Genomic DNA, 59,802 nt, shown 5'->3' with positions numbered 1-59,802 from the left:
AAAATAAATTTGCATAGTTTACCGATAAACATTTAATTTTCTAAATACATGAATAAATAAAAATGAATCATAGTCTTTATTTTGCCTTAATCTTTCCAGGATACATTTGATGTAAGATACATTCGGATACTAATGCAGTATCTATTTTTTTCCTAGTATATAATGATATCATATTTTGAAACTGATAAATACATAAATGTTTGTTTGTCTTCTTCTTTTTGGCATTGTTCTTGGACAAAGTTGCTGTCAGTAAATGCACAAATAATTTGGTTGGCTCGGATAAATACAAGCAACTCTGTTGCAGGGGTGTGCTGTGAAATTAAATTAGAGGAGAAATCCCTTGAATATAAAAATATTTTAATATGAAAAAGAGAGCAGAACACTAGAACAGTACCAATGTTGTGACAATGGAGGGCGCTGTTCTGCTGTTCATTCATAGATGAAACAGACCCAATAAATACACTGAAGTCACTGATGCAGTGCTTCACTTTGCCCTGTGGCACACTGGCAGTGCATTTAAAGCCATAAAAAGCCCCAGTGTTAGTTACTCAGCATTATGGATGACTGCTTCCTGAAGCTTGTCAGGACATTAGATTTGTCCAGTCATGTTTAAAAGATTGAAGACGATCCTTAAAATAGTAACACACCCTCAAAATGAAACAGGAGGGATGATAGCCCAAAATTGGGAGTCGAGCTGTGCAGTTTAAACAGACAATATGTATTTATTTGGACCGCTGGCCTGTTGTCCTCCCTCACCTCTCTGTGTGTTTGTGTTCTCTATTCATTTTACAATAGGACAGCCCTTAGCTATAATTACAGTAAACTCCTTGGCTGTGGGTCAAAGGAGGTGACAGGTTGAGACTGGGGTGGGACAGTTTTGCTAAACAAAACATGGAAGAATTTTAGCACCATCTCATTTTCTCTCTCAGCAGCAAAACAGGAAGTTCTTACCCAAGCTGCACTAGAGAGAACTGACAGGAAGTAAACATTTCTACACGCACAACTCGGGATAAATCTTTTCAGGAATATACAGTGAATGGATTCTGATATATTCTATGTTATTCTATTCTGTTGTTATGATTTGTTGCTACACTACTGTGCCTTCTTGTTGGTATTGTACGAAATGTTGAGTCTGCAGGAGGCAATACTTCGTGTGCGAGCAATTTGAATCAAAAATCCCACCTGAAACTTCCTCCCACACTATTCTCCTCATCTAATAAGGTGTTTGTTTGTGGACGTGGTTCAGTAATGCAAATAATTCAGAAGTGTTTTTTTTAGTATCATGAGCATCCCCAGTCTGCTTCCTTTTTATTTCACAGACATAGCATCATGCTGGTGTCTGAATAGGTATGTGAGACAGAACATGTGTCACAAAAACTGAAAAAAAAGACATTTGTTTGAGTCATTTTGATGTGTAGTGTATAGTGACTGCCTCTGAACTGTTATGCTTGATAATTATCACAAGTACACGCTGGTTATCATTGTTATTTTTATTTTTATTTATTGCACCAGAAAGCGTGGGGCTCCCTGGTAGCTCACCTGGTAGAGTCGCTGCCCCATGTACCAAGGCTGAGTCCTTGCTGCAGTGGCTATGGGTTTGACTCTGACCCATGGCCCTTTGCTGCGTGCCATCCCCTCTCTCTCCCCCCTCCCATCACTCCTCAGCTTTCACTATCAGTTCAGTTCAGTTCAGTTCAGTTACGTTTATTATCCCAAATGGGAAATTTGTTTCACAGTCAGGGGCACAAACAAGGAAAACAAAAAACAACACAAGTACAGACAAGCCATAATAAAAACAGCAATGCCAAAAGAAGGATAATTTCATATGTAAGGTGCTAAAATAGGATTTTCAAAATTTCATGAGCAAATTAAATGCTGAGAACATATATAATGACATGTGCAAATTAAGCAGGGATATTACAAGGAATAAAGGAGTTTTTACTCCTAATGCACTTCAACCTTGGTACTTTAAATATATGACCTGATGGAAGACTTTCAAACTCACTATTGATTAAAGGCTATAAAAAACAGAAAAACTGTACAGAGATTATGTGCAAGAGGGTGTAAAAAGAAAAGAGCTTAGTCATCACAATTGCCTTAAAAGTATGAAACAACAACAAAATGACAAAAGTATATATATATATATATAGAATATGACATTAATTATCTACAGTAGTTAAATTACAAGAGTTTCATAGATTAAGGTTAGATTAGAATCTGTGAGTAGAAGTTAATGTGAACTAGTTTGACAGTAAGACATGAAATAATGCAAAAGATTTCTCTCTCTGATTTGTATCTTGTTCATATTTGGAAAACATTTATATTGTTAAAGCTTCTGATATAAAGGAGCCAATGAGTTGCAAGGAGTTTAATATTTTTGAAACTCTGTTTTCAGTAGCATTACACCTATTTCAGAAAGAATGCAGTAATTTGTCTGCTTACATAACAGCTAAGTACATTTTGGAGGGAATGAAACAGAATGTGCACCACCCTGTAATATACAACCTGACATCTCCTTGTTTAACCTAAAATAAATATGTGCTTTAAATCCTAGCTGTTAACTATTAGTAATTGGAGAAGACCCTAAAACTGACACAGGCTTTTGTTGTAGTCCACTGGGAGGGTTAGGGTTGCAACTAATATTTAAATTATTGATTAACCTGTGAATTAGTTTTTGATAAATAGCTTATTAACTTGATTCCTTTACACTGATATTGAAAACAGAAATGCAGCAATCTTCCCATTTCAGAAGCTGGTACCAACAAATATTGTATGTATGTTTACTTCATAAATAACTAATACATGGGGTTAATCCTCAAAAGAAAGGATTAAATTATGCAGTAAAGAAGCAGAAGGAAGAGCATATGGATGAACTACTTATTACTATAGAACATATTTGGAGCCTGAAAATCAGAGTTATCTGCTGTACAAGGAAGGTCTAATATTTTACATTACTGTTTAAGACCAACCACAGCATGCATTAACGCTAATAATGAGTAAGATCAACTGTATGCTGAAGTTTTTTTTTAGTATGAATCACAAAGCTTGAGTGATTTTAATTATTTACCTAAAATTACTGATTCATGAAGAACTGTAATTTGTTCTTTTCCTAATGAGACACTATCTTGTCATCTTTTCACAGTTATAATAAGTGTATTGGTTTTCACTGCAAAGCAGAACATCAACCGTTTCTTACCACATGATTCAGTTTCCCATCCGATAAGTATTTACCTGTTCTCCTACATGTCTGTGTGATCCTTTGATTCTCATGCTCTCTAAAGTTTCAGTTCATTAAAAACACGCAGGAGAGGTAGAATGACCTCATGAAACTCCTTCTTTCCTGAAGTGTCAGTGATCAGAGTTATACATGTTCTCCCTCAGAGACTGCACAATATGATGCTGCTAAGAGGAACTGATTCGTGCTAGGTGACAGCTACACAAACAGTCTATCCCCTCTCTGTAGTTCGTCTCTACGCCAGTGGTTGGGATTGAAACATGTAGGTGAGGAAAGGAAAGGAGAGGAGGATGTGAGAACTTCCTCAAACTGTTTGCAGTTTCACCCTTTAGGACTCGGTGGTCGTCATTGGTAGAAATAGAGAAGCTGCTGTTCTGCATTTCATCTGACAAGAAATGACTCAATTTACCTGAACTGACACGTTAAAAAGGGGTTTAATGCGATACCACAGCCCAGAGAGCTTAATGTTATATCAGTGTGGAGAGAAACACAGAAAACAATACTTTAAATCACCCTTGCTAATTTACTTATATATGTGAGATATCACAAATGATGTATGATAATGCATCATCTTCCACTTTGTAATAAAATAAGCTTTCAGGCACTCCTTCATTCCAGTAGTATTCCTATTTTTTTAGTGGAGCTTCTGCAATGAGCAGAAACAATGCTTTATTCTGAGTCATACAGACATATGAAGCCTTTGTCTGGGACACCCACTGTGTCCGTCACTGCTGTTTGATCACAACCTAAAAGAGAGAAGGGGAGAGGTGTTTTCTCTTCCTCTTCCCCTGCTTTGAAAGAGAAGCAGGAGGAGAAAGGCAAGCTTTTTGAAACTCACAGCAATCATCTCTGGCTTGGTAAAGTGTTTGTCAAGTGGAGAGGATTCAGATTTAATATCTGGGCTTATATTTTCTCAAAACAGTCACTGCGATGTTAAAACGACTTCTAAAAACACAAACTGCAGGTTCATTGCACAGGTTCATGCGTTCAAGCTTTTATTTTGTATTAATCTTGCAGAATCATATTCAGGTGATCAATATTACATTGTCATACAATAAAAACACAGCCATCTCATCAAAACTGATCTAACAAAGGCATATAGATAAAAAAAATCTAAACATTAGACATAAAAAAGCTAAATCACAGTTTATTTCATAAAGACACTCAAAGGATTTAGGCAACCCAAACCATGTCATATCTGTACGTGTTAAGAAATACATTATTATGCCCATTACAATACAAAAATAACAAAATAACCCCAAAACATGCACAGTGGTTTGAGCAATGGCACATTGTTGATTTTAATATCATAGATTTACACAAACAAGAGAGTGAAAGTTAAAGCAAAATGGCATATTTGAGTCAGAATTGCAAAATGTTTGTAACAAAACAAAATTATTAAATATATTTTTTCCTTTTATTTACAAAAAAAGCTACTACCCTAATCTTTTCCACTCATAAATGCCCATTAACCTTCTGTCAGTGACTATTAATCAGTGTATGATATATTCTGTACATGCAGTATGCTTCACAGCTTTGTATTTCAGTTTCAGTCAACAAACATGATATATTTTTCTGCTCTTGTGCTGAGCTACTATACCACATCCTCCATTATCCATTAGTTTTGTGAGACTTACACACTTTCCTCTCTCCTTATTGGCATGTTTCCTGTCTCCATTTTCCTACCTTCCCTAAAACCTGCATTTTCTTCTCATTATTCAACTATTTTTTCTCATTCTTCTTCTTCATCCCGTGGACCCATAACTCCCATGAATTCACCTGTGTCCAGTCTGCTCTGTTTCCTCTCAGCTGCGTCACAAAAGCCTCTCTCCTGCTGTTCGCTTTGCTCTGGCTCATCTACCTCTTGGGGATGATCTTCTAGCTCTGAATCTGAGTCATAACCATATGACTGTCTACGGCCTGTCTCATGGTGGTCACCCAGCTCTGAATCAGAGTCATAGCCCATCTCGGATGTCAATTCTGATTGTAAGAGGTGCACCTGGTCACCTCTGGGATTTACAGAGTGTTCCTCTGCTGCTGACTCCCTCTCATATGTCTGTTCATCTATACTATGCTGATATATTTGTTTCTGCCTCTTCCCTGGTCTGAGTTCAGGAGACCCTTGTCCTCTCTCCTCCAGCTCGTGTTGGTCCACCGAGGGGCTGTACTGGCTCCTTCTGTACAAACTCTCCTCATCCTCCTCCTGACATGAGCTTCCAGGGACACTCTCGCCATCAGACTGGGAGAGGCGGAGGCTGGGCAGGCCTGGGGGCTTCTGGGAAAGATCAAACGGCTCCTCTTGGCTGAAGTGGGTGAGGAGGCCCATAGGGGTGGACAGGCAGAATCGTCCTCTTTGCCTAAACACTGAAGTCAGAGAAATAAGTAATTATATTAAGCAATTTTTGCACGTAACCTGCATTTAACATCTGCAATATGTGCATCCTTACATCTTTCATCCAGCCCTCTGTCCATGACGCCGTGTTTGACCTTCATGTGTCTGGTGAGGTTCCCCTTCAGGGTGAACTTGCTCGGACAATAAAGGCATTTGAAGGGTTTGCTGTCTGAGTGGAGATGCATGTGGCCCATTAGGTTGTGCATCCTGTTGAACTCCTTCCCACAAAGCTGAAAGACAAGGAAGAGAGAGGTGTAAGGTAAGTTGTCATTAGCCAGATAAGAGATCTATTTTTCATCATCACATTTCAGAGGCTGATCATCTGTTTTGTATCACATATCACATCTCAATCTGAAACATAAGATAAGTGAGCAAAAAGTACAAATTTTTCTTTTGAATTGCATGCAAGTACTTAAAAATAAAGTAAATATACTAAGTAGTAAATGTACTTAGTTACTTTGCACCACTGGCTGCAGTGAACACTATTTGAGGAAACAAAAACAATAGGCCAAAACCATCCACCTCTTATTTTTCTTTCTCTGCCAAAACCCCTTTGTTAGATGACCAATTTTTAAAGAATGCCGAGTTGTAGAGCTACACATAATCATGAATGAATGTGCAGGCCTTCAGATATACATAGACACACACGCCCTTTCTCCCTCCTTCTATCCTTGTTTTCCTCTTTTCCTTTTTTCTTTGTTTTCCCCCCTCTCTCCCTCCCTGACACACACACAAGAAAAACAGAAAGCGAGAGAGAGAAAGGAAGCAACATCGAGACAGGGCCAGGAGGAGAACAGGGAAGGGCAACTCCTGCGCTGTCCTTCCTCTGCATTCTTTTTTATTAGGGTGGTCCTTTCCTTCAGGAGGAGAGAGGGACTGTAAACTGTCCAAGAGGACCGTGAGAAAACAGGAAGCTCCCTCCAGCAGCAGAGAAAGCGAGATGAAATCTATTTGAGGGCCCTGTTCTCCGGGGAGGCTGGGGGGCCATTGTTAGAGAGGCAGTTTGTGCGGCGATATCCTTCCTATGGACAAGGAGGGTCCTACTGCCAAAAGCCTCTCTGCTATCTGGTCATCGTCTCAGTCCTCGTACCAAACACCAAGGTCAAAATAGACACTCTAGAAAAGTGGGGAAATCCTTTATTTGCAGAGGCCACTAAATATTACAGGTTTGGTTTTTGGCGGTGGTTAAATACGCTTTGCATTTAGTCAAGGTAGCGCGTGAAGTCTTGATGCCTTTACCCAAACACCTTACCATAAAAGGAGTGGATATTAAAGAGTAGTTAGCCATTTAACGAAATACAGCTATTCCCTTTCTCTGCTGAGAGTGAGATGAGAAGATCAATACCACTCTCATGCCGTATATGAAGCAAGAGCTGACAGACAGTTAGCTTAGCTTAGCACAAAGGCTGGAAACAGTGGGAAAGAGCTATCCGCCCGACTAAAATCTGCAACATAACCACCAGTAATACCACATTGTATGACTTTTACAATTTGGTTTTTGTACGGATAAAACAATTCAAATATAATAAGTTCATTAATAAGCTTTAGAGGTACAGATTTTGTTACTTTTAGACAGAGGCAGGATAGCTATTTCTCCATTTGCTATGCTAAGCTAACTGGCTGCTCTAGCTTCATAATTTGCCAACATGTCCTGCAAATTTACTCACAAAATTCATCGTTAGTAACTTCCCTTTTTGATCTGACACTCCTGTCGCCAGGAAAAACTCCAAAACTGTTACAAACAACAGTTGAAAAATATTTTTTTAAGTTTTATACTGTGACAGTATTTATGTGACAGACAGTCAGGGTTCAAATAGGTTTAGGCTTAAAAGCAACTTGGTTTAGTGAAACATTGTGGTTTTGGTTGCAATTACTACCTTGTTATGGTTGACTTTGTTGTTATGGTTACAATAAACATTTGGTTAAGGTTATGGTACAATTGCAACTATAGTTAAAAGAAAGTCACGTTGACTGCTGGTAAGAAACTCCGAACAAATGTTAAAGTATGTATGTTTTGTTGGTCCATCCATCCACCCCAATCTCGTTCGTTCTATAATAACATCACCTGTCTTCTTTCTTTACAGCAGACAGGTGATGAGTTATACTTATTACAGCGACTAGAGGGCTTTGTCACTTTAACATATGTTGTTTTGGGGCAAAGACTTTTTTGTGAGGACAGGACACGAGAGCAGTAGCCTGATGATCTTCTCATCTAACTCTCAACAGGACAGCAAATAAAAGTATTTCCCAAAGTGTTAAATAACTCCGTTAATCAGTGAACAAAAGAGGAATTGAGGGCCGAAACACAACCCAAAGAGCCACATTTGATGTGTTAAATTTGACCAACCTTGCATTTATAGGGCTTGATGTCTGAGTGGACAATCATGTGAGCCTTGAGAGTCTGTTTTTGGACAAAACTCTTGAAGCACATGTGGCACTGGTAGGCCCGTATGTTGGTGTGGATGAGGACATGGCGCTTCATGTTGGCCAACAGGGTGAACTCACGACCACAGATGCGACACTTGTGCTCCTTCACCCCCTGAAGAACGAGAGAATGTGGAAGTAGCGGTGTGAGAAATGTGGTCAACAGACGAGTCTGTTTGCTGCTTAACATTCTGGTTAACTGATATTTCTTTTACTATCTTCATTTAAGTGTCCAAAGATACCAAATATGTCTCTTTTAGGAAATGGATATAAAATGATACTGAGACATCAAAAATCAATTTGAAGAAAACCAGCCATGAAAGCATGAAGTCTTGGGTTTGAATCATTCAGTTGTATGCTTCAAAAAAGACTTTGGACAATACTTGTTCATACATAATCCCGTGTTGAATCAGATTGTTTTTCCAAATTTAAAGCAACTGAAGAGGAAAACTGATGTTAAGGGGTAAAAATAGCTTCAGGAGACAGAATTTAGGGGGATATTGCTTTGAGACAGCTGCCAAAACAACCTGTTAGGCTAGTGTCCAAACACTTCCAGCCACCCTTCCAAGGATTAATGGAAATGTCTTGATGTGACAGCAAAATTGATAACTTTGCTTAATGCCAAAAATCCATGCTTTTGCTTCCAATCCCTGTCAAAAAAAACCAATGCTGTGTCTTTTGTCTTTGTCCTTTGAATTACACCTACTTTGTGAGTGAGCGTGTGCTGTTTCAGGTGGTGTGACTGGATGAACTCCATCCCACACTCACTGCAGATGTACGGTCTGATGTCTTTGTGTTTCATCATGTGGTTCTGAAGCTGGCTCGGGTACTGGAAAGTCTTCTGGCACTCTGAACACCTGCAGGAACAACAGGTAGGCTATACAGTAACCTCTTAAATAGAGAACTGAAATGTTAAAGCAGTAGTTCAACATTTTGGGAAATGTACTTGATCGCTTTCTTACAGAGAATTAAATGAGAAGATCAATAACACTCTAATGTCTGTATGGTAAGTTACAGATAGCAACCAGTTAGCTTAGCTCAGTACAAAGACTGGAAACAAGGGGAAACTAGCTTGGTTAGTTTTTTCTACTGATTAAACAAATCTAATATAACATTTTAATTAGTGAGCTTTAGAGGACAGCTGTCTTCTTTATGCAATGCTAAGCTAACTGGTTGCAAGCTGGAGCTTCATATTTAGCTTACAGATATGAGAATGGTATCAATCATCTCATCAAACTCTCAACAAGAAAATGAATAAGGGTATTTCCCAAAATGTCAAACTACTGTTTTAACAGCACAATCATTAGATATTTCAGCAAAGGGAAGAACTGTTTTTGTGCTCACCTGTACAGGGTGGGGCCGCGGTGGGCGGTCAGGTGCCTCTTCAGCTGGGCCAGCGTGGGGAAATCCAGACCACACTCTACGCATACGTTCTCCTGGCCTTTCTCGTGCTTCAGCTCATGGGCACGAAGCTCACTGGGGTACGCAAAGCCTCTGCCGCAGACGCTGCAGCTGGAGGAGCAGATAACACATGGGAGAGATTAAGATAAAAAGAGGACAGTCAAAAATAAAAAGCACACACAAAAAAAAATCTGTTGCGAAACATACATACCTGTATGGCTTCACATCACTGTGCTGCATCATGTGTCTCTTCAAGTGGCTGGTCTGAGTGAAGGCCTTGTGGCACACTTGGCACTTGTGGGGCCTCATGCCCTGGTGGGTGAGCAGGTGTGTGTGCAGGTGACTTAGCTGCTTAAACAGCTTCCCACACAGGTGGCACCCATGTGGCTTTATGCCATTGTGCCCCAGGATGTGCGTGACCAGGTTGTACTTGGAGGTGTAGGACTTCTCACACATACGACACTTCCATCTCTTCTGGTCTCCTCCCACGTCTACATAATAACTGTCATCAACGTGGACGTTGAGACCAAGCTTTTCAGCGTTGGTTGTCCCACCCCGAGGAGGTCCATCTCTGCCGCGATGCCTGGGGTGGAGATCCTCTCTTGGGTAGAAAGGTCCAGGGGAGAGGTGCATGACAGGGCCGGGCATGAAGAAGGGGTATGGGAGGAGGCTGTGGTGGAGAGATGGGAAGTAGGGAGGGTGGAGGAGTAGAGGAGAGGGAGGCCAAACAGGGGAAGGACTGAGAGGTTCCTGTTTTACCTGCACAGGTAGATTCATACCTGGTGATCTGTGATGAAGCTGCAGTCTGTTTAGTTCAATCATACCAGGGATGGGCTTAGAGGATGGGGAAGGAATGGGGCGAAGTGGGAGTGAAAAGGTGATGTGGGAGAGGTCCACCGTCTTCTTACTGCTGCTTTCTTCAGCCTCCTCTGCTCCTCTGTCAGGGGATTCACCTCCCTGGGCGTCCATTTTAGAGGGAGTTCTTTTGCGTTTTTGGGATCCTTCCTTTTGGGTATAACCGGAGCCAAGCATGGGAAAGAAAGCAGGTGGGCTAAAAGCCCTGTAGGTGTCTCTGGTGGGAGATATTCTGGGGTATCTGGGAGGGGAGAGTTTTGGGGGCTTAATGTAGAGCGGAGGTGGGCTTAGGTAGAAACTGTTCTGAGATGCCTGTCTTAGCTCATCTCTGAGAGGAGGACTTCGTGCTGGTGAGAAAGTCCCTCTGCCGGTTTCCATCTTCTTTCTGTGTTAGAAAGAGTAAAAAAGAAAGGGTTCATTTTCTGTAGTTAGTGGAGTGGTGGAAGATTCTCTGCCTAAAAAAATAGCTCCATAGATTTTACACATCAAAGTCTATTTACAGGTTTTGGGGAGTAGTACTGCATATGTGAAAGAGGGGGCTTTGTGAAATGGGATAAAAAAAAATTACGTTGTCATATGTACTGTATATATGGTCCATGTATGTCTTACCCTTGCTTATAGTTGTGATGTCCATATAAGTAACCATATCTTATACCTCATCTGACTGCATCAACAAGATGTTAAAACCTGTTTTTAAAAAGTCTGAATCAATAACATTGTTGTTTTTATGTTGATGATGGAGGTAGCTAACAAATGAGTAATCTTGTTTCCTACTCATCTCTGCTGAAAGTTGCACATGCACAGCTACCGGTACATCCGGTACAGATCGGGCACCAACACCCGCTCCCTCTGTATATAAACTTCTCCTTCTAAGGTACAAAAACACAATGATTCTTATTTTCAGGTAACTATAAACTAACAAAAACATACACACTGGACCATTGATGCATAAGCAGCATTTTTCTGGTGACAATGGAGCTTGTTTTAACTGTTTCATATATAGGTAGTGTAGTCCCAACCTTTGGGTCGGACCTCCTCCAAGAGTCAGAAGAGAAATTTGTGTGATGTTAAAATTAAATGAAAGCTTTCACTTTTTGTGAAATACTGGATCCTTTTACCTCTTTGGGCCTCTTTCAGTTATTCAAATTAAACCTCCTGAGATCTCAAAAGGGGAAACATCTCTTTGGTAGAACTGCTTAAAACTCAGACAAGGGTCCCCTTTTTGGACACTTTAACAATACTTTGTATTTTATAAGCTCATCATATGTCTTTTAATATAAAATCTTAATCTGAAAATAAATTGGTAATATACCTGTTAAATAAATGTAGTGGGGTAAAAAGTACAATATCTCCCATCCCCTGTGGAGTAATTTGGAAATGGAAATACTGTATGGAAGTACGAGTATCTCAAATTGTACTTGAATACAGTACTTGAGTAAATAAACCTAGTTACTTTCCACCTTTGCTTAATTACACTTATTGCCCTGCAGAACAGACATTTCACAGTCATGTATAGAAAAAATTGACAAATGTACCTGCATACAATGCTTCTGTGTCTGGTTTCTATTTATGATTTGAAACTGTTTCTGTGGAAGGACTGTACACATACAGTAGGTTGTCAACACCCACACACTTTAGTGTTCAACCTGAAACCTTTCACTTCTTCCTTTCTCACAGATCTCCTCCTCTCCTGAAATTAGGAAGTTAACTGTGAAATGTTCACCTCTACCTCCCGCACACTTTTCGCTTCTCCATGTATTTTTTTTCTCTGCTCTGTTCATCTTTTTTTTGCACTGATAGCCAGGAAGAACTTCCTCTTTTCTCCTCCACTATGTGGTGTTTTTAATCTGTACCTCCGTACCTCCGTGTGGAACCTGAGTCTGAGTTTGATTAAATGACTGATCATCATAAAACTCTGATATGTTAAGATGTCATATAGCTACAAATAACATTTCCACTGTTGTTTTCACAGTATGCATAGATTACTATAGATGATGGTCATTGGTGAAAAGATGATCATACTCATGAGGGGAACTGTCTTACTTCTGCATGACGTCCAAATTGTGCTTAGCAATGTTGTACATATCAATTCTATTCCTGTAAATAGCTCGGTGCTTATCAATCAGAAACTATTCAGATCCATTTAACATGACCACAAGTTCTACTTTGTTGGCTGTTAGATGTTACATTTCTTTTGGCTGTTCTAGATGCAGCAACTACTCTTCCATTATAATAGTTCATGGAAAACACATATTAGACATATTACCATCTACAAGATTATTTTCACTGTCCATTAATCAGCAGATTATTTTCTCAAATGATCTTTTCATCATTTGATCAAAAATGTCAGAAAAATGCCCATTACTATTTCCTAAAACCCAAGGGGACTTTTTAAAATGTCTTGTTTTGTCTGACTATTTACTAGTTTACAATCACATAAATTAAAGAAAAGCAGCAAATTAGGATCATTTAGAAGCTGGAACGATGGAATATTTTGGTGTTTTTGTTTGAAAAACGTCTTAAAGAATTAGTTACCAGAATAGTTTGTTTTCTGTGGATTGACTGATCAATAAATCAACTACTTCAGCTCTTAACATATACATCCAGATCCACATACATGCACACAGTATGACTGAAGGATCTCTAAGTCATTGTTTAAAAGACAACAAGTTCATTCAACAAGAAATCAGTGCAGGGACTTTAGATACATTTACAAAATCTAATTTATATAATTCACAGTGTTGTTTTGTTTGTTCAAAAACAACTTACAAATAGTGCAACACACTCTTCAGAAACAGGGAACGTCACTCCATATCAATAAATAATGGAAATACACATTACCAAGACACAAGTATTTGGATGTGAATGTATAGAAAACATAAACCACATGCAGAATACATGAAGAATATTTTTCCGCCTCTTCCCAACAATTTCAGATGCATAGTGAAACATTCAATGTTTCCCTTTCAGCCAGTTTGTATTTTTATCCTCACTGTGCAGAGACCCCAGCTCGTACATTGCCACACCATGCATTCCAAACAATCCATTAAAACCGAAGCCCCTCCTCAAATGCCAGTCAGTGCCATGTAAGTGTGTGTTTGTGTGAGGCTGCAGAGAAGTCTGTGTGTGGAACTTACCAGTTGAGTGTAGCAGAGTGTGTTTTCTGTGATGCTGTGGCTGAAGTGTTGCTTGCGGCTGCTTCTGTTGTACCTGTACCTGCGTTCTCTCCCTCCTGCTCGCACTGCAACTCTCCTGACAATGAGCCGCCCGTCCACGGATAGCATTTGAAGTGACTTAAGAAAGAGAACAGGAACAATCACTTTGTTCTCATTTTTCAGATGAGTACCTTCGGAGAGAAGGAAGGAAGGGAGGGGAGAGGAAGTCAACAAGCCTAGTGCCTTCCTGCAGAAAAATAAGGAAACACTAGATAGACATCTCTATTTCTCTATGAAATAGGGATTTGCACAGCTTTTGGGGGAACGCAGACAGGCAAGATCTGAAGAAAACAATGCAGTTTGAATGTTTAACAGCTGTGAAGTGACATGCTGCCGATGATTACAGCCTTTCTCTTTATACAGCTCAAAGAAATGCATGTTAAGAATGACTTATTTCATATCTTTTATGTGTCTAGAAGGGATATGACAACACTTTAAGTTTGTGAACAACACTAAAAGTACTTCAGGTTTTTTAGGTTCTAGCAGATAGTCGGTCAGTTTGGTGCATAGTCTGTTGCACAATAACCTAAACACTTGTATAATATAATGCAATCCAGCAGAAAAGCCATGCAACAAACACTACCTCTATGAGACATTCATCATTTCAGTCATTTTTTATTTGCATTTTGCATTTTAAAGAAGAACTGTTTTTATTTATTTTATTGGGTTGCACAACATCAACATCGGTATTCTTGTTATTTTGTCCACCTCCTGCAAAAGCATGACAGAGGAAAACAGTAACAGACAAAACAAAATGAATGCATGAATAGATTAAATGTGTCAACACAGCCACTAGGAGGCAAGAGTGGCCCATTGTTTGAGGGACAATCCAGTTTACATGACTTTAGGACACTAACTTGTCTTCATATGGTGACTCCAGTTATGTTTTATGATCTGTCTGTGGGTGTGAAATCTAACTAAACCAATGTCAGTCCACGTCTGAATGTCCTAGTAGAAGTTAGTGAACAAAAGATGCTGTTATAAACTTGTTTTTAATTGAGATGAGGTGGCATTTTGTAGATGAGGAGGGAGCTGCAGTAATTGAGCTCATATCATTGAAACAGTGAGACCGTCTTTTATGGGTTGTGGCCGATCATTAGCTTTGTTAATTAGCTCATGAGACCGATCAACCTCAGACCTGGACGATGTGTGCATCAATTCCTGTTAGGAATTAAGGATTTTATTAATAGAAAGGCAAATTTGTAGGTGTGAGTGTGTGTGTGTGTGTGTGTGTGTGTGTCTGTGTGTACATCCTTTCATCATCGCTATGTTTGTTTACAAACATCCAGTCTGCAAAAAACTCTGTGTAAAGCACTTCTGAACCAACATTGCCGCTCAGCAGGCCGAGGTTCAGAAATAAACTTCTTCTCATGGCCTTTGAATGTGACCTTTTCTTACTTTCTGTCCTGATAAAGATACTTGCTAAAGTAGAAAATCCTTAAAATGTATTTCCTTTTTTTTTAATAAAAGCAGAACAAAGTTGTACTACACTCGTACCCACTCATGCTCTGAATAATTTTATCTCCCCATTCTCCTCTTGACCTCGCTGATTTTCCTGTCATCTCTAACATGCACGGTCACGCACAACGAGCCCTTCTATAATGATTCTCAATAGCAAGAAGCAAAGCTGGCCACAGAACTGGCTAGCCCTTTGACCCGGCCTGCCCAGTGGTCAGCTTCATCTCCGGAGGCGACAGTAACTAAAACGGGCTCATTAAAGGTCGCTAAGTGGTTTTGGGGTTTCTGTGTCACTCTCAAAAGAAGCTCTGGAAGTATATAAGACATTTCAGAGGTACCCAGAACAGAAGAAGCATCTGGAAGCATCTGAAAAGAACGCTTGAAGTCTAACTGTTCATCAAGAAATTAAGCAACAAGTGAGTTTTTTTTGGCAGATTTCAGTCTAATCTTAAATTGTTTTTTGTGCATGTTTGTGTACTAACTAGTTTCTTTCTCTCAGCAGAAATGACTGGAGCTGCAGTGTCCATGTGCCTACTTTTTCTCTTGTCTGTATGTTCAGCGTGTTACATCTCTAACTGTCCTATTGGTGGGAAGAGGTCCATCATGGATGCGCCACTGCGCAAGGTGAGCTGCTTATGCAACTACTTCACTACCGTCTGAGACGAAATAAACTCAAATATTTTATAGCCTAAATTCACACAGCACAAATTTGTCTCCTCCTAACACCTTTGATTCAGATAAAGAGAAACACAAAATATTTGACAGAGACAAAATGGAAGGACGGACAGATATACGCTAGTTTATTAAAAACATCCATAGAAATAACAAAATGCAAAATGACATTAAATAAACAGTTGGCTACATGTCAAAGAATCTTCTTCAAAAATGTGAATCAATCTCAACAATTGCACATAAAAGATTTTTTGGCCAAAACTCTCATCCTTGAACAGAACAAATAATAATAACAATCAGAAATTCACTTCAGAAAGCTTAAGCAATAAATATGTTCTACACGATACTGCATTTACATGATGTTACTTTTCTAAACTGCAATAGTAATCAATAGTTTTCTCCTCCAGTGCATGTCGTGTGGCCCTGGAGACAGGGGCCGCTGCTTTGGCCCCAGTATCTGCTGTGGGGAGGGCCTTGGTTGCCTGCTGGGCACCCCAGAAACAGCCCACTGTGTGGAGGAGAACTACCTGCTCACCCCCTGCCAGGCCGGAGGTAGACCCTGTGGATCAGAGGGAGGACGCTGCGCTGCTTCAGGACTCTGCTGTGATGCAGGTCAGGAATTACAGAAGTATTCAGATTCTTTACTTAAGTAAAAGTAGCAATACCGCAAAATACTCCCTTAGAAACACAAGTCCTGCATTCAAAACTGTACTTAAGTCAAATAGTGGAATTATGAGCAAATGTACCTAGTATAAGTATGACGTAAAAGTACTCAATATGCATGCTCTGTCACAGTTCTATTATAATATATTTTACCACTGGACAATAATTACTGCATTGCATTACTTTGTAGACAGAATTTTAATGCTTTAGTTGACTGAAGTGCATCTGATTTTAGTTATTTCATGTACTATTGGGTGGTTTAATATACAAATACATCATATTATGTATGCTCATTATAGTTGTCTAAAAATGTAATCTGTGTAGTAACTAAATACATTTATCAGAGTAAAAGGTACACTGTTACCCTCTAAAATGTAGGGAGAAAAAGTAGAAAGTAGTATGAAATTTAAATATTCAAGTAAAGTACAAATACCACAGAACTGTACTTAAGTGCAGTGCTTGAGTAAATGTAGTTATTTACTTTTTTACCACTGCATACTGTATATCTTTATATTCTATTACAAGCTTTGATTGAGCTGAATGGGACAAATCACCACTTCTGTGGCACAAGAATGCTGGTTTTGATTCCAACTCCTTATGTTTACATAACTTTTAATATATTATTTTATGAACACTGTCAGAATAAGAGTTTTCTTATTTTTATAGTTGTAATATGCATTTGACCTCTTCTACTTCAGTCACTGTGAACCTTGCTTTGATCATCTGCCTTCTTTTTCTGAAAAGGGTTCAATGGTCCCAGGTCACAAAACCTGATAACAACATATTGTAAAGTGTATCCTTGCAATAACAGACAAGCATGTTCCAAGTAATAGCTCCTCCTTTATTTATCTGTGCCACAGAAAGCTGCGTCACAGACCAATCCTGCCTCATCGAGGAGGAAGGTGACGACCAAATCAGCCAATTCGAAGGCAGCGACCCCGGTGACATCATCCTCAGGCTCCTGCATCTGGCTGGTCACACTTCTCATCGAATTCACCAATGAGGTGCTCTTGACACCAAGGTCTTGTGGGAAGGTCTTGAGCTGTAGAAATTAAATGGGACTTGTAGTTGTAGTTGTATTTCTTTGTTTGTCATCATCACTCCGATTTTGCTCTTTCCTCTGGAGTACTTCTGTAGAGTGCCTTTGTCAATATATTTTTATGTATGAAAATTGGGATGAGTACTGACAGTGGTCATCCAGATAACTGCATGTTGAAATAAAGTTTTGAGAGAGTATAAAGTGTTGCTTTTTATTTTACTGACTGAAACCTCTAAAATGGTTGCAATGTGGACCTTCTACAACCTCCTAAATCCTCGAAGAACATGTCAGCATAAAGCTTATCAGGCTCTGGTTTTACATTATATTCCACTATCACTAAATGTACAAAGCCCACAGCCGTCTTTATCTTTCAGATGTTCAGCTTTGCACAATCCTGTAACAGAATCCAAAGGATTCTCACATGACGCTGTGTGTGTTTTCGTGGCAGCTCCAGTGACACAATATCACTGTTGCAACAGTTATCTTGAAGTCACCTTTGATCCATTTTTCGTTAACTTAATGCTTTAACCATAAACTCTTGTTCAGTGACAGGGGTGAACACCAAACAAATGAATTGAAGACACAGCAGATTGAAGAAAGTTAACACTCTGAAGCACTGTTGAGAGATTACTGACATTGTGCCTGATTGAATTATTTTCTTATATGTTGATCTGCTTGGTGAGAGCTCTCTTTTTTCAGGAAGCTTATCTTGAATAGTGACATCATTTGAGTGAGTACCTTTGTAATGAAACACTGTGCCTGTGAGTTCAGTGTAAACTCAAGCAGGGTTTTTATCAGCTGCAAAATTTAAATATAAATTAAATAAAGATAAAAATATATTCACAATAGTAGTAACAATAACAATAATAGCATTTAGAATGAGAAAACTGTTAATATAACATGAAAACAACCTACATTTTTTGGTATTTCAAGCATCCATAAGTGTAGCTTTATGCATTTATGTTTTAGGTGTAAATGTGTTTTTTTGTAAAAGTTTTTTTCCTTAGAAATGCTCTCTGTGCTTTCCTGTTTTAGACTAAATTAGGATAAATGTGTCCTCTGAAATGCCCTCACTGGTTGCAGGCAAAAACGTAGATTTTTCCAATGACATTCAGCAAAAAAACATCTCCAGCCTCTGTATAAGTCCATCTTATACTTTATTTTCACATAGATGCATTGAAAAAGACAAACGATGTGTAAAAGGTAATGTAGAACAAAAGATAGTTGGATAAAGGATGGAAAGAAGGAACAGAAAACGAGAGAGCAGCAACCTGACAGTGACACTGTCCAGTCAGCTGCTTTTGGGGTGCAATTAATGCATTGTCATCATATGTTAGTGAATGACAAAGGCTTTCAACATTTACTATTTTCTCCTCTACATTACCTAACTCTAGTCTAGTCACCCTGTACATCTTTTTTTTTATCTCTGTCTGTCTTTATCTGCGGTGGTGGATCATCTCTGAAGTGGGCTGGAGCTACCTTAATGGGAGACACCTATAGTTAATGATTGCCATGCTGGAGTCTGAGAGTATAAAACAGGTGGATAGCCACTTCCCACTTTACCTTCACTGCCTGTCATCATGTCTTTCACTGGAAAGTACCAGCTGGAGTCTCAGGAGAACTTTGAGCCTTTTATGAAGGCTATTGGTAAGATTTCATGAAATTTGTTTGACTGCCAGCTGTTGGAGATGTTTTTGTAATCACACAAGGTCTCGCTTGCCTAGTGATATTAATCTATAGTACTAAACTTAAAACTGTCAGGAAGGAACTGAACACTTTTTCTCAATGGCTTCTTAACTATTGTGTTTCTAGGTCTTCCTGATGAACTCATCCAGAAAGGCAAAGACATCAAGAGCATCTCTGAGATTGAAGAGACTGGGGACAACTTCAAAGTGACGGTCACTACCGGCTCAAAGGTCCTCATTAATACCTTCACCATTGGAAAGGAGGCAGAGCTAGAGACAGTTACTGGAGAGAAGGTCAAGGTAAGCAGGACCCTTAATTAACCCAAATAAAAGGCCTCGCTGACAAGCAACTTTACACAAATTGAACACTAATGTACCTGTATCCTCTTGCACACTGGGTCAGAATTATGCAATTGGCCCATAAATAAACTCATGTCATTCTGCTTTCAGGCGGTGGTTCAGCGTGAAGGCAACAAGCTGAAGGTCTCCCTGAAGGGAATTGAATCCGTCACAGAAATGGTGGATGGGAACACAATTGTCAATGTGAGTACACAAACCGCTACATAACTTTTCTAATTCAGTGTTCCAAGACCCTTACGTCAAATTTCTCATGCACTTTATTTTTTATTTTTTTCCCCAGACGATGACTCTTAGTGGCATTGTATACAAGAGGACGAGCAAACGCATGTAAATGTCTACACTTGGGATAATAAAAAGTAAAATGGCAGAATTGTCTGTGTATCTTTGGACTGAAATGGCTCTGACTGTAAAACTAAGTTTGAAAGTAATTTTAAATTGTAAACTGGTCAATAGCAGTTACAGCTGCAGTTTTTTGGTGGGGGTTCCCCAGGCTGCAGGGAGCAAGACTGATTACATAATGAGCAACAGCTGAAATCAATTGGTTCTGTACAAAAGCTGAAATTCCTCACCCCTACAACTGGCTCATGTGACTTACCCCAAGCAAAGCCTTTGCAGTGTGAGTGAAAATGCCAGTTCTGACTTTAAGCTTTATGCTGGAGCCTTGACCTGTTATGAATGTGGGTGCAGACCCACCCAATGGACAGCAGGGGGTGTCAACTTTCTATAGGGAAGTGTAATGGGCAGTGTATGAGGGAGTTGTGAGCTCAAATGTTAATTGGAGGATTAGTGCTGTAAAGGTTTCCCCCCCCAGGATTTCTTCAACTATCAGATACTCCAGTTTCTTGTGGCTTTGGGTCCAAACCCCTTTTAGGCCACCTTGTACTGATTGAAAGGTCAGACTTTCAATACTTAAGAGGGTTTTTTGGGGGGGGGGGTGACACAATACAAAGTTCCATTACAATTTTCCAAGAATTTCTCCTTGCCACTAAAACTAGTTCCTGATAGAGACTTGATTCATAAAGCCTCTAAGCCCTTAAAAGAGCTAAGGTGAACAACCATGAGTAGGGAGGACTTTAAAGGGGCTTAAGTTTCTTGAGGAGAAAATGGCAGACAAAGAGGCATGAATAACCATGAGTTAAATAAACAGGGTTTATATTTTCAAACAATAGTCTACAATTTAACAACGTTCATTACACCAATAGAAACTAAAGGCATTTTGATTTTACTGTCAACTCAAAACAAATTACAAAACCAGAATTTCAAATAAAACCTAACTGAGCATCTTATTTCATTGTCTGTAGGGAACAATTTGCCTTATTCAGGATTAAAGTAGGACTAGTAATTTATTACCTCCTGATATGCACAGTTATGCAATCTTACATTAAACCAGAACGGTTAACATTAATGTGGTTAAAGTGAATTTATTGGACATGTTTTACCTGACAGCACAGCTGAAGTACTGATGGCGCAATGAGTAACGGGTGTACAAGTGCTTGAATTGCATGGTTTAAAACTTTTTTTTTTCTCTAACTTTGACATATCTGTAGTTCCACTAGGTTTATTGAAAACAAAATGCCTAAGTTCAATGTGACATCTTTTTAATGAAAAGTGTAAAAGAAGATTGTGACTAAATGAGTAGACTTGCGCCAACACACAGTACATTAAACAATAAGGTCAATGAACTCGGCTGAGTTTATTGACCGTTGAATGACTGCAGTCCTGTGATTACTTCCTACGGTGGAAGAGATTCTTGATTCCCTCCTCCACAGACCCGGGTTCGTGCATCATGGTCATTGGTCTGTTCTTTAGAGCAGCCTCTCTCATACTGTGGTAAACATACTCGTTCTGCTTGAACATTCTCAGCTCCATCTCTGTCTGCATACGCATCGCCTGTGGAAACATCAGAAGGAGGGGAAATAAACTGTCCTTAAAATATTAGCTATAGTATACAGTAATGCTTGTAACCTGGCCAGTTTGTACCAGAGCTGTATTTAAATGTGAATACTAATCTTTATGTATTGGCCATACCACACATTATTAAAACTATCAAAATAAGTAAAGTGGCTGTGAAATGTGCCTAAAAACACATACTGGACCTTTAAATGCTCAGCAGCTGGTCTCTAACTTTGCCACTGGGTGCTCAGCAGGTCAAGTACATTGAGTTTTAAGAGTTTTTTTTTTCTAAAAACAGCTGATATTATAAAATGTATTATAGATATAGCTTTAATGGAATTGGTAATATCAGTCATTTGAACTGTATTAAAAATAAGATTAATTAAAATAACATTTTAGTAGAGCCAACCACAAACTTAATCACATCCAAATGCAGATTTATATGCAGATGCTGATTGTGATGTGTTTACCTCCAGGTCTTTGGTGATAGGATGTGTTGGGCCATGGGTGACCATGAGAATGGCATAGGCCTTGCAGACCATCCCGTGGCCAACTTCTATCAGCCCAGCTTGCCAGTGTGTCACTCCTGCTCGCATAGCAGCCATCCCGAGAACAGCATTGTTTGGGTGGTACAGTTTCCTGCCAGGGAAACAGGTTTGGTTTATTTCAGTATTTATTCAGTTTTTTACACTGAAGAAATGGAAAGAATATGATGTGCTAGATGTGCAACAGACGGCTCAGTGTCTTTGTACTCACATGTATCCATCCACCATTTTGCGGGCGTAGTCTGCAGCATCATTAAAGTACTGCAGGTAAGCTTGCACCTCACTTAATGTGCTCCACATCCTCAGAAGGTAGATGTGTGTGTCAGCCAGAATCGGCTCTGTTTTCTCTATGCATTCCTTACAGATTTTTACCACCTGAAGAGAAAAAAAACAACAACGTAAAGAGAAGATGGAGGGAAAAAACAAGTCTTGAAGTCTGTTGCGTGGTTAGAAAAACATCTTTCTTGGGCATTTTGATACAATACCTCGTGGTAGTCACCATTTAACCGGGCTTTGTCCATCTTCTCCAGCATTTGAAAGCAATAATCTGTTGCCTCTTTCACCTGCTCCTCTGAAGGCTGAGAGTTCAAGATGGGAGACATTGATACAATTTTAAGGAGGTAATTTAAATTCAAGTATTAACACACTGGTAATGAAAAACACCATGACAGTCGGTTTATTTTTAAAGACCTTATTTCTGATTTATTAGAATCTTAAGAAGACCTTTGACCTGCTGAAGGGGCCTTGTTCAAGACTTGTTTATTTTCCTAACAACAAACAAAGATTTACACTGATATATGGTTAAAATACAATTCTTAGTCATTATGGATATCATTAGACAGCCAAATGGTAACAATTTTCAGATTTGTCAGATTTCTATTGTGATAAACTCCATAAATGTAATGTAATGTAATGTAATTTTCTGCAGATAGTCCCTGACACATTCTTTTTATAACTTCTGACCAACACGTACATCTAGATAGAAGTGACTCAAGTTTCACAGATTAAGATAATGTCAAGCCGTGTCATTTAAGGCCATGGAATTATCTCACTTTTTATGTTGTTTCATACATTAATTTACACATCTCAGAGTATTAAATAAAAAAATTGTAATCAGTTTGGTATTGGTTTTAAAAATGATACATTTAAAATATAAAATGTACATAATTTTTATGTAAACTATATAATATAACAAAAATACATACGATAATATAATGATGTATTGTAAAACATTTAAAAATATTTACGGCCTTGAAGTCATTTCACTTATTGAGTAAATGTTAATTTTCTCTACATCACTGTTTCTATAATGCATGTGCGAATGTACACACATGCAATCTGTTGGGAGTTATCTTTGCTTAAAATAGTCACTGTGGCTCTGCTTCTCATGTTTCCTGTCTGTCCTTATCAGCCATGTCAGTAGTGCATGTAGGGAGAGGGTTTGGCCCTTTCTGCCTTGTGCAGTACAAAATATTTTCTCTTGCTTCATGAAAAGCAGAAGTCAGCACAGACGAACCTTGACTCCTTCTTCTTCCTTTCCCCCCAACTTCAAGTCATCTTTGATGCCGTTCTTGCAGTGATGGCATGTGCAGTCAAAGAAGTACTGTGTTTTCAGCAGTCTTCGTCTCTCTTCTGACAAATTCAAAAAGTCAACATATGCGACAGTCAGCTCCTCTCCCTCTTCGATCTTGCCTAGAGAACGCAGCTCAATCCTGAGGAGGAGAAACACAGTTAAATGTGGACTTGTCTAATTCATTTAATCTTTCATTTATAGTTTTTGATTGATGGTGAAACCCCGTTCCAAAGTGTTTCTTTCAGTTCATTCAATCGAAGGATTGAAGGGGTGGATATGAATGAATGTCAAAGAGATAATTTCACACTTAAGCAAATATTTAATTCATTCATTTTGTGAATGAAACACTTTTATTAATGTAAATGTTAACAAGTTAACTATAAAGTGGCAGAATATTTTATACATGTCAGGACCATTTTTAGTAGATATTTCATTTGTTCAGTTAATTTAAGTTTTCCCAATTGGATCTTTGTAAATTTGGGATTCCTTTCCACGTTTAACAAATGTGTGAGAAACCTATCCACATGTAGTAAAAACAAAAAAGGTAATAAAAGTCTTGAATGTGAAATAATGATGGATATTTAACTTAAAAAAAAAAAAGAATGCTTACACTGAAATATTGCTTCTGTCATGTTTTATCCTGGTGTTACATGGTGTTAGAGGTGAACTAATATGAGTGAAAGTTAAATGAGAGAAGCTACTAATACACTCTTACACATCAATCTGTATTGGCATGGTGGACAGACACACAGTGCGATCATACATGGACAAACACACACAAAGTGAAAATCCAGCAGCATGTAAGCCAAACTTTGTGTGGACATGACAAGCAGTTAGATGTGTGTGGTTGAGAAATTAGATTTTGGCAGGTAAAGAAAAATGTAAAGAAAAACCCATAGCAGCCTTTTGTTATACTCAATAAAGGTTAGAGCATTCAACTAGCATGTTTACTTGTGTGAAGAGTCACATCAAGCCTATAGTGCACTACAAAGACGTTTATGTTCTACGATGGATGGAGTAGGAGAGAGGATGGAAGTTATGTGTAATGTTGATAAAGCTTTTGATATTATAGTCTCAATGGTGCTCCAATAAATAACACTTAAAAGGGCTTAGGTTGAGGTAACGCACCTCCGTTGAGAATGAAACATAGTATTCACAGCCGATTGACTGAAAGACAAACAGGAAGCAGTTTTACACCATACCTGACACACACACTTACACACACATAATCACACAATACATAACAGCACATAAACACACACACACAAACTCAGAAAACATCAAGCATTTTACATTTTTAATCACATTAAAACCATCACTGAAGAGTACGTTTATCTAAAGTTTTTATTTGTGTTTTTTTTTACTCACTTTCCATGGTTGAGGATCACCGTGCAGTTTGGCCAGCAGTCATGATTCACTAGACACAAATTTGGGAAAAGTCCAACTCCTACTGCCTGAAGGCCCCTCTGGTCACTCACAGTAAAACCGTTACAGTTAACCTAGGAGAAAGAGGGGGCATATTCATGTGAACACAGAGCTATCTCAGAGAGATAGTCACAAGGCAAATCGGATAAGATAAAACAGGGTATGAAAGTTTTGTTTGCCAAAATTTGAACAGCAGAGGCAGTAGATCTTAAAATTCACTACCCTTGGTAGGTTGATTAAAGGTTCATTTGGGCAGTTCTTACGAAATCATATATCAGATATCCTTTCACATATCACCTGAGTACTTCATGTTCACCAGGGTGTCACTATTCACTGGTAAACACTTCAAATGATCTGCACTGCAAGTTCCATAAACTCCACTGTTGTTATAGCTGCCTGGACATGTTGTTAAGCACAACATTTCAAAGATAAATAATGTGACTATTTAACATTTATCATTAACCTGGTACACTGTGTGCCAGCTGTTCATCAAGTTTAGTAAGGTAAATGGCAAAACCTGTGTCGTAAACTCAGGCATGTTCCTTCATGTCTAAGTTAACTACTGGTATTTACAGCTTTGTTTTGCTTTGCTGATGGTAAACATGAAAATATTTGATTTTACGAGTTGACAGGGATGCCTGAACACATTCATTTTGGTCTGATGCCAGTTACGCTGTGGAAAAAATGCCCCGATTTCACAGTTTTAGTCACACAATAGGAAATGTGAGATGGCCAACAAAGGCATAACACATGCAACTCACCACTCCAAACATATGTGAGATGACGTCAATTGTGTGCTGCTTGCTGTTACGTGGCCAATAGTCAAGGAAGTTGTGTATGTCCACTTTGAACTCCTTCAGCTCATCCTCTTGCATGTCAGCAATGTGGTCCTCCAGTTCCTCCAGTGAGGTCAGCTGCATGTCAGACACCACGCTCCCCTCCTTGTCAAGACGCCACATGATGCGGGCCACCAAACTGACAACAGAAAAGAACAGTGAAGACAGACGACTTCAAGGGTCAAAAGAAAATTTGATACGCATTATCTCAGGACTTACAGTAGTTGAAGAACTTACAGTGACACTAACTGTCTGTATTTACAGAACATACATGCCTGTGTTTTTGTGTTAAGAATAATGAAGACAAAACTGATGCAACTTAGAAATAAACATTACACATACAAGATAAAAAAAAAAATATTTCCCTAGTAACTCACTTGATTAAATGTGGCTCTATACATTCATGAAAATCCAGACTGCACCAAACCAGTCTCTTTTTTTTCTGATTTAGTAGGATGGATTACCAATAGTGGACTGTAGAAAGCACCCCATATAGAGAAAAACTAAAAGTCTTTACGTGTGTTTCATTAACAAAAAGAATCTAAAACCAAGTATCATGTAACACCTTTCTATCACTCCCTACTTCCATTTCCTTCTACTTACCGGATGTTCTCATTCGGTACTTTGCCATAAGCTTTGATGGCAGCACATTCTTGCTTGTGTTCAGCCCAGCCGGCCCGCTGGCAGGTTCGGTCACAATAATGAGCAAATTTGCACTGGCCGCACCTCTGTAGCTTCTCTTGTCTGCGGAAACAGCTGTGGCAAATACGCTCTGCTAGACTGCAGAAGGAGAAAGATATTACGATCCATAAATTACAGCACATGCATATTGTAGATATAATAGTCTAAGAGACCATCTTAAAGACAATCTTTCAAATGTGCATTAAGTTAATTCTTTCCTTCACATATCATGACAAAATATTCTCAACTCAATGTTCCCATACAGTCTCACACTTTTCATCAGTGAATTGAAGTTGTTTGAAAGAGCTAGTCTGTTGTAAACAGTAGACAGTAGGCAGTCAATTCTGACCTGTCATGTTATTTGAAAACACATTTTAAAATATTCAGTATTACCCCTACAATTTCTTGGATTTTACACCCTGTAATGTTGCCATACAGAACAATTTCTGTATGTCATTTTCAAGATATTGTCAAAAGATCCCTTAAATGTCATAATGTCATTATTATCCAAAAGATACACATTTGTTCTATCAAATTTTTCACAATTACAGTTTTAACAGGGGGACTTTTGCTTCTGATTGTTCCAGATGAGGTTATTGTCATTTAGTCTTATGAGGATGAGCTGTCTGCAACAAAGGCACAGTTGTTATGACAAAGTAACATATAGTAAGAATACAGCATTGTTATTATCAGACCACAGTAAAATCAAACTCTATGGTCTTCCATATCTGGAAAACATACAATATTGTAGATAAATTCTAAATCTAGAAAAAAAGACAGAAAACATATTGTTCAACAGCCCAGATATCCCCATAATGATCACATCTGAACACATCCCCCCGCCACTGAGTGTCCACATCCACAATTTCCATCATTACTGTACCTGTCAAACACAACAGCTGAGAGACTGGGCTCAGAAAAAATTACATCTCCTGCCCAAAACTCCTTGGTAGCCTTCAGACCCCTCCCCTTTCCAGGTGAGTCAAATATTGCCACGTTCTCCATGGTAGCTGCACTGGTTCCTGAGATTTCTGGTGAGCGGTAGAACAGATGAATGAAGAGTGTTTCAGTGGTAGGGAGAAACTAAATACAGGGATAGGGTAGTTGAGGAACTTGTAGACCAATCTGTGCCCTCTGTGTTCTTCAGTGACAACTGCACATTCCACACCAGAGGTACTAAAATAGCCGTCCATCTCTTGAACTGTACCACCAGACAAAAAAATGGGTTAGTGGTTATTGTCTCATTAGTCCACTGAGAAACAAAATATCTTGAATATCTTGTCACTTAAACTATCAAACCTGTCTGAAAGTAACACAACTGAAACTCATGTTGCTCTCTCAAAAACAAAGAGGTTTATTTAAAGTTGTGGTCACTGCTTTTTGTCCTGTTAACTGGCAGAAATTCCCCCACTCCCAACCATGAATTGGTAGGTGCCCGGTCCCTAAGGGTTATTTTTGGCCATCAGTTGCTGCTGTCTATCAGTAGTCTGTGGTGACGCTGGACAGCTGCGAGAAGTTTGACAGAAACAGAGCTGATCTATCTCACTGCCTCTACCCTTTTCTGGTGCTTTCTCTAACTTACTTTCTCTCTTTTTGTGAATGCAAAATAAGTTATGACATAACAGAACATCATAACTTTCACACACTGTAGGGAAACCATTGGGTCCCCACAAGGTAAGTCAGACCCCACAACATGAGTGGGCCACCAGATTTGGGTCCCCACAGTGTGCTACAAAGAAGGATGGACAAACATAAATACATAATGCATATACACACTAAACATCCCTCATACACTTTTATTCACACCTTTTCTGCTTGGCATGTTTGACAGTGTTTCACAGACCAAGTATTAGAGATTAGCGTAAATCCTTTCAGATACAGAATCATATTCATATATTTAAAAATGAATGCAGTTTCATTTATAGATTGTTTGTAGTACAATGATGTAGTACAATGTACAATGAACAGAAGAACTGAAATAAATAGCAAAAGCAACAGGTTTGGAATAATTGAAATGTATTTAATTGGGCTACAAATTGATTCTTACATTTAGAAAAATAAAAAAACACAAAACATGAAAATCGACACACACAATTCTGATGAATAAATCTGCCTTGATAACAAAATAACAAATAACAGGCAATGAGGCCTTCAGACAGAGATTTATAAAGACTCATAGACATTTATTAGTCCACTGAGAAACAAAATATCTTGAATATCTTGTCACTTAAACTATCAAACCTGTCTGAAAGTAACAAAACTGAAACTCATGTTGCTCTCTCAAAAAAAAGAGGTTTATTTAAAGTTTAGCTACTGTATGTTTTTACTTCATGTATATTTGTTCTTAACTCTTTCTACTTAAAATAAGCAAGAGAGTCAGATGCAATAATTAACTTTTTTTAAAGTTTAAAAAAAATTCTGACTCATATTAATATCACACTTCAAAGAAGTCGAGGTGTTTCCCTGACAGGAAATTGTTGTCCAGAAGCAGCTTCATCAGTTTGGCTGCAGATTCCTGGCAGGGTAACAGATGGTGATTGGAACCTGTTAATCTCCGAATATCAACCTGCATATCTGTGTCCATAGGACCTGAGGGAAACCAGAAGGATTAGAGGGTTTTTAAAAAAGTCATATGTTGCCTTTTGTGCTAATATATTACATGCATACTCGATTGTTAAATATGGAGATATAGTACATCCTCTCAGTTTCTTTTGTTCTGCGTTCTGGCTTCCAGGTAAGTGATTTGTTTTATGAGAAATACCAATATTTTATGTTTCTATGTTTGCATGTGCATGTATGGGGCCATTACAGGTACAATTCCAGATTTGATTCACAAGCATCACTGTACATTTTTAAGGCTAATCCAACATTTGGCCATGGGACAACATCAGAGCATTTTGGCAACACTGGCACATTTAAAGTGATCTTGATTATTATTCATTATCCGTGTTAAAAATCTATAAAATGCATACATATATTCAATACACCTTGTGTCTTAGGATTTTTGTCACAGTATTGCTTTACAATGACACAAATATTTCTGTAAATAAACTGCTAGTCAGTTACATGCCATTGTTCCAATGGCCCATTATTCTGAAACCCCAATAGTCTGATTGGATTGAAAGCCCATTTGTCCAATAGCCCATTATTCAGAAAACAAACGGTGTTGGTATTTCAAAATAATGGGTTTCAGAATAATGGGACGTCAGAACAATGGGCAATATATAAAGCTGTATGTACCTGGAGAGTAGCTGAGGACTTTGACATTTGGCTCCTCCTCAGCCAGCACCCCGAACATCATTTTTCTTGCTGCTTTGGCAGTGCAGTACAGTACCCAGGACGGTAAGGCCTGCGTTGCAAACACTGACGAGACATTCACCACGCTCCATCGCAGGCCCGGTCTACATGGAAATACCTGCAGTATTCCTGCAGTCAGTGCGAGAGCAGAGCTTACGTTGAGGGACAGATAGGAATTCACCTCATCAAGGTTGGTGAAACTCGCAAAGTGGGAAATGTCACCCAAAGAGGCTGGAAGCAGAGAGAGAAGGGATGGGTTGGTGTGAGGAAGGAGGTGGAAAGGTAATACAACAAAGAAACATTATTAACATGAGATGAAGACATGAGAGTTCAGCATACAAAATCAGCATTGAGTAGGCTACTTGGTTATAGATTTTGTGATTAAGACTCACCAGCATTGTTGATAAGAAGCACATGATCCATTTCATTTATAGCTTCCTGCCTTGCCACCCTGACTGTTTCATGCACACCCTCTCTCGTGCTCAGATCAACAGCTATGCAGTGAACCATGAGCTGCTGGTCCTTAGTCAAACTCTGCAGCTCTTCCTTCAACTCTTGCAGCATAGTGTTCGAGCGAGCCACCAGCAGGAGGACAGAGCCAGGCTTCGAAAAGTAGGACACCTGGATGACAAGATATTTGTTTGTTTGCTTGTCTTTTTATCTTATATTATTTTTTTCTACAAGTTGATCACTTACTTCTTGTGCCAGCGCCCGTCCGAATCCCCTGGAGGCTCCTGTGATGATACAGATGCCCCGGCCCAGAGTCTTGGGGTTTGTAGAATAAATGTCTTGCATCCTGTCAAATTTTCTCTGATGATCAGATGATCACAGAAAGGTGAAAAAGTGGGTCTGAAACGAGGATTGCAGTTAATGTGAAATGAGAGGACAAGAGCCTGCTGCTTTTAAAGAAGGATGAACACTGAGCCACTTTTATAACCACATGAGTCAGCAGAACTAATGTTTCTCATGTTTTATATTTCACAGTGTAACAAGAATCAAGAGAATGGAGAGTTAAACAACCATTTATCTGGAGTGTGTTACATAAGTAAAATGTGTTAGATTTAAAGAAGTATTTTTAAAACCATTTGGTATTTTTAATTAAAGTTTTATAATTTATAACGTTTTAAAATACAAAATAGCTTTCTGACTAGCATCATCAGGAACTTCATAAAATGTTATTTATAGATAACACTTTATATATTTTAATATAATAATTTTAACTACTTCTTTTTGTTACACAGAATTTTAATTGTGGTAATATTACACACATTAGCCTCCATGCATAATCACATTTGTAAGTTGTTTTTTTATATATATGTACATATTTTTACATTTTATTTCTATTAACCTTTTTTTAAATCTGTTTTGTTTTCTCTCTTTCCTTTTTTTCTGCACATGTCAAAGTTGGCCTGGCTGTTGATTCTTGTCATTGCATTATAAAAAGTTTCAAAATAAAATGTTGGGGAAAAAAACTTAAGGTATTGCAGTTAAGTATACAATAGTGGATTCTTCCAGAAAAGTATGGCTCTAAAGGATCTTTTAAATTAATTAATTTTAAGATGTGGGGAAAATGTTTTACTTATAATACATTGTGCACGAAAACAAAAATCCACAGTGTTATTTCAGACAACAGACAGAAAGGAAGAAGAAGGATGTATTACAAATTATAATCGTGTGGCCATACTAAAAGTAAACAAGATAAAGAAAGTTTATTACAGACATTGGTCAGAAAATAAATACATAAAAATGAATAATAAAACATCCAAATGATAAGTCCAGGCTTGATGGAGCTTGTACAGTCTAACAGCAACCTTCGTGCATTCCTTGATTGATATGAGTGAACATCACCACCTGGCTATGTTTAATTTAATTAATTAGTTAAATCCTCTACCTTGTGTGTGTTAGATGACTAACATAATCAATTAAAACAGCTTGTGACATGAACTGTATGCCTATAGAAATTTTTGAAAATCCCCTGGGTACAATATATAGCTCCTAGAAGAAAGGGTTTTTTCGAGGCATGTGACACTATCTGTGGCTTTTAAAGTATAATGGAAAACAATGAAAAGACTTCACAGTACAATAAGCAAGTTACTCTGAATACAGGTATTATTTAATCATTACTTAAAGTAATTATAGACAACAACAGGTAACCTTTCTCAGCACAGTGATATAATCAGTTATTTCTCACAGTCTTAAAGGACTAGAAATCTAATGATGTGCCATTAACGGCCTCGGTCACATGCTCTACAGAGCTTTGTAAGAGAGGCTTACAACACCATTCTATGTCTCTGTACTAATAGTGGTCTCTTATATCAAATGTGCAACTCTTATGGCCCACATACAACCTTATATAGGTTAACAGCATTGTTTAATTATGATTCTTTAGCATTAATAACAGATACAATTTACGCATTAACTCCATCTGCACCAGCTACAACATTAAAATGATATTTATACATTAGCACATCTGTCCTGTCGTACAATATATTAACACTCTGAAAGAGGTAGTAATTCTCTATAAAGAGTTGCTAAAAATACTTACTACAATATACATTATATTCTAATAATAAACAAAATGTATGTTTGTTGTATGTATGGTTATAAAATTGTGACTCCCCTTGCCTTAGCAGACAGACATAAAATAAAGGGGGAGAACAAAGAGCTGGGGTCTAATTTTGCTGGGCTGTATGTTAGAATTAGTATCCAAAGGGAGGCAGAAAATCCCTCAAGACTTGAAAGATGAAGCTACTGACTTCCCCCAACATGCTTGCAGCAGTATTGCAGCATTGAGAGTCCCAGTATTGGCTGCCCCCTCATGGACAGTCAAGTAAATGTCACAGAAAAAGGGCCTTTTTTTGCCAGATTTGCCAGTTTAATAGTATGTAAAGGTTACACTGAAAATGAAAAATTCAAATGAAAATGAATTTGTGTACACACTACCCATCTACATACTTTTAAAAAATATTTAAAAACATAAAACATACATACATAAGGATAATTAAAATAAATAAAAGGAAAAGCAAAAAATACTCACATTTGTGTAGCTGCAACCATGAAATGTTTTGGCATGAAAAATGACTGAAACAATTCTCCATATAGCTGCCTATTAATTTTCTATCAATCGACTAATTGTTTCAGCTGTACTTGTACATTTTCATATGTTTTATATGCAAAGATCTTAACTTGTAGAGCTGTCAAATAATTGTAATGGAGTAAAATGTACACTGTTTCCCTCTGACATGTTGTGGAGTAGAAGTATGAAGTACAACTGAGATGGAAAGACTTAAGTATTATATTTTATATTTTTATATGACACCACTGCACAGTAATAACTGTCCTCTGTGAAGTCGAAAAACCGAAACAGATGTTAAAGTGATCACTTGAGAATTAAATTCAGTAGATGAACTCCTGGTATTGAGCATGCTGGTATTACTTCCATTACTGGGACACTTGATTTAAACTACTCAAATAATGTTATTTGTTACACTTTTGCTTTTCCTACTATGACAAGTCTGCTGTGAAAACCAAAAAGAATGGGATATATGTATATATGAATTCTTTCCACATAAGGGAATACTCACCAAAAAAATGAATGACCATCTTACCCTGGACTTTTGGATTTACTTTGCATGTATGCTTTGTGCCTTAGATGTTCCTCCCATCCTGCAGGGGCACTAGTGCTCATTTCCCTCACCACCTCAGCAAGAAAGAAAACAGTGAGTAAAAACTCCAAATACCTGTAGTAAAAGAGATAACAGGAGAGGATACAACAACCATAACAGATGTGCTGTCAAGTAGTTGTAGCTTTGCACAATTTTGGTGTCCTCTTGTCCAGTTGTGGTGGTTTAACATAGCAGGAAATGTTGCCAAGAGGAGGAGAAACATCTAAACCAAGGAAATTCAGAAAAGTTCAGATGCTACTGCCAAGAAGACACAAACCCATAATTAAACGATTAAAAAATATCAGGAACAGGAGCTCCACAATGAAGGGCTGCACACTAGATAAAAAACACTGAGTAAAATAAAAAAGAATCTGGTAAATCTTCAGAGTGCATTGTTCCAAATACCAACAAGTATTGATCTATGAACGGAAAAGGAGACACAGGGGAAAGGAAACTGCTATTTAACACAAGGTCAGGTCACACAGAAATATAACAGCTAGAGAAATAACAGTAGGCATTGAGGAAATGCAAAGTAAAGATGACAAGCAGTCACAACGTGCAACACAACCCAACTGAGGACTGACACATCTGTTACAGAGCAGACGGATACTTCTTTTACACAAAATAAGGAAAACCTGCCTAATATGGAGTTACAGGACTCTTTGGCAACTTGTGTGTGACCACAGTATCGTACAAAACAAGAAAGTAACAGAAAATAAACAATTTTAATTAAGACATACTTTATAATTCCTATATTCCTGTAGAAAGAACATGACATTTACCATTTGCCAAATCTGTTCACTCACAAGTCACCCAAACTTTAGGAGTACAATACTAAATTGCTGGAGTACTCATGGCTGCTATGTAATTCTTACAGTAAATACTGTGGGGTCCAGTGGGGGCAGGTGTAGTGGAAAGCCTCCCAGTAGATTCTGTAGTGATACAGTTCACCTGTGGTTATTTCATTCAGAACAATTGTGATTCTGTGCTGATGAAACGTGAACTAAATCCCTCTGTTGAACTTGTTACTTCAACTCACTTAGTTCTTTTGACAGAAAACTTCCAGAATAAGTAGTGTAACCAAATGTATTAAAGAAGGTTTTGTTTTTCTCTAGTCAATATTACTATATGAACAAATGATTATGTCTAACATGTAATCAATCAAACTCATTGTTTTGGTTTTACAGCTCGTATTTTTTATGTTTGATTCAATTCAATCTCACTGCTCTCATAAGCATTGTTTACAGACACACACAAACAGTTTTAGCATTAAATGTCTGTATAATATACCTTTCCGAAAACCAAGCAAAGTTAGCAACTAGCTGATGAACAAAGTGGAGAATTTAGCATCTAAAGAGACAGATATTTATCTCATGAAGGAGTTGATGGAAAACCAAAACAGGATTTTTGGAGTTTCTTTTATTACAGAAAACTCCAGACTTTATGTGGTGATAAATAGCTTGTTTTCCTGTTTCCAATTGGCCAAATTCAATCAATGTGGGTTTAAGTTAGGAGAATTTATTGGTTTTTTTTATCTTATTTATTTTTAATTTCTTAAAAAATGGGTGAACTTGTCATGCTTCTTTTTTTTGTGGGGTGCAAACAAAGACTTAAACAGCAAATACACTGTAAAAATGGAACATGACCATTGATACAAAACATTTATTTTCTAAAATAATAATAATTTCTGAGTGATCTGGTGACGCATCCAGCCTCACTACTGTTTCCACCCAGCATCTCATCCACCACCCATCCGGGGTGGGGGGGAGACTGTATATGACTCTATAGGCTTTTCCCGAGGGAGAGCACTGGATTAATGCCAAAAGGGGGCGTTTGTATCATGCAGCCGGAGGGGCGGGACCAGAGGTGGGTGTGTGTCTCTCAGCTGATGCGCGTATCAACCGACCGACTCCATCATCAGCATCCGACGCTGACAGCGGTCGAAGACAGCAGCATCCCTAATATTACCGACCCACGGTAACACCGAAGAATAATACAGAGCCCGGCCGACCAGGACTGACGCCGCTGTCTTGTGACAATAGTGTTTATTGAGGCTGCCATCTTACAAAACCGCCGAGCTGCAAAATAGTGAGTAGCCTTTGATGATGGACCGCCAGGATGCTACAATCGGTAAATCAAAGCCACTGTCGTCAATGTCAATGACGCTGCTGTGTATATTAATTTAGATGTGTTTTTTTCTATTCGGCGAGGGTCGTGCGTTTATTTCTTGTCACAGGCCTAGCGAGCGATTGTTTGGGAGCGCAGTCGATTCAGGGCTTGATGCGGATGCTGCTAAAGCCGCCCTTGCCGCCCAGGGATGCAGAGAAAAAGGGAGAGAGAGAGAGAGAGAGAGAGGGGAGGGGTGGGTGGGGGGGGGGATTGGGAGTCGTGAGGGGAGGGGAGGGGATTGAAGCAGAGCAGCAGATAGATAGGCAGTGTATTTTACTACTACTACTATTCACCCAAGTGGAAGTAAACCTCTAGTAAATGGGCTGAGCAGGGGAGGTGCACTGTGCATGGCTGTGTCTATATCTATCTATCTATCTATCTATCTATCTATATAAGCCAGGGTAATATGCTACTGTATGATTTTGGTGATGTGAATGTTCATATGTAAGCAAGCTCTTTAAATCTGTAATTCATGGCTACATATAGTTTATATACAAACACAGTCTTCTTATCCCCCCCACATGCATTTATGTCTGTATTCCGCTCAGTTGCCTGTTTATTAGGTACACCTATCTAAAACTAACGCAACAGTCGAGCAATAAATCCCCCCTTTCAGAAGGTTTTATATTCTGTTTTAGTTGTTGATTCAATGTTATGGTCATTTTGGAGGCTGCAGTTTGTGGTGATGTTGTATTGTGTTACATTCAGAGGTGTTTCTCTCTGTGTTTTTGGACATTTTGCCCTTAGCAGATAGGAGGCAGTGACTGGCTAACAGGAAAAGAAAGGAATGAGTTGTAGACGACATGCGACAAAGGTCCCAGGCCGGACTCAAAATAGAGATGTTGCGGTTATATGGTCAGCTTCCTAAAACCCCTAGATGCCCACTTAGAAGTGTTTCTAATATTTAGTCTACTCTGGCTGATATAAATGGGACACAAAATGCTAGAAACACCTCTCAGTATAATTCAACACAGTTCAACTACACAGCAAACTACAGTCTCTGAATATACTGTATTTTTGAGTGGACACATTAACAGGAATACCTGTGCTCTGAAGCCTCATGCAAACTAATACAACAGCCCTGCAAAAAAGTTTATGGTTGAGACATTGATATTGAGACAGTGTTAGAGAGGTGCTCACAAACTATGGTATTTAGGCCATAGTTTGTGGTATTGTTGTGTTGGATTGTACTGCACTTCAATTTAATGTGTTCCAGTTATTTGTTCAGCAATTCAATAAACCACCAATGACTACAGCTTAAAAAGTTACAATAACCCTTAAGTTACTTAATGCTAATGTTGTGTTTCAGGTATCAGGTCCTCCTAAAAATATACTTTTTCCAACTTGGTAGTTTAGGACTTTAACAAATTTTATGAGAATTGTATATATAAACCTGATTAAGATTTCACATGCTCTATATCTATTATTAGTTTTGACAGTACACAACAGTTTCTTAAACCCACATTCCAAAAGAGTTTGTTCGAATATTCATTCATTTCATAAATGGTCCAACAGGGAGTTTGGCCTCGCTGAGGTGTGATTGATCCCTAATGTATTTCTTCTGTGGATGATTTTTTGGTGAACAAAAGTAATATATATTTGTTTGTATATGGCCTATAAAACACATAAATAATTACATAAATTCTTGTTTGGTGTAATAGAAATGCTTTACGGCCATGTCCATATTTCATCACCTTCATTAAATGTGTAATCCCAGTTTGTGGCAATGGGAAGGAGACAGGAAGTAACCCTTCCCCTCAATTCTACATTTTCTTTCAATAGGATAAAAAGAAATGAAAAAAATATAGAATTATTATTATTATGGTTATTATTATTATTATTATTGTTATTATTAACACGTACAGCAGTGGGGTCTGTGGATCCCCTACTCAAAAGAGAAAGTTAAGGTTAAATAAATTTCAGCAAAGAACAAGCATTAAAGAAAAATATATATGATGGAGAGTGAATGAAAATATTATTATAAATAAAAAAAATAATGTCATAGGCGTTTGCAAAAATGTATTTGTTGCAGGGCTCTTATTTTGTATTATTTGTATTAGACTGGTTTTGTGCAGCTCTTCCTGTATTTGTGTTCACAAAAAATATTTTAAAAACAAACAAATAGCATCCTCCAGTTCAACGATGTGAAATCCAGGGTAACTTTTGCTTTGGATTGGTGTGAGTGACCTTTTCACCCAGCATCACTTAACTGAAATAAAAACAAACAATAGTTCAATAGTCAAAAATAATTCAAACCTACAAAGTGTATACATGATAAAAAAAAAATGCTATAAACATAAAGAAATCATCATTAAACTGGAGGACAAGTTTTATTTTTACACTTATTATTTATACCTTCACTATACAGATAATTGTCCAGACTTATCGGTCTGACCCTTTTCATTTTTATCATGGTGGGAGGACTACGCTGCCCCTGTATGTGGGTTGGAATCTATTCTGCATTAACTATTATTGTATAACTAGTTATTATGCAATTACAATATTGTATAACTCCTTTCGTTTTTCTGTGTTCCTCTAGTGTGTGTGCCCCCACTACCTGCATTAGGTTGTGATGACCCACACTACTTCCAAATGTATCTGTGACCCTCCCCAATCCTGACTCCTAACCTCTAATCCCTGACCTTTGACCCCCACTATGGGCAGTGTTGGCAGTGGGGTGGCAGGAGAGCAGGAGTTTGCCATGAAGTCTGTGGGCACGAGGACCACCCTGCCCCGGGCCCCTCCTCTCTCTCGCCGTTGCCCTGCCGACCGCAGCTGCAGCGCAGAGCGGCTGCCCCGCCCCCCGGCAACTATATCAGACGGCACGGCTTCTAGCGATGAACGAGGGAGTGTTAGTATCGGGACTGGGACCTGTACCGGAACTGACCGGCCCACCGAAACAGCCTCCTCCACCAACACTGAATGTACCATGACGGCCCCGTCCAACAACAACCAGTTGGAGTGTGGCAACGGAGCAGGCAGGCGGGAGTGGGAGAGGGAGAGGGAGAGGCAGCGTGAGAGGGGGAGAGACAGAGACCGGGACAGAGACTGGGACCGAGAGAGGTTAGAGAGGGAGCGAGAGAGGGAGAGGAACCGGGAGAGGGAGCGGGAAAGAGTGGAGAGGGAGAGGCTGGAGCGAGAGAGGGAGCGGGAGAGGGAGAGAGCCAGGGAGAGGGAAAGAGAGAGAATTGAGAGAGAGAAGATAGAAAGGGAGAGGGAGCGAGAGAGGGAGAGGGAGAGGGAAAGGGAAAGAGAGAGGCTGGAGAACGAGAGGTTGGAAAGAGAGAGGGAGAGGGAAATGCAGGCTGCAGGTTTAGATGTATGTGGGAACATTTTGGCCCGAGGAGCAAATGAGAAGAACGGCATTGGCATGAACCAACACCATCACAGAGAGATGGCAGCCACCAGAACTGACAGTGAGAACAATCCAATCAGCCATAACCCTCCGAACCACAACCCGCCCAAGATCCTGCCAGTGTCGGGGAAACTGGAGCAGGTACTTCAAGATTGAAGACAGTAGTTCTCAATCTGGGCTTCAGCACCCTGAAAAGGGGTTGTAAACTGAATCTAAAGATGATCACTGGGGCAGGCAATAGTGAAAAACAAAATTCACAACTTGTAGATAGGCATCCTGTGACAAGGGGTCACAAGCAGAAAAGGTTTGGACACCACTGATTTAGAAGACTGGGGTGGAAAACGTTTTTACATTTTGAACTTTTAAACAATAGGTTCAGATTTTTCTAATTTGTCTTCATTCAAAACTCACATGCATGTTGAAAGAGTTATTTGTTGCTGTAATCATGCCTCCTCTGCATACTGGCAATGAAGTGGTTCCTTCCTTGTGTGACTCAAATGTAAGTGAGGGGTGTAGTGTGAGGCTTCAGTAGCAGCACAGTTGGATAAATCAAGTGGGCTCCTTCCTAAATCTTTGTAGTATATGTTTTCCTTTTTCTGTTTATCATGTTTCTAACTAAGCAAGGAAACAGTGTCCAAACAAAATAAGGGAATTTCACACTCTTTCACGAATGCATTCTAAAGTTCAGCCTATGCTGAGCTAACAGTCTTAATTAGCTAAATCATGTTGGTTTCTTCCATTACAGCCTTTTTTGTATCTGAGCTGTGGTTTGGGGGCTGGAAACAAAATGTGGGAATTCTTACTAAAAAGACTATAAGTTTGGAAGATAACTACTTTATTTGGCTATCTAACAGTTGAAGCTCTGTATTAAGAAGAACTGTAGACCTTGTCAGCAGTATATTACACTGAAGTCACATTAGAAAGGCCTCACAGCCAGTATGAACAGGAAGAATGATTTTTGCCACCAATAACACTTGTGAGTATTGTACTAAGATTCTCAACCTACCCTTTAAAATTATGATTTATGCCACCTGTTTGCCACAAAGTGCCTCAGAAATACACCAAATGTATCTCAAATTGTTCCAATTATATCATAATATGTGTAATGCATGCCCTATATTATGTTATTATGCTTAACACATCACAATGCTGCATTTTATCTACTACAATGTTCTTTTGTCTCTAATTGTTCTTACTGTCTTTCCTTCCATCCTTCCTCCATCTCTATCGTAGGCGATGCAGAACAACTCAGGCCTCGTTCGTCCCTCTGCCTTCAAGCCGGTGGTTCCCAAGAGCTTCCACTCCATGCAGAATCTGGTGGGCCAGGCAGGAGGGGCTGGGAGCGAGGGCAAGACTGAGGCAAGGAGTGATGGGTTCAGTGAGAGCAGAGGAGGCAGGAGAGGAAGGGATGGAGCAGGAGGAGAATCAGGAGAGGTCCCTGAGGCCTTACTCCTGGACCAGGACAGCCCAGTGAGGGTCAGCAGAAGTGAGGGTGGGGGAAATGGTAATGAAGTGGTTCAGGGAGGGATGTCTGACTCAGGGAGGAACTCCCTGACCAGCCTGCCTACCTATACAGGCTCGGGGTCCGGTTGTGGGCCCCCAGCTGTCCTGGGGCCTCTCAGTGCTTCCACCAGCCACATCAACAGGTTGGGCATGGTTGGAGCAGCTGCGGGCCTGGACAAGCTGGAAAAGCCTGGCTACCAGGTAAGGCCATCATCCACACTCAGTTAGCCTGGCACTTAATGCACCTCGCCGTTATTAGCTGTAATGTGTCATGATGTGGTTCTTTCCTGCAGAACGGGCTCAGCGCCTCAGACAGTGGCCGGTCCTCCTCAGGAAAGAGCTCCTCGTCCTATCAGAGGCTGAGCCACCTGAGTGACGCTCCAGCACCTCTACGCCCTTCCCCCTCTTCTGACGACATCATCCAGGACCTGGAGGACCGCTTGTGGGAGAAAGAGCAAGAGGTCAGAGGCCACTCAGAAATGTCTGATTTGTAGTAGTTTCACATTAAGTGGGCACTCCATTAAAAAGAAGGGGATATTAAAGGCACTTAAAGGTCCAGTGAAAGTCATGTAGACATTTTTGGTTTTATTATCTCAGTTAAGATCTCTGCTGCCAATCCAATACAGTGGAGATAAATGGAATTTTGGTTGTGGAGCTCAGAACATTGCTAAATTAAATTCAACAGCAACTTTCTTTCCAGAAACAGTGACCCTGTGTCTCTGAATAATCCACAGAACTCAATGCCAAAAGTTTTCATTGTGAAAATCATCCACAGTGAGGTCTATGAATTACTAGGGACATTGTTTCTGGAAAGCCACTTTTAAATCTATATTGTCAATGCCACAAGCATCACAAAAATTCCATTCACCTTCATTATATTGGGGTGGCAGAGAATCTCTGAGAGAGATACTTCAAAACATCCGCACAGAAAACTTACAGGAGCACAGAAAAAAATACATATTTTCCTTGTGACCTGAGTTGTATGTTGAATGTGAACTGAACTAAATTGGTGAGAAAAACCCCACACACGTCCTTGGTTTTGAATTTTGTATTGAAAAGTGTGGCATTGGTTGATATTATATGGACAGATAAACAAATAAACTAAATATTTAAATAAATACTTTTTTATTGTCAGGATTTGTCCAAACTCATACATATCTGTATGGCTGGATACCACTAAGTGTTTTTTGTTATTTGGATGAAATTACCCTTTAACATCCCCAAAGGCAGCTTTAGATGATAAATGCATTCTCAGCATTCAACCTACAAATAATGTGTGTTGGAGAAATGTGCTAACAGGCCTCAAGTATCATTTTGCTGTCACTTCTTTTGTTTTTAGAGATTTGATGTGGTATAAGATGACAAAAACCTTTCAGACCTTGATTTATTAAAAATAACATTGGTATTTGTTTTAAATATTTGAGAAATGAATGCATTACAGTTTTACAAATTCTGCCTTTATGGCCTTTGTGCAGTTTTTCCTGGCAAACTGTATCTTGAGTAGTTTTTTGGCTGCTGAAAAGGTGGATTCCTGGCAGTCTCACATTTTGTTATCCATGCTGGATTTATTCTACTTTTATTATTTAAGCGGCTGCTTTGTGGCCTAATGCCTTCCTCTTTTCTACCAGGTGCAGCATATGCGCAGAAACCTGGACCAAAGTGAGGCAGCAATCATTCAGGTGTTTGAGGAGAAGCAACGTGTTTGGGAGCGACAGATGGACGAGCTGAGACAGAACTATGCCTCGCGCCTGCAGCAGGTGACCTCCCTACATTTTGTGATCCTACTAAACACCCTCAGGATTCCACTGCACTTTGTTTTTCTTAACTCGCATCTTGAGTCCAAATGCAACCTGTGTGAAATCCTGAAAGAGGTGCAGATTGAAACATGGGGTCAAAATCTGATACAATAATAAAAGAAATTTGGGGTAAATACACAATAGAAGGTTGATTTCATTTCTAAAATCCAGTTTAAAACTGGACTATACTGCTGCTAAGGGACATATAAACCAAAAACAAGCCCAATTTAAAAAGTATGGTGTTATTTCAGTATTCAATATTTAAGTTAAATGTGGTATTTAAATATTAATAGTCCACTCATCATCTTGGAATTCATTTGTTGAGTCAACACACCCAGAAAAAAACAAATTGTTAGGGAACTCTCTGTATAAGAGAAAGCTGATAAAACAATATAAAATTTTATAACAAAGTCAGTCATTTTTATTTTTTTTCCTGCAGGTTACCCGTCGTGCTCAGCGCTCCCAGACTGCCCTGCAGGCCCAGATAAGCCGTCTGTCCCAGGACAAGAGGAGGCTCCAGGAGGAGATGGCGGCTCTGTTGGCCCAGAGAGAGGAGCTGGAGAGAAAGTGTCTGGATTACAGGAAGGAGCAGGCCGACATCTTGCCTCGTCTGGAGGAGACCAAGTGGGAGGTGAGATATGAGTATATGAGTTGGTGCGCTTGACTAGTTCAGTAAAATGTTATCAGGGTTGCATCATGGTAGACTGAGCAGTGGAGCACTGAGTATACGGTTGCCTGTGAAGCTGCCTATGTATGTGTGTGTGTATGTGTGTATAAGCTATCCCCTTGTATGCAGTGGGATAGGGAGGATATTTATCACAGTACTTAAATACTAAACTACTCACTCATTCTTCATGTGGCAGGTGTGTCAGAAAGCAGGAGAAATCTCCCTGCTGAAGCAGCAGCTGAGGGAGAGTCAGGCTGAAGTGACCCAGCGAGCTGGAGAGATGGTGGCCCTGAGAGGACAGCTGAAGGAGCTTAATGCCCAGCTGAGGGAGAGGGAGGAAGCCATGCTGGGCCTGAAGGACTCCTATAGCACCAAGAGTCTGGAGCTGGAGAAGTGTGAGGGAGAGCTGAGGAGGACTCTGTCAGAGGTAGGTTTTCAGTTAGTTTATATTTAAACCACAAACTAATTTATAATTTAAAGAAGTTAACAATCCATTAAAGATCCAATGTGTCATGTTTAGGAGGATATATTAGCAGAAATGGAATAATAATATGCTTAGCTATGTTTTCATTAGTGTATAATCACCTACAAATAAGAATTATGTTTTTGTTAGCTTAGAATGAACCTTATATATCTACAGACTGCATGGGTTGCCTTCTACAGATGCTACTATATTGAACCGCCATGTTTCTACAGTAACCTAGAATGGACAAACCAAACACGGGCTCTAGACAGGGCCGTTTGTTTTTCCCACGCTTTGCGGCCACTCTAGTTTCTCCTTTGCGCTTGGCAGTGGAGGGTGAAGCAAGTGAGTTGCAATCTGCAACTACACCACTACAAGACACTAAATCCTACACACTGGTCCTTTAAACAGTCTTTAAACATAACATAACAATTTACTATTAGTAAGATTTATCGTAAGATTTTTGATGAAAGTCTCACTTTTCAGTATATAGAGCACAGAAAATTACTTTTAAGTGTCTCATGTAAAACCCTGTAAGATTTAAGATATTATGATAATTTGTGTATAGGACTTTCTAAGTGTAACAAAATGTGCCAGCAGTGCCAGCTTAGCATCTGAAAACATGAGATCCAATATATTTCCTTACACTGAAAAGTGAAGACAGATAAATGCTTTAGGTTTATTTCCCAATTTTATGTACGTAGATTGTGTAAAAACAAGTCTTATTTCTATATAGAAAGCCCCAGTTAGGACAAGAAATCAAAGTCGTTAAATTTGTCAGCATAAATATTTGAGAGACTGTCAGTCTTATCATTATTTCATTATTAGGAGCACCAAGGTGACAGGATTGTAAAAAAGTTTGCCACATTTTATGCTAATAAGTAATAATGATAATAGTGATAATAATATTAAAGCCCAATAGTTTGTTACATTATCTGGGTTGAAATAGAATTAGAATCCCATTAGAATTGTATATTCCTGGTATTTATGGACTTAAAAATTGTCTCACTAAATACTGACCAGATTTTGTCTGGATTTTTATCTCCCTCAGGTGGCTATGCATCACCCCAAAACACATGAAACTTACCACAAGCTACAGGATGTAACGCTTACATTATTCTAGGCCCATTATGATCATTGCAGGGAACGGTGGATTTTATCGAAGGCTTTAGAGTGGTCTATGAAAAGAGCAACACAATGTTGATTATTATCCAAAGCAGTCAAATTATATTCTACAACAAGTGAGATTGCAGGATTGGGATGCTTACCACTAAATCTAGATTGTTGAGCATTTAATCCTCAAAATCCTTCAGAGGGATTCCAAAAACTTGGCGAGGATACTAGGACAAATAGGGGATTGGGCAACATTGTATATTACAGTTGCAACAATTTTTTCCTTTCTACTGTATGACCTCATAAACAGCTCACGCACAAATAATATGTATGTTGTGTATTCCTTATGGAAGAGGTAGCAAGTTTAAGTTTAATCTCCTATTAAGTACAATTTACAATTTATGCATTTATCACAAGCTCTTAGTATCTATAGTAGGGCAACTTACAATCCATGCAACAGTAAAATAAGAAAAAGTATTCACATGACTGCTCTCACACTATCCATCAAGGCCCACTCACAGTTTTTTCTGTCTGTACTATTAGTCTCACCTGTTTCAACAGACTGGTCTAACAAATGACAGCACAGACATCCATCACGACTGCTTTTTCTACAGTATATGTGCATACATGTGCATGCTTGCAGTCATGCATGTATAATAAATGCAGCTGGATGTGTATTTGTTTGAACGTCTGTGTGACACATTATCTCTATTTCTCTATAACTATGTACACACACTGTTTTTTTGTTTTGTTCTTTTATTCTGTTTTAATGTAGGAGACATCTTGTGTTTGATTGTGCACCTTAAAAAATACTGACTTGATTTGACTTGACATACAGTCCACAGAAATACTGACTGTCAAATACTACAGTGAAAATTAAATTATATTCTCCTGTGATATGTATTTTCCTTTCTGCAGGTGTCCCTCCTTAGAGAAAAGCTGGGTGTATTTGAGGCAGAGGTGCTTAGTTTAAAGCGGGCTCTGAGTGAAGCGAGCAGAGGAGCAGAAGTTGTCATGAGTCCTAACTTAGCTGCTGCAGGGCTGTTGCCACCTTGGGGAGTTGTACACTGCCCACGTAACCCCGGTGAGCCCTCAACTAACTCCCTCACCCCCACATCTGACACACTGCTGAGTCTTCAGAGTGATGAAGCCAAAGCCCAAAGGCAGGAAGCTCAGAGACAGGAGAGGCAGCAACGCGAAGAAGCTCAATGGCGAGATGCACAGCAGCGGCAGGACGCTCACATGCAGCAGGACATCCGAATACGACCGGAGGCTCAACTCCGCCAGGAGGCCCAGCTTCGTCAGGAGGCTCATCTCCGCCATGAAGCCCAAATCCGTCAAGAGGCCCAATTACGGCAAGAAGCACAGTTGCGTCAAGAGGTTCAGCTCCGTCAGGAGGCCCAACTGCGACAGGAGGCCCAGCTCTGCCATGAGGCCCAAATGCGCCAAGAGGCCCAGCTACGTCACGAGGCCCAACTGTGCCAGGAGGCGCAACTGCGTCAGGATGCCCACCAGCGTCCAGGAGTCCAGGAGGGTCACTGGGATGAAGCAGGGGAGCTGCGCAGGCAACTAGAGCAGCTGCAGGCTGCATTGCGCCTGGAGCGGCAGCAACGGGAACGCCAGGCACTCAACTTTGACCAGGAGCGACACACCTGGCAGGATGAGAAGGAACGGGTTTTGAAATACCAGGCACAGCTGCAGCTCAGCTATGTGGAAACGCTGCAGAAGAACCAAGCTTTGGAAAAACGTATGAGCCAGTTGGGAGCCAAACCAAACACAACGTCCACCACTACCACTATTACAACTACCACCACCACCTCCCCCACCTCGTCCAATTCTCCACCTCCACCACCAGCCCTCTCACCTCTGTCTCCTCAGCCCCCACCCTCTATCTCTGGCCCCATCGCCCTTACCATCTCCCCACCTTGTGAAGACCAGAAGGGCCCCCCTTCTCTCCACCAGCTTGCCCCTCCCTGGGCAGGACCGTCACGCTTGGAGAGGATAGAGTCCACTGAGATATAGAGACATCTCCATGAAACTTATTGTCCAGTTCAACACACTCATGGGGACAAGGCCTCTCACACAAAACCACTTCAGCATACAGTTGAAAAACATTTCAGTCTACAATAGAATAAATCAGTACAGTCTGACATACTTTTCAAAGCAACTATAAACACTAAACAGCAACTAAGGCAGACTGCAAAATCCAACATTATCAGTAACAAGCAGATCATCTCAACAGGAAGTTGAACTATATCCAATCTATCAGTTATTTTTCAACCTCCAAACAGCCTGTCTTTCACTAGTTGCACACATCCTCCATCACCAGTGTTCATGAAAAGTGTGCCAAACTGGTGGCTGGCAGGGAAAGAAAATGTTAAATGACAATGTTTAGATTACAGCACTAATACAGGGGTCATTTCATTCCCATGCTAGAAAAGGACCAAGACAATCAGGGATATTGTCAGAAATTATCAACAAGAATATTATGCGGTATTTATTCATTGTAAGTCTGTGTCACTGGTAATGTAAAAGTAGAATTAGTGGTCAGGGTGTGTGATGTTAACTTGCATTTTTGGCCAGAGAGCGCCTTACTCCATTCTTTCCAGCAAGTATACAAGAATAACTAATGCTGGGAATAGATGAAAAAGAAATCGAGAGTGTGATTATCATTTATTGTGCTTTAATTATAATATCAGCAAACCAGTTACACAACATTATTACATATGGCTGGACTATTTTATTTAAATCTCAGATATTGACGTTAAAGATCACACAGACCGATTTCTTGATTCAGTTTTCAAGTCATTTCATGCACAGGGTCCAACATGCATGAGTCATTTAAACACATCATGAAGACCAACAGAGTTTATATTTTCTACAAATTGAATTAAATAGATATGTTTAGCAGATAATCAACCCCAAGTTAATATATAATAAGTTTAATACGTGGGAGAACCTGGTTCCCCTTCACTGCGGCTTGTCTGCGGTGACTAAAAACAAACACTAGAGGTCATCAGAGAGCTTTCAGAGCACTCCCAACTCAAATTTCTTCTCATTGAACAGCAAGGAGGATGTGAAAGTAAGCACACAATTTGAATTTAGTTATTATGATAATTGTGTCATTCACGTCGTGCATTTACAGCCAAGAAATCAGTCTGAATCCCCAAAGTTTAAAAAAAATTATAGAATGTATGATATTAGAAAGAAATACTTATAATAGTTATAGATTGTAAATGTGTGTGAGAGTGTGTGTGTGTGTGTGTGTGTGTGTGTGTGTGTGTGTGTGTGTGAGAGAGAGAGAGAGAGAGAGAGTGTGTGTGTGTGGGAGCACGGGTGTGTGCATGTGTGTTTACATATGAAAGGCTTCAGCTTATGAGATTGAGGATAGAGGGACTAGTGGCAATACAGCAAGTGAAGATATATTAAGAGCAAAACGATTTTCTTCGGGGGGGTGGGGGCTCTAACTGAAAATACAAACTGGGGGAGTCTGTATATCCTAGAAAACTCTACTTTCTTCTGTATAGACAAAGCAGGGGAGAAGTAAGTAAAAAAAAAAAAATCTGAAAAGTGGGAGAGTATGCCTCTTTAAAGGAAGCATTCAGGCTAACTGCACTATGTAGTGTCCTACACACAAGTTATGATGTACAGTAGACTCAGATGTGAATATCATGGCTTTTATATGTGTTGTTTATGCCAGCATACAAAGATGTTGCTCAAGAATATTAACTTATCTCCAAGGTATTACATAGTATTATCATCTTTATTACTGTTATTATATTATGGTGAACTGACAGAGAAAATATGTGCCATTTGAGCTTTCCTTTATGTGTTTTTTTTAACTGTGTAGATAGCCTATTGGCCTACCATAATGGTGCAATCATAGCAACCCTGTCCAAAAATGATGTTCCTTTTGATGTAGGTGATAAATGTAGTTACAGTATTGCATTGTTTAGAGAACAAAATGCTACAGATTTTATACATGTTTCAAATTTATTGTTTGCATTTATGTTATTAGTACTGTTCTGGCTTGATTAAAACCACCCCTTTGTTAAAATTCAGCAGAACTAATAAAGATATGTGAATAATTCAGCACTTTGTGTCATTGAGCAAATAATTTGTCCTGTGGTTAGGATTTTATTCTGGGAATCAAATATTGGAATATGGGAATATTCTAGGCACATGCCTTTTATCACAGCAGTTCAGGTATAAGTCTCAGGGGTCATGAGATGATTAACAAGATGAAAGAACATATTTATTTCTACTTTTACTGTTAATTACTGCAGCTTTCCCTCTCTAAACCCCTTAAGTATTAAAACAATAAGGACAATAACTCTAAACTTTGGTTAACCTGGCCATATGTGGAAGAGGTATTCAGATACTGTACTTCAATAAATGTAGTAATACCACACTGTAGTAATACTCCATTACAGCAGCATTGCAAATCTTACTTACTTATTATAACTTATTATCAGAAAGATAAGTATCAAAAGTAAATTAAGCAGAATGGTTTCTTTCAGTACATTAATATATATTATGCTAATTGATTATTAGTACTGATGCATTAACATCTCAGCAGCATTTTAATGTAGGTATAGCTGGTTTAGGATGCTGTTGAGTAGTTTTGAAGCAATGCATCTTATTTTACAGGCTGGTTATGTTTTGTATGTAAAATCTTAAATTGTCTGCAATGTAATCAAAAAGTGCATATTTTCCTCTGAACTGTAATGAAGCAGAAGTGTAAAGTAGCATAAAATCCAAGTGCTCAAGTAAAAGTACCTCCAAATTGTATTCACAGTACTTGAGTAAATATATTTAGTTATTTTCCACCACTAGACCTGGCTGTATACATTTAAAAAACATATGTATCCTGTGAGGAGGGGCATGCTGGGAACCATTGTTCTATCATACAGTATAATGTGGGTACTGCTCTTACAAGTCTTTATACCATGTTGACCGAAGGTCTTCGAGGCTGATACAGTAGAATTAAGATACAGTTATTTCAAGAAAGATAAGATAGTGAGTAACAGTCCTCAAACCAAAGAAGTCTGAGATCTTCCCGGGAACAGCATACAGCCTAGTGAGGAGTCATTGACATGTTGCATGTTGTTTTTCGCATTAGCTGTATGTGTGTTTCACTTGTTTTATTGGATTGTCTCTTGCTGGTGCCTGTTGGCTAGGTGGTCAAATAAAGGTAAAATAAATAAAAGTGAAGATAGATGTCTAAAATGTAATTAGAGATGATCAAGGGTCCGTGTATGTTTTGGTCATTGGATTTTCCTTTCAGAAACGGGTATTAAAAAACAGAAAACGAGTGGTTATTTGATTTTCGTTTTAAAATACAAAAATTAAAATTGAAATACAAGGCGTTTTCTTTTCATGGTCAGAAAGGGATGAGCAAAATTAAAAAAATATTCGATTTTCATTTTCTATTTCATATAACAAAAAATAAAATCACTAGAAAACAGAAACAGAAAAAGGCCTGTTTTTCATATTCTGAGACCGGATGTTGTCATTTACAGGACGGTGCTGTGTAGAAGAAACAGTAGGTTAGTAGACTGCGGACAATCCAGCCGTGAGTCCGATCTCCGTGGTCAAATCAGCCGCATTTAAATTTCGAGTGTACAAGTATTCTCAGCATTATGGTAAATGCGGAGAAACAGCGTATTTACTTCCGGTTTTCAAAATAAAGGTATTTAGAACAGTAAGCTATAATTCGAACCTACATTTAAAATAAAATATGTTACATTAAAGTGTTGTGTGCCCATGATGAATAAAAAACACTTTATATCAAGTATACTGCACCAGTGTGGAGAAATGCCAAAATAAAAGCCTCATATTTATGACTCCAGAGATTGCATATTTGACAATATTAGAGGTACTGTAAAAACATATTGCTCAGTGTTTCCTGGCTACTGATGGTATATTTGACTTTTACACATATGAGACTACAACCATACTTAATATCAAGCATTTTTACTGTACCAATTTGGAGAAATTCAACAATAAAAGTCCATATTTGTACCTCCAAGTGGTGTTTTCATATATTTGAGCTACTGTAAAAACACTTTGCTCAATAATTCCTGGCTATGGATGATATATTTGACTTCTACACATCTAAGACTACAAGTATACTTAATATCAAGCATTTTTACTGTACCAATGTGGAGAAATTGAAGAATAAAAGTCCCATATTTATACTTCCAGATTCCATATTTTCTTATATTTGAGCTACTGTAAAAATGTAAACTGTATGTGGAACCACCTGCAACAGCTGTCACACTGAATAATATAAAAAATAATATGTGAGGAAGAGACAGTAGGTACAATGGTGTTTTGAAGTTAAAACTAATTATTTTTCCCTTTTACCTACAAATGGACACAGCAGAGCTGCAAAATAAGAAGAATGTGGACTGGCATTGCATTTTGTGTGAAAAGTAAACAAATTAGAATTGTGTAGGATTTTGTGTTTAGTGTTTAGTGTTTATATTATATATAATTATATATATGTTATTAAACATTTGTGTGAAAATTTGTACTGTAAAAACATATTGCTCAGTGTTTCCTGGCTACTGACTTTTACACATATGAGACTACAAGCAGACTTAATATCAAGCATTTTTATTGTACCAATTTGGAGAAATTCAACAATAAAAGTCCATATTTGTACCTCAAGTGGCATATTTTCATATATTTGAGCTACTGTAAAAACACTTTGCTCAATAATTCCTGGCTATGGATGGTATATCTTACTTCTACACATCTAAGACTACAAGTATACTTAATATCAAGCATTTCTACTGCACCAATGTGGAGAAATTTAAGAATAAAGGTGGTTCCCCTGTATGTGGAACCAACTGCAACAGCTGTCACGCTGAGTCTGTAAAAGGGAAAAATAATATATGAGGAAGAGACAGTAGGTACAATGGTGTTTTGAAGTTAAAACTAATTATTTTTCCCTTTTACAGATTCAGTGTGACAGCTGTTGCAGGTGCTTCCACATACAGTGCCTACAAATGGACACAGCAGAGCTGCAAAATAAGAAGAATGTGGACTGGAATTGCATTTTGTGTGAAAAGTAAACAAATTAGAATTGTGTAGGATTTTGTGTTTAGTGTTTAATCTTTATATTATAATTTTTTTATAAAATGTTATTAAACATTTGTGTGAAATTTTGTCATGATTACTGCATCATTATTGAAGTATAATGAAAATGCTTCACCCATAGCCAGGTATTATTGAGCAACGTGTTTTTACAGTAGTTCAAATATATGAAAATATGCCACTTGGAGGTACAAATATGGACTTTTATTGTTGAATTTCTCCAAATTGGTACAGTAAAAATGCTTGATATTAAGTATGGTTGTAGTCTCATATGTGTAAAAGTCAAATATACCATCAGTAGCCAGGAAACACTGAGCAATATGTTTTTACAGTACCTCAAATATTGTCAAATATGCAATCTCTGGAGGCATAAATATGAGGCTTTTATTTTGGCATTTCTCCACACTGGTGCAGTATACTTGATATAAAGTGTTTTTTTATTCATCAGGGGCGCATGAAACACTTTAATGTAACATATTAAATGTACATTAATTATAGCTTACTGTTCTAAATACCTTTATTTTGAACACCAGAAGTAAATACGCTGTTTCTCCGCATTTACCATAATGCTGAGAATACTTGTACACTGGACATTTAGGTGCGGCTGATTTGACCACGGAGATCGGACTCACGGCTGGATTGACCGCAGTCTACTAACCTACTGTTTCTTCTACACAGCACCGTCCTGTAAATGACAACATCCGGTCTCAGAATATGAAAAAACAGGCCTTTTTTCTGTTTCTGTTTTCTAGTGATTTTATTTTTTGTTATATGAAATAGAAAATGAAAATCGAATATTTTTTAATTTCACTCATCCCTTTTTGACCATGAAAAAGAAAAACGCCTTGTATTTCAATTTTAATTTTTGTATTTTAAAACGAAAATCAAATAACCACTCGTTTTCTGTTTTTTAATACCCGTTTCTGAAAGGAAAATCCAATGACCAGAACATACACGGACCATCAAGGGAAACCTTTACAATGCTAAAAGGGCTAACCATCGACATGTAAGCACCGTGGAGGGTAAAGACAACATAATGTCAGCAGACACTCAATTAAATTAGGTATTTTTTCACTCACCTGTTGCATCTTGGACACTGACGAATTTCGCCATTTCGCCAAATGTGACGCATGTCGCTTCTCGGTTGCCATACTTGTATTGGCTAAAGGCTAGTAGCTGTTAGCTAGCTACCTCCTAAAGTTAGTCGGAGGAGCCAAATAAAGAGTGAAAACAGCCACGTTTGCCAGCGACCAAGCAACGTAAGCTTTGTGTGCTTTAGTTCACTAAGCCGATGTTAACATTGTCAGACTTGCTCAGCATTAGCAACGTTAGCCAACATCGTATTGCTAGCTAGTGTTATGTTTTGAACGCAGCTGTATTCCATAAGACGAGCTAACGGTAGCTAGCTAGGAATGGTACGCTAGTTCTAGAATGTAAGTTAATGCACAATGTAACGTTTTTAACGGTCACTTCTATCTGAGGAGCCTGCACTACTGGGGACGGTAATATTTACAGGTACATTAATTACAGCCGTCGTTTTATTAAATGTAACTTTGTAGTTTCCAGTAACTGCTAGCTGGATCAGAAACTAAAATGAAGGGCTGCAACTGAATGTTATTTTCATTATCCGCCAATATTCAAGTTATTTTCTCGCTGGTTTGTTCCATGTAATGTCAGGAAACGTTGCCATCATAAGTTCCAAGAGCTTAATGTGAAGTAACTAACGTTAGGTTAGTTATTTATGGCATACCATTTAGGAAATTAATATTTGAATATATTGAATGAAACTTTGAATATATTGATTTAATCCTTGAATATATGGAATGAATCCTTGAATATATGGAATAATTCTTTAATATATTGAATGAATTCTTGAATATATGGAATAATTCTTTAATATATTGAATGAATCCTTGAATATATTGAATGAATCCTTGAATATATTTAATAATTCTTTGAATATATTTAATAATTCATTGAATATATTTAATAATTCTTTGAATATATTGAATGAATCTTTGAATATATTGAATGAATCCTTGAATATATTTAATAATTCTTTGAATATATTTAATAATTCATTGAATATATTGAATGAATTCTTGAATATATAGAATAATTCTTTGAATATATTGAATGAATCTTTGAATATATGGAATGAAACTTGACTGACGTCATCAAGGCACTGCTGCCATCTTGTATTTTGCTTCTGCAAGAAGTGAGAATGAGTCAGTCAGGAACCTTGTGGCAGCAATACTGAGCATTGAGGACATTATTAACTCATTGGCGAGTGCTTGTACAGGCCAAAATCCTCCCGATAGTACCCGTGCCCAATACTGTTCTCCTGACGAAGAAGTTTGCTCCCTTTTTAATCGTGGCAGGCCGACTACAACAGGCCTCAGGCAAAATCCTGACGCATAATGTTCTTTCGGCAATGTTTTGTTGAACATTATTACTCATAAGCACTATGAATGTCTCAATAATAGAAATATGATCCTCAAGGTGACGCGATATAGTCTCCAAACTGTTAGTGTCATTTGGAGTACAACCTGTTGCAAAAAAGTTTTCCAGTTCAAGAAAGTATTGGAATATTTCAACTGATGCCATTTTGTAAAACCAGCGAATTCAGAAGGCTATCGCTTTGATGAAAAACTAGGTTTTGAATTTCATTCTGTATTCTCAATTTTTTTTATCAGTATATCCAAGCTTCGTTTCATATATTCAAGCTTCATTCCATATATTTAAAGATTCATTCAATATATTCAAAGATTCATTTCCTAAATGGCATGCCATAGTTATTTGATAAGTTCCCAAACTCTTATATAATCTTATATATATATCAATTACCAGAATAGGTGCTGATTTATTTTCCTTTAGTTGACTAATCTATTCAGTGATTAACGTTAATCATTTAATTAGATAGCATTTCTTTGTGAAATAAATCTGCAAATCCCTAAATTTTAGATGTAAATGTTTGGCATTTTCCTTTAAAAAATTACTTTTACGACTGACTAAACTGGTCAGTCATTAATCTGAATTGTTACGTTTATGTTGATGAACTAATGGAATAATCAACTAATAATTTCAGCACTAACCATTGTGGCGTCCACAGATCTGAACTGTGTGCTTTATTTTGTGTTTAATTACCAAACATTTGCACATTTTATTGGATGACTGGCCAGATGTCAAACGTAAGTGGAGGTCACCATCTTCCACCTTTCACCGTCCTTTTATCGCTATGTAATTAACACACCTACTGTACGAGCTTACACCTTTGAACTCACTGTTGAAAATTGTCAGTGGAAGGTGAAGGTCTGTAAAGCTAGCTTTGTTATGAGGTCAAAGGTCTTGTAAACTAATAGGCGGAAACATCAACAAAATGCGATTACCTTCTAGTAATGTAGGACAGTGTGGCGTACCAGTGTGAGTCAGTGTTGAACAGTGGCATTCACTGAATGCTCCATTTGTCCTTCACCTGTAAGCTGACGCAAGGGAACATGTGTGGCTCTAAAATATATATTTTTTTCTCCACAGGTTGGAGAATATGGTTGTGAATCTCTGTCTGCCACACTTTTATACAACAGTTCATTGCAACAAGGTGCGACACACTTCATGGATCTGTCACTTAACTGTACCTTCCTCCAGCTATTTTTTTTATGATGATGATTTTTTTTATTTAATGTGCCATTCTTTCCTGTCAGTTGTAATGCAACATACAGGTGACATGTAACTAGAGTTACTTAGGACATTAAACAAACTAAAACCCTAATTTCTGCATGTCTTGTGAGAGCATCATTCACCTTTCCCCTTTTAAGAAAGTTTAAGAATAGGTCCAATATGTGTTGAGACGAATAAGAAGGAACGTACATTCAGTAGATGCATGATGGCAAAGGTTTCAGGTAAAGGACAAAGATGTGAAAATAAAGAAGCAGAGGGACAAAGTGCTGTGTGGGTGACTGAATCACAACCGACCTTGTTATGTTCTTTTTTTTTGTAATCTGATCATGGCTGTATTTTCTCCACACTTGGCATGAAAGATGTTATTTCTCTCCTTTTAACTCCTCTTCTACCATGTCCTTTTTATATTATTATATTGTTCTATTGTTTGTGGCTTATCATATTATTTAGTCTAACTTTAATGTGCTGCTCTGAGACGCATTTACAGAGAATACGAGATGTCTTACACACTCACAAATTAACATTTCCATTGGAAACTAAATCAACTGGACAGACACAGGAAGTTTGCTTTAATGTATTATTGTACATTTCACTAAAAATTATTACCTATTTGATTTATTTTTCCACTGCAGCTATGTGCAGATGGCTATGATGTTACAAACCTTGTGTCGCCAGACCCTGCTGTTCGGAGGCAGGGCTTCAAACTGGAGTACTTCTTACGTCCACCTGTACAGGTAAGGCTCGGCTTTCGTTCTCCTTTTTTAAAATATATTTAACTGTGGCCTTACATTCTCTGGCAGACTAATGTGATCACTACCAAAGAGCACCACTTCATTTCATTTGAATAATTAAATCTTTGAAGTGTAAATTTGGCAAAATCAGAGTCAGATCAGGCTATTTAACCAGACGAGCCATTATACATATAAAAAAAGAGTTTCTTATGTTTCTCTTGCAGTGTTGACTTGTTTCTTTAGATAACCTTATCCTTCTTTTCCCATCTTCAAGGCTGGTGTGTGTCTAAAGTAAAATTCTACTTTAAGACCTAGATTGTTAGGGCAATGCTCTTTTTAACTTATGCCAAAAAAAGTTCCCGTTTAAGCATTCTTCACAGAGGTAGTTACACTCTGTCATAGTATCAGAAATATTACTGTAAAATTAATAGATGTGCAGTCTTGAAAATATTGCCTTGTATTCAAGTTGCCGAGAGGCCTTTGCACTGTATTTTTCAAGAGTTTGTTTAATTCATCATCCAATAAAAATCATTACACATAAGGCATGAGCACTCTTAAGGCAGAATGCAGCACCTCTTAATTATCCACTTTTTTAGGTGGATAGGATCTGTAGCAACACTAGTAATACATTAATCAATTAATACATATATCCATTTCCTCCATTCCTCTCAGGTGACATTGAAGTTTGGCTTCCAGGTGGAGCTGTGCAGGGTGGATGTGGAGCTGTGGCCCTGGGGTATGGACAAAGGACAGGCCTGCAAGAAACTGGAGATCAGCACCAGCTCTGATCCGCGACCTTCCCAAAATATCAGCCAAGGCCACAGACAGGTTCAGCAAAAGGAACAGATGCAGGTAAAGAACCAGCATGAACAGAGCAGAGAAAAGCAACAACAGCACGGACGTAAATCTCGCCGCAATAATGGCCACCAATGGAGTCGTCAGGCCCAACAGTGGGGAGAAGAGGCTCTAACTGAGCCTGAACGAAGGGGCCATGTGGTCAAGTCTCAGTCAAACACTGAATCAAGTAATCCTGAACCAGAGTTTAAACTGGTAGGTCGTTGCGAACTTAGGGAGGAGACCAGAGTCTGTTTCTCACGTTCAAATTTTAGACCCCGCCCCCCTTTCCTTTCGCTTCCTCCTCCACAACCTGCAAACTGTCGGCAAGAGGAGCTATGGAGCAGGGGGCTGCTCTCATTAGGCGCTGTGACACAACTTCGTGTGACTGTGCCATTTGGCGGTGCAGCATCTGCTCTGGGGCTCAAGGCTTTGGTTGTGTGGGGACAACCTGCTCGCTGCTGCCCTGCAGAAGAAGTAGAGAGGATTAAAAGAGTCTATGAGGCCAGTGAGAGGCGGCTGCCACAACCTGTACTTTGCTCCTCTTCTGTCAGCCAGTCGAAGCCGCTACTGCAAGCAGCTACACCTCCAAGGTCTGTTTTTATGAAGCAGCCTTATATAAAAAATTACATTTCTGTTTAATCTCCTTCTTGTTTTAGATAATATAGAGCTTATAATAATAATAATCATAATAATAAAATATATACATTTTCTGACAATGTTGATAATTATCTGTTTGCTTTTTATCTCTTGACTCCAGCAATCTTTCCATCCCAGAAGAGTTCCTTGACCCAATAACTCAGGAGGTAATGATGCTGCCCATGCTGCTCCCCAGTGGTGTGTCAGTGGACAACACCACTCTGGAGGAGCACCAGAAGAGAGAAGCAACTTGGGGTCGACCACCGAATGACCCCTTCACCGGCGTCCCCTTCACTTCGACCTCCCAGCCTCTTCCTAACCCCCAACTGAAAAGCCGCATTGACCACTTCGTCCTGCAAAAAGGGATGAATAGGAGGGAAGGGATGTTGGGAAGACAAGGGGAGGGAGATGATCCACAGGCCTCGAGACTTATAGCCTCCAAAAGAGATGAACAGTCCCAGAACTCTCCAAGTTTCAGTGAAAGCTCTTCAAACAATACTGTTATTCAATACAGTGCTGGCACCAGAAATATAAACAGGACTCTACAAATAGAAAACACCGGATTAAGACATTCATCAGATAATGGAGGTCAAACATCAAACTCCCAGCCTTTTACTACAGATAATAAATCAGAGATAGAGGGAAGAAAGAAACGAGGTCTAAGTGGAATTCCCAAAGAATCAAATGAAGAGTTTACAGCAGAGACGCAACAACTACCTCAAACAAAAAGACCAAGAAATGATGCGGTTTCAAGTGAGTATAACATGCTCTGTAAGAGTAAAACACTAAATCATATATATATATTTTTCTGCTTACTTGTCTGTTGTGTCAGTTCACCATATTTCTTCAGTCCCCAGCTCTCATGAGCAGCGTTTGTCAGCCAGCCTGGATGAAGCCCTTTTCTCCGCCCTGCAGGGCCGACCCTCCTTCACCTCAAACTTGTCCCAGCAGAGACGTGATACTCCTGACTCTGAACCACCAAGCACCTCACAGCACTGTCAGACTGCAGGTACTTCAGGCATGCCAACAGGTTGGAAGTCCACTGTGAAACATTTCTGAACAAGAATCGTTGTGTTTTCATTACCTTAGATTGAGCTATTTTTATATACAGGGGGGAGAGGGTCCTCTTCCATGGAGGCTGCCATGTTGAACCGTCATGTTTCTACAGTAGCCCAGATGGACGAACAAAACACTGGCTTTAGATAGAGGCTGTCACATTTTGGCGAGTTTCGCAGCAACCGTAGTTTTCCTACAGGCTTACAGTAGGAGGGTGAGGCGAGGGGGTTGTAATCTTCAACTACACTGGTAGATGCCAAATTCAAATGCCTAAATCTTACACACTGGTCTAACAATGTAGGATTTAGTGACATGCAGCAATCTATCAATGCCTTCAAATGGTGACCTAGCAAAAAGGAAGCTTGGGAAACAAAGGCAAAAATCTTTATTGTAACTTCTCAGATAACTCTAGACGAGGCAACAGAGTCGCATGTATTTCTTGTCTCAGCCCCTTTCATTCTTTTAATGCAGAGCTGTGTTTGATCCAATCCCGCACTAACATTGGTCAGAGTATAGAGTTTGTCGAGCTTCAAAAAGATCCCTTTTTAGATCTTGCTGTTTAATTTTTACATGAATAGGAGCCTCAGCGCCGCCAGAGGACATGTTGAGGTTTTTTTTTTCTGAACTGGAAAATTTCCCTTTCTTTCTCATAAACACAAAAGCAAAGCACTTGTTGAGAGGCCTTCTGGGTTGCAAGAAATCAAAAACTGAGGATGTTGTTGGTTAAGAGAGAGGATTTAATTTACAACACATGATAAAAGAACTCCTGAAATACACTGAAAACACAATATTTTAAGTTTATACCTGTTTCTAATGTCTAATGTTAAATTAGTATAAATCCACTGATTGATTTCTCCTCACATTTGTTTCCCAGGTGAGAAGAAGTGCTCAGCGTGTTCCTGTTCGGTCTCCGTTTACTCTAAATCTGCATCATCAGTCTACCGTCTCACCTGTGGTCACTTGCTCTGCCGTTCCTGTCTGCAGAGGGAATCACAACCACTAAACTCTGTCACTATATCAGCCTCCAATCACATCTTGTGTCCCGCCTGCCAAAGTCCTACACCACGCAGTGACATCGTACGTGTGCATCATTGACCGATGCCTTAAATGGCAAACCTACGCATTCAAAGCCTGCGAGGAGGACTGCACTCAAGGTGAAGACCGGATTGTATCGCGTATTTGGCGTTTTAGTGTTATGACCCTGCTGAACTCAAAGTGGGAAAAAAAAACCATTTACGTCTGAAAGATCCTACATAGATTTATTTATAAATTGTTTACTTTATTTGATGCTACCGCCATCTTCCTCTTTGATCTACAGAATATCCTCACAGATGTGTCATACTGTTTGCTGATGGTTGTATTTTATAACTTAAATACATT

The 59,802-nt window shown here is 38.8% G+C and overlaps 7 protein-coding genes across 23 annotated transcripts in view; 4 read left to right on the top strand and 3 right to left on the bottom strand.

Moving 5' to 3' along the window:
• Nucleotides 1-4,200: 4,200 nt before the first annotated feature.
• Nucleotides 4,201-13,639, bottom strand: znf366 (zinc finger protein 366). Its single transcript, XM_051423197.1, has 7 exons — nucleotides 13,445-13,639; nucleotides 9,664-10,692; nucleotides 9,396-9,563; nucleotides 8,758-8,908; nucleotides 7,975-8,166; nucleotides 5,683-5,857; nucleotides 4,201-5,599 (listed from the first exon to the last, which is right to left on the bottom strand). Exons 2-7 carry the CDS (start codon nucleotides 10,683-10,685, stop codon nucleotides 4,968-4,970), a joined length of 2,340 nt encoding a protein of 779 aa, XP_051279157.1. The 5' UTR covers nucleotides 10,686-10,692; nucleotides 13,445-13,639; the 3' UTR covers nucleotides 4,201-4,967.
• A 1,661-nt stretch (nucleotides 13,640-15,300) lies between these two features.
• Nucleotides 15,301-17,549, top strand: LOC127375869 (isotocin-neurophysin IT 1-like). Of its 2 annotated transcripts, none has more exons than XM_051422220.1 (4): nucleotides 15,301-15,396; nucleotides 15,483-15,604; nucleotides 16,060-16,264; nucleotides 17,176-17,549. In XM_051422220.1, exons 2-4 carry the CDS (start codon nucleotides 15,485-15,487, stop codon nucleotides 17,316-17,318), a joined length of 468 nt encoding a protein of 155 aa, XP_051278180.1. In that variant the 5' UTR covers nucleotides 15,301-15,396; nucleotides 15,483-15,484; the 3' UTR covers nucleotides 17,319-17,549. The 2 variants fall into 2 exon arrangements, with proteins under 2 accessions (XP_051278180.1, XP_051278178.1); XM_051422218.1 differs by having other exon boundaries at nucleotides 15,480-15,604.
• A 1,290-nt stretch (nucleotides 17,550-18,839) lies between these two features.
• On the top strand, nucleotides 18,840-19,769 carry LOC127376399 (fatty acid-binding protein, liver-type). The gene is made up of 4 exons (XM_051423279.1): nucleotides 18,840-19,001; nucleotides 19,167-19,339; nucleotides 19,490-19,582; nucleotides 19,680-19,769. Exons 1-4 carry the CDS (start codon nucleotides 18,935-18,937, stop codon nucleotides 19,728-19,730), a joined length of 384 nt encoding a protein of 127 aa, XP_051279239.1. The 5' UTR covers nucleotides 18,840-18,934; the 3' UTR covers nucleotides 19,731-19,769.
• A 765-nt stretch (nucleotides 19,770-20,534) lies between these two features.
• On the bottom strand, nucleotides 20,535-27,491 carry smyd1b (SET and MYND domain containing 1b). 2 transcript variants are annotated; one of them, XM_051423276.1, is made up of 10 exons: nucleotides 27,236-27,491; nucleotides 26,275-26,451; nucleotides 25,597-25,810; nucleotides 24,779-24,909; nucleotides 24,539-24,577; nucleotides 23,354-23,549; nucleotides 22,323-22,415; nucleotides 22,049-22,212; nucleotides 21,763-21,931; nucleotides 20,535-21,289 (listed from the first exon to the last, which is right to left on the bottom strand). In XM_051423276.1, exons 1-10 carry the CDS (start codon nucleotides 27,355-27,357, stop codon nucleotides 21,125-21,127), a joined length of 1,470 nt encoding a protein of 489 aa, XP_051279236.1. In that variant the 5' UTR covers nucleotides 27,358-27,491; the 3' UTR covers nucleotides 20,535-21,124. The 2 variants fall into 2 exon arrangements, with proteins under 2 accessions (XP_051279236.1, XP_051279237.1); XM_051423277.1 differs by lacking the exon at nucleotides 24,539-24,577.
• Nucleotides 27,492-28,351: 860 nt separating this feature from the next.
• Nucleotides 28,352-30,537, bottom strand: sprb (sepiapterin reductase b). Of its 2 annotated transcripts, none has more exons than XM_051422437.1 (4): nucleotides 30,346-30,537; nucleotides 30,042-30,270; nucleotides 29,593-29,880; nucleotides 28,352-28,941 (listed from the first exon to the last, which is right to left on the bottom strand). In XM_051422437.1, the coding sequence occupies exons 1-4, from the start codon at nucleotides 30,442-30,444 to the stop codon at nucleotides 28,787-28,789; spliced, it is 771 nt and encodes a 256-aa protein (XP_051278397.1). In that variant the 5' UTR covers nucleotides 30,445-30,537; the 3' UTR covers nucleotides 28,352-28,786. The 2 variants fall into 2 exon arrangements, with proteins under 2 accessions (XP_051278397.1, XP_051278398.1); XM_051422438.1 differs by having other exon boundaries at nucleotides 29,593-29,778.
• A 4,548-nt stretch (nucleotides 30,538-35,085) lies between these two features.
• lzts3b (leucine zipper, putative tumor suppressor family member 3b) lies at nucleotides 35,086-48,475 on the top strand. Of its 4 annotated transcripts, none has more exons than XM_051423038.1 (8): nucleotides 35,086-35,402; nucleotides 38,148-38,979; nucleotides 40,072-40,542; nucleotides 40,635-40,802; nucleotides 41,970-42,098; nucleotides 42,577-42,768; nucleotides 43,001-43,231; nucleotides 45,299-48,475. In XM_051423038.1, exons 2-8 carry the CDS (start codon nucleotides 38,185-38,187, stop codon nucleotides 46,400-46,402), a joined length of 3,090 nt encoding a protein of 1,029 aa, XP_051278998.1. In that variant the 5' UTR covers nucleotides 35,086-35,402; nucleotides 38,148-38,184; the 3' UTR covers nucleotides 46,403-48,475. The 4 variants fall into 4 exon arrangements, with proteins under 4 accessions (XP_051278998.1, XP_051278996.1, XP_051278997.1 ...); XM_051423036.1 differs by having other exon boundaries at nucleotides 38,023-38,979; XM_051423037.1 differs by having other exon boundaries at nucleotides 35,086-35,444.
• A 3,604-nt stretch (nucleotides 48,476-52,079) lies between these two features.
• ubox5 (U-box domain containing 5) overlaps nucleotides 52,080-59,802 on the top strand; it is an 8,157-nt gene continuing 434 nt past the window's right edge. The window contains exons 1-7 of one of the 11 annotated variants that reach the window (XM_051422950.1): nucleotides 52,080-52,506; nucleotides 55,019-55,082; nucleotides 55,795-55,896; nucleotides 56,566-57,320; nucleotides 57,488-58,119; nucleotides 58,199-58,396; nucleotides 59,297-59,802. The exon at nucleotides 59,297-59,802 is cut by the window's right edge and continues 434 nt beyond it. In XM_051422950.1, the coding sequence (XP_051278910.1) occupies nucleotides 55,029-55,082; nucleotides 55,795-55,896; nucleotides 56,566-57,320; nucleotides 57,488-58,119; nucleotides 58,199-58,396; nucleotides 59,297-59,517 (1,962 nt within the window). In that variant the 5' untranslated portion in view covers nucleotides 52,080-52,506; nucleotides 55,019-55,028 and the 3' untranslated portion in view covers nucleotides 59,518-59,802. The other 10 variants (XM_051422949.1, XM_051422947.1, XM_051422953.1 and 7 more) reach the window with 10 other exon arrangements.

Source organism: Dicentrarchus labrax, unplaced genomic scaffold, assembly GCF_905237075.1.
Source record: "Dicentrarchus labrax unplaced genomic scaffold, dlabrax2021, whole genome shotgun sequence".
NCBI classification, from domain to species: Eukaryota; Metazoa; Chordata; class Actinopteri; family Moronidae; genus Dicentrarchus; species Dicentrarchus labrax.
Note: the sequence above shows the minus strand (reverse complement) of the source record. Positions and strands in the feature narration are given on the sequence as shown.

Excerpts from the sequence above, each read along its gene's own strand:
- znf366 (XM_051423197.1), bottom strand. The coding sequence starts at position 10,685 with ATGGAAACCGGCAGAGGGACTTTCTCACCAGCACGAAGTCCTCCTCTC. Across the intron at positions 8,909-9,395 it reads CGCGGCCCCACCCTGTACAG|GTGTTCAGAGTGCCAGAAGA; the intron begins GTGAGCACAAAA and ends TTGTTCCTGCAG. Across the intron at positions 5,600-5,682 it reads CAGAGGGCTGGATGAAAGAT|TGTTTAGGCAAAGAGGACGA; the intron begins GTAAGGATGCAC and ends CTCTGACTTCAG.
- LOC127376399 (XM_051423279.1), top strand. The coding sequence starts at position 18,935 with ATGTCTTTCACTGGAAAGTACCAGCTGGAGTCTCAGGAGAACTTTGAG. Across the intron at positions 19,002-19,166 it reads GCCTTTTATGAAGGCTATTG|GTCTTCCTGATGAACTCATC; the intron begins GTAAGATTTCAT and ends TTGTGTTTCTAG. Across the intron at positions 19,583-19,679 it reads ATGGGAACACAATTGTCAAT|ACGATGACTCTTAGTGGCAT; the intron begins GTGAGTACACAA and ends TTTTTTCCCCAG.
- sprb (XM_051422437.1), bottom strand. The coding sequence starts at position 30,444 with ATGCAAGACATTTATTCTACAAACCCCAAGACTCTGGGCCGGGGCATC. Across the intron at positions 30,271-30,345 it reads GACGGGCGCTGGCACAAGAA|GTGTCCTACTTTTCGAAGCC; the intron begins GTAAGTGATCAA and ends CTTGTCATCCAG. Across the intron at positions 28,942-29,592 it reads AGTCCTCAGCTACTCTCCAG|GTCCTATGGACACAGATATG; the intron begins GTACATACAGCT and ends GGTTTCCCTCAG.
- lzts3b (XM_051423036.1), top strand. The coding sequence starts at position 38,140 with ATGGGCAGTGTTGGCAGTGGGGTGGCAGGAGAGCAGGAGTTTGCCATG. Across the intron at positions 38,980-40,071 it reads TGTCGGGGAAACTGGAGCAG|GCGATGCAGAACAACTCAGG; the intron begins GTACTTCAAGAT and ends TCTCTATCGTAG. Across the intron at positions 40,543-40,634 it reads TGGAAAAGCCTGGCTACCAG|AACGGGCTCAGCGCCTCAGA; the intron begins GTAAGGCCATCA and ends TCTTTCCTGCAG.
- LOC127375869 (XM_051422220.1), top strand. The coding sequence starts at position 15,485 with ATGACTGGAGCTGCAGTGTCCATGTGCCTACTTTTTCTCTTGTCTGTA. Across the intron at positions 15,605-16,059 it reads TGGATGCGCCACTGCGCAAG|TGCATGTCGTGTGGCCCTGG; the intron begins GTGAGCTGCTTA and ends TTTCTCCTCCAG. Across the intron at positions 16,265-17,175 it reads AGGACTCTGCTGTGATGCAG|AAAGCTGCGTCACAGACCAA; the intron begins GTCAGGAATTAC and ends TCTGTGCCACAG.
- smyd1b (XM_051423276.1), bottom strand. The coding sequence starts at position 27,357 with ATGGAGAACGTGGCAATATTTGACTCACCTGGAAAGGGGAGGGGTCTG. Across the intron at positions 26,452-27,235 it reads TCAGCTGTTGTGTTTGACAG|TCTAGCAGAGCGTATTTGCC; the intron begins GTACAGTAATGA and ends CTCCTTCTGCAG. Across the intron at positions 21,932-22,048 it reads AAAATGGTGGATGGATACAT|GAAACTGTACCACCCAAACA; the intron begins GTGAGTACAAAG and ends TTTCCCTGGCAG.